The sequence below is a fragment of the Tursiops truncatus genome, chromosome 3 (assembly GCF_011762595.2).
Source record: "Tursiops truncatus isolate mTurTru1 chromosome 3, mTurTru1.mat.Y, whole genome shotgun sequence".
Taxonomy (NCBI): Eukaryota; Metazoa; Chordata; class Mammalia; order Artiodactyla; family Delphinidae; genus Tursiops; species Tursiops truncatus.
In genome coordinates this window covers 163,575,417-163,641,479 of record NC_047036.1, presented here as the reverse complement: position 1 = coordinate 163,641,479, position 66,063 = coordinate 163,575,417, and the positions used below count along the sequence as shown (strand labels likewise).

Sequence of the window (66,063 nt, the reverse complement as noted above, 5' to 3'; positions counted from 1 at the left end):
ATTTATAAAATAAAAAAAACTCTCTAGGATTCTTGCGTGGCTGTACCATGATTTACCTACCCAATCTATGTTATTGGTTACTTCAGTTACTTCCAACATTTTGTCCTTAATGAACGTCCCTGTGCATCCTGGTTTTGAGGCACACATGTGACTATTTTCCCTAGGTTTAATGTCTAGAAATGGAATTTCTAGGTAAAAGATTTTACCATAAAACCTTTAAGGTTTTAAATATGAATTGCAAAATGTCCTCCTGCCACGACTAAGATGACCAAGAAAAGAAGGAATACTGGTCGTGCCAAAAAGGGCCGCAGCCACGTGCGGCCTATTCACTGCACCAGCTGTGCCCGATGCGTGCCCAAGGATAAGGCCATTAAGAAGTTTGTCATTCGGAACATTGTAGAGGCCGCAGCCATCAGGGACATTCCTGAAGCGAGTGTTTTTGACGCCTATGTGCTTCCCAAGCTGTACGTGAAACTGCATTACTGCGTGAGTTGTGCCGTTCACAGCAAGGGAGTCAGGAATCGTTCTCGGGAAGCCCAGAAGGACCGAACACCTCCAGCCCTATTTAGACCTGCTGGTGCTGCCCCACGGCCTCCACCAAAGCCCATGTGAGGAGCTAAGCCCTTAAAGGCTAAAGAAATACTGTTCCCTGGAAAGACAATAAAGTGGAAATTATATTTAAAAAAAAAAAAGATATTGTGAGCTCACTCTTAGCTCGTTAGCCTTTTGTTGTGTTTTTTCGTGTGTGTGGTGTGAGGTAGGGGTCTGATTTTATTTTATTTTTTTCCCATTTGGTGACATACTGTTGCACTTACCAACTGGTCCATCCAGTCCTCCTTTGTCTATGCTAGTTTCCATTATGCTAAAGTCTGTTCTGTGTACACTGCTTTGTTCCATTGGCCCATGTGTATATCCCCCACTAACACAACACTATTGTAATTGCCATGCAGCACAAGTACATGTTCAGATACATGGGGTATGAATATTTCAAGCATGATCATGCAAATAGCATGTCACAGATTTTGCATGTCTTACTCATTCTCATATATAGCCTTGGCCAAATGTCTCCCCAGAGTCCAGCTCCGAGAGCCCCCATTCCCACTTCCCTTAAAATCTTGTCTGAGCTCATCATCCCACCCAAAGTTGAATCTGTATCCAGCATCTTTTGTTTTCCTTCCTCCACTGTGTTGCTGCAAAACTACAGCAATTTCAGTTTGGGGGTTTCAGGGAGATTCTTGCTCTAGCCATCTCCCAGAGCATAAACAGCCCCAACTGTTAAAGCAACCACCCTCACTTTCCTCCTCCCTGAATCTCCATCATCTCTCATTTTCTTTCTTTCTTTTTTATAAATTTATTTATTTTTGGCTGCGTTGGGTCTTCGTTGCTGCGCGTGGGCTTTTTCTAGTTGTAGCAAGTGGGGGCTACTCTTCATTGCAGTGCTTGGGCTTCTCATTGTGGTGGCTTCTCTCGTTGCAGAGCACGGGCTCTAGGCTTGTGGGCTTCAGTAGTTGTGGCTCGCAGGCTCTAGAACTCAGGCTCAGTAGTTGTGGTGAACAGACATAGTTGCTCTGCAACATGTGGGAATCTTCTCGGACTGGGGATTGAACCCTTGTTCCCTGTATTGGCAGGCGGATGCTTAACCACTGCGCAACCAGGGAAGTCCTCGTTTTCTTTCTTAATTACTTCAGCAAAGATTTATTGAATAGATGCTGTGTCTGCAAGATTTCGTTTTCTCTTCAGTAGAATGTGGACACGATTTTATCCATGTTTTAACTCGGAGGAATCAAAGAGTACTCTCTCTCACACCCCACGTCCAACCCACTGGCAAATCCGATCGACTTTACCCTCAGCGTCTGGTCCATCAAAAGCTGATGGCGTTGGGAGCCACGAAGGGTTCAGAGCAGAATCATGCCCTGACTCAGGTGCTCACAGGCGCCCTCTGGCGGCTATGGAGGGAACAGAGTGTAGGGGGGACCAGGGTGGAGGGACTGTATTGGTCCAGATGGGAGATGGTGGGGGCCGGACTCGGTGGGGCCAGGAGGGGGTAAGAAGTGGGCAGATTCTGGATAGACTCTGAAGATGGAGCCAATAGGACTTGCCAACACCTGGATATCTGTCCTCTGGACGCTTCAGTCACCCAGAGGTTGGGAAATATTATTTTTCTTTTTAAAAATATTTATTGAGCTTCGCTGGTGGCGCAGTGGTTGAGAGTCCACCTGCTGATGCAGGGGACACGGGTTCGTGCCCCGGTCCGGGAAGATCCCACATGCCGCGGAGCGGCTGGGCCCGTGAGCCATGGCCACTGAGGCTGCCCGTCCGGAGCCTGTGCTCCACAACGGGAGAGGCCACAAGAGTGAGAGGCCCGCATACCGCTAAAAAAAGAAAATTATTTACTTGGTTGCGCCAGGTCTTAGTTGCGGCTGGTGGGCTCTCTCTCTCTTTTTTTTTTTTGGTGGACTCTTTAGTTGTAGCATGCAGGCTCCTTAGTTGTGGCATACAAACTCTAAGTTGTGGCATGCATGTGGGATCTAGTTCCCTGACCAGGGATGAACCCAGGCCCCCTGTATTGGGAGTGCAGAGTCTTAACCACTGAACCACCAGGGAAGTCCCGGGAAATATTATTTTTAAATTATTTTTTATTTTTGGTCACGCAGTGGCAGCGTGCGAGATCTTAGTTCCCCGAACAGGGATCGAACCCAGGCCCCCAGCGGTGGAAGCACAGATTCCTAAACACTGGACCGCCAGGGAATTCCCAGGAAATACTAATATGAATAGGAATTCTCAGAATCTGATACAGGAGCCGCATGTCTGCGGTCTCACAACTGCCTTCATGTTTCTCCCCGTCGACTGTGGGGACCCCGATGTGTATCCACTGTGCTTTCCTGCCTCTGTGTCAAGGCCAGATAAGCCCAGCCATCGGCTGGTCTGGCAACTCAAAGCCTCAATTATCAAAGAGATTTTAATGATAATGATAATAATAATAGGTATAGATAGAAATAGATGAAAGGGGAGACAGGAGCTGACCTTCCTTTGACCCCCCCCAATCTGGCCTCTAGAAGCTCCACAGAACCCACTGAGACCCCCCTGAGCTGGTCCCACCCCTCCGTTGTGCAGATGGGGAAACTGAGGCTCAGGAGGGAAGCAGCTTTTCCTCGATGGATAACTTGAAGTCCCCCCACCCCCGCTTACAGCATTTCCCACTCTTTCCCACCAGGCATGTGAATTTCATCGGAAACATGAGGCATTCTCCCCTGGCCCCCACCCTCCTGTCATCCGGTATCTCCCCTTCAGTCTGGTCACCCCTCCCCGCAGTTTGTATTTCTGAGGTTTCTTGGCCCTTCCTCTGTTTTTCGTTTTGCTTTGTTTGTTTTTCTTGACCTTGCAGCACGGCTTTAGGGATCTTAGTGCCCCGACCAGGGATCGAACGGGGCCCTCGGCAGTGAAAGCACTGAGTTCTAACCACTGGACCACCAGGGAATTCCCTCCTGCCTCTGTTTGGTGCCCCGCACTGTCCCTCCTGCCCTTCCGTCGGCCGCTGCTGTCTGCACACACCGCTGGAAGTCGCCTCTTAAGCCTCCCAGACTCTCAGAAAGTGGTCGCCGTGAAATGGGGTTCCAGCTATTTTTTTTAAAATGAATTTATTTATTCGTTTTTTGGCTGCGTTGGGTCTTCGTTGCTGTGGGGGCTTTGTCTAGTTGCGGCGAGCGAGGGCTACTCTTCGTTGCGGTGCACGGGCTTCTCACTGCGGTGGCTTCTCTTGTTGCAGAGCATGGGCTCTAAGCACGTGGGCTTCAGTCCTTGGGGCACACAGCTTCAGTAGTTGTGGTGCACGGGCTTAGTTGCTCCGTGGCACGTGGGATCCTCCCGGACCAGGGCTCGAACCCGTGTCCCCTGAATTAGCAGACGGATTCTTAACCACTGCGCCACCAGGGAAGTCCCTCCAGCTATTACTGATAGCTCCTAAGAATATCCCACCGCCAGCATCCTGGACAACATTCAGGAATGCGACACCTGGAAGAAATAAAATAACACCCCCCACCCCCCTCCCCCCGGCGTGTGTTCTTTCAAAATGGAGAGGCCACGGTGGCCTGGGGATGGGGTGGAAGGACTCTCAGCAGGCTCCCACCCCCCCGACTCCCCACCCTGTGTCTTCCCGTGTTTCTCGGTCATGGTCATCATTCTCATCGTGGAAATCACTGTCGCCACAGTGGTCCTTGCCTTCTTCCCGATTGTAAGTACAGCTCGGCTTCTCTCATTCTGCATTAGAAATAAACAGAATCAATAGAAGCCCTGCCCCTCCCCCCGGGAGGCTCCCACACTCGCCGGGATCCGGTGATGGTGGGAGACTAGTCTCCAGAGATAGGGCGAAAAGCCGGAAACCTCAGCCCTGCCTTCAAAGCCTCCCCTCAAGAAACTGCGGAGTGAATTGGACCACCTCTCATTTGGGGGAGTAATGGGAAGTAATTGCTGGGGGAGGAATGGGAAGTAATTGCTGGAGGAGTAATGGGAAAAGCTGTGAAGTTTCTTGGGGTTTTGAAATGAGTTCAAAATAGAGGGCTATTCAGCAATATCTATCAAAATGAAAAAGCACGGACACTTTGACCCAACCATCTGGTCCCTAGGAATTATCCAAGGATATGCTTGGGGCGGGGGGAGTTTATAATGTATAATAATCCACACAAGGGAGTCTGATGCAGCTGGAAAGAAGGAAGGAGGAGGCTCTATATGCAGGAGATGGTACATTCTCCAGGACATAGTGCTGTCCCCGTTTGCGTCCCCCCAGAGGCTCACCCTGAGAAAAGGATCTGAAGGCTCATGGTTTATTTGAGAGGTGATCCCAAGAAGCACCTGTTGGGGACAGGGGCAGTGAGGCAGGGAAGGGAATGTAGCCCCTAAAAGCTGACACTGTGGGGCTTCCCTGGTGGCGCAGTGGTTGAGAGTCCGCCTGCCGATGCAGGGGACACGGGTTCGTGCCCCGGTCCGGGAAGATCCCACGTGCCGCGGAGCGGCTGGGCCCGTGAGCCATGGCCGCTGAGCCTGCGCGTCCGGAGCCTGTGCTCCGCAACGGGAGAGGCCACAACAGTGAGAGGCCCGCGTACCGCAAAAAAAAAAAAAAAAGCTGACACTGTGTGCAACTGGGCTGTCCTGGTGGGGGGATGTCGGAGACGCAGCAAGGAGCACGCCATCTATTTTCTCCACCCAAGCGACTGGGGAGCTGCAGTATTAATCCCATCCCACTGACCTCCCATCAGTCAGTGCTTAAGGGCTGCTCCCAGGGCGCATGCGTGCGGAGAGGCCACTGCAAGAACCTCGGTTGCTGGGGGCTTCCCTGGGGGTCCAGAGGTTAAGACTCGGAGCTTCGACTGCAGGGGGCGCGGGTTCCATTAGTGCTCAGGGAACGAAGATCTTGAATGCCGCAAGGCGCGGCCAAAAAGTCAAAAAAAAAAAGAACCTCGGTTGCTGGCAGCGGGAAGCCGGGCTCCGCGGCACAGAAATAAGAGAAGCCACCGGGATTTGAGCAGGGCACCGAGAGCCACTGCTACTCGTGTTGCGAACAGCCGGATGCAGAACAATGAGAATAGAATAAAGCAAGGGGGACAATAATGAGGATATACTTTGCTTTGACACACATAGCATACGTCTTTGGAGACACTGGAAACCATGACAGTCGAGGTGGTGAAGTGGGAGAAACTTGTCGGCTGGGAGAAAAAAGTGGGAGGGAGACTTTTCATGGTTTACCCTTCTGTGATTTGTGAATTTTGAGCCGTGTGACGATTTCACCTCTTTGGGGAAAAAATGGTTTTAATTTAGACCTCTATTTAAAAAATAGAAAATTAAAGTTGCCCCTTTTGTGCAGAGAGAAATTCAGTTGCTGAAGATGATATTCAAGTCCCTCATCGAGTTGCAGCCATAACGGGGGCGTAGCAGGCGTGTGGGCGATTCAAAAGAGCAGATGATTCAAAGCCGTTTGTGAGTTTGGATACAACCAGATGTGCTGGGCTCCAGACCCACGCTCTACCCTGTGTCCCTCTCTCGGGGGCGATGGTAGCCTGAGTTCGTCCTCCTCCAGCGCAGACCCATGGCTGGGGGAGGGGCCATGAAGGAAGCAGAAGGGAAGCCCCCACCTCCCTCCTGAGTCCCCAAGAAACCTCACCAAATGGGGCACCTTGCTGTTTTCTGTGCTCACCGCTCCCTGTTTCATCTCTGAGGTTAGAGAAGTGGCCTTGGAGCACAACTTTGTGACCCTGAGAATTACAGAGGTTACAACAGCCGGATGACTATTCCCTGGAATGGAATTTGGTCATGGAGAAGATGAGATTCACATCCTTTTGTTTTGTTTGTTTAATTTATTTTTATTGTAGTAAAAGATATATAACATAAGTGTATCGTCTTACCATTTTTAAGTGTCCAGTTCAGTGGCATTAAGCACTTTCCTATGGTTGTGCAACCATCACCACCCTGCATCCCCAGAACTGAAACTCTGTCCCCATTAAACACTAAGCCTCCTTCCCCCAACCCCCCGTACCCACCATCCTACATTCTACCATTCTCTAGGAATTTGACTCCTCTAGGGACCTCATATAAGTGGAATCATACAGTATTTGTCTTTTTGTGTCTGGCTTTTTTCACTTAGCATCCTCAAGGTTCATTCGTGTTGTAGCACGAATTTCCTTCCTTTTCAGGGCCGAATAATATTCCATTGTATGGATGGACCACATTTTATTTATCCCTTCCTCTGTCAATGGATACTTGGGTTGCTTCTACCTTTTGGCTATCGTGAACCATGCTGCTGTGAACGTGGGTGTACAGATATCTCTTCGAGTCCCTGTTTTCAGTTCTTTTCGGTATATACCCAGAAATGGAACTGCTGGATCATCTGATAATTCTATGTTTAATTTTGGGGGGAATTTTCATACTGTTTTCCACAGCAGCTGCACCGTTTTACATTCCCATCCGCAATGAAGGCACAAGGGTTCCAGTTTCTCCACATCCTTATCACCACTTGTTATTTTCTGTTTTTGTTTTTTGATAGTAGCCATTCTCATGGGTGTGAGGTGGTGAGACTTATATCTTGAGTCTTGTTGTTTAAGGAGCAAGACTGGCCTCCATGTGTCATCTAAGCTCTTGAGGCAGATGGTTGAGAAGGATCTTTGAGGCGAGGGAGGGTGTGGAATGGAAAAGCCATTGCCTGTTTCTAGGAGTGTTTTCCATCTGAGTCTGGGGCCCAAGAACTGCTATGGGGTCAAGTTCAGGCTTGGGAGGGGGCACACTATGGGTAGGGGACTTGCCTGCATCCCCGTTTTGGCTTCTGAAGCTTGAGGTGGTAGAAAGTACTTCTCATTCATTCATCTAGTCCTTCCACTAATCTTTTTTTAAAAAATTTAAGTATAGTTTCTTAAAATATTTTTTAAATATTTATTTGATTGTGCTGGGTCTTAGTTGCAGCAGGCAGGCTCCTTCGTTGTGGCTTACCGGCTCCTTAGTTGAGGCACACGGGCTCCTTAGTTGTGGCATGCGAACTCTTAGTTGCGGCATGCATGTGGGATCTAGTTCCCTGACCAGGGATCGAAACCAGACCCCCTGCATTGGGAGTGTGGGGTCCTAACCACTGCGCCACCAGGGAAGTCCCTATGCCACAGCTTCTTTATCTGTTCCTCTGTTGATGGACATTTAGGTTGCTGTCCTTCCACGAGTTTTTATTGAACACCTACTGTGTGCTGGGCACTGTTCAGGGGTCTGGGGACAAAGCAGGGCACAAAACAAAATCCTTGCCCTGTGTTGCTGACACTCGAGTAGGGAGATGGAGAAAAAAACTCTAAGTAAACATTGGTGGCAGGGATCTTAAGTGCCATGAAAAAGAAAGCAAGGCAGGGAAAGGGCAGAGAGAGTCAGGATTTTGTTTACTTGTAGGTGCTATTAGTCACCTATTTTCAGCACACAGTGGGATGGCCTGTCCTAGCCTTTTTGTAGTTAGTTGGGGATCATGTGATGAGTTCTGGCCAATGAGCTGGGAGGAGAAGTGATGTGAGTCACTTCCTGGCCAAATTATTTAATTACCAGTGTAGGGCCCTCTGGACCTTTCTTTCTTTTTTCCACAATAGTGGAATCATCTGGATGGTGGCTGCTTCACAAGCCTGAGTCCCTGAGATACTTTGATAAATGGAGTTCCCCTGCCGGGTTGGTATGAGCATGTAGTGTGAGACAAACTGCTGAAATTGAAGGGCTGTTTGTTACGCAGCATCACTTAGCCTGGCCTGACTGATACAGGGCTGGTGGCTAACTTAGAAAGAGGGGTCAGGGCAGGGCTTCCTGAGGAAGAACACTTGAACAGAGACCTGAATGAAGTGAGAGAGGGAGCCGTGCAGACATCTGATAGAACAGCATTCCAAAAAGAGGGAACAGCCATCTAAAGGCAGCAAGGCTGATGCTTACTAAGTGTGTTTAAGAAACAGAGAGGAGATTGGTGTGGAGCTGAGTGAGTTCAAGAGAGAGCAGGGAGATGAGGACCTGAAGGTGACAGGACAGATATGCAGGGCCTTGTGGGCCATGGTGAGGAGTTCAACTTTTACTCCCAAGTAAGATGACAGCCATGGAGGGTGCTGAGCCATGATGGGGTGGGGAAAGGGAGGCATTTAGCGCAGGCATTGGGATATTGTGACTACTCTAAACAGTAGCCATGGTGACCATGATTTCTAGTGTTTTTATTATTTTGAAATTTGAAAGGGAGTCTTCAAGCGTTTATTCTCTTCTCTGCAGCTAAAGGGCTGTGGCATGAAGGACTACACAGATTTTCCATCCTTCGAAAGGATGACTGGCCACACCTACCCCAGGGGCTGCTATAAATCTATCGGGACCGTGGCCTGCGACGGGCACAACGTGTCTGCAGGTGTCATCCACCAGGAAGTAACTTGACATTTTGTTAGGTGTCTAGGTAGACCCCTAGGGCTGGGGACTTTTATGAAAATTGCATTTTTGCAGGAATCCCAGCGATGTTGACCACAATTTCAGCTCATTTCGACCACACAGCCTAGAGTTACCATCCCCATTTCACAGATGGGGAGACTGAGGCTGGGGAGGAGAGTGGTTCAAGGTCACATGGCTTTGGTAGAACCGGGATTTGATCCATGTTCGCCTGTGTCCATTGCCTGGGTCACACTGCCTGCCTCACAGAGAAATCAAATTGCAGAAATAATGGTGGGAAATGATTGTTCTGTAGATAGTGATGGCTGCCACATGACTGGGTACTCATTCAGTGAATTCAGTCTCCATCGCACCCCTTGAGCTGGGGACTGCCCTTCTCCCATTTTACAGATGAGGAGACTGAGGCACAGAGACGTTCCCATAGCCAGGGAGGGGTGGAGCTGGGCTTCAAACCCCAGCCCTAGCTTCCCCACCCCTAACTTCTGCTGCAGGGGAATAAACACATGGGTCTTCCTTGAGAAATAAGAGTCATTCCTTAATTCATCCCTTCACGCTGAATGTCTCTTGCTGGGTAAATTGGCCAGAGTGAGTCCCAGGCTAGGGCCTCAGAGAGGGACGTGGCACCACACAGTGACCCACTGTGCCCTGTACAACCTGCCTGTCAACCTCCCACTCACCCCCTCACTCATTCCACTCTAGCCACACTGACCTCCACACTGCTGCACAAATACAACAGGCACATGCTTGCCTCAGGGCCTTTGCATAGGCTGTATTTTTTTTTTTTTTTTTGGCCTTGCAGCTTGGCTTGCAGGATCTTAGTTCCCTGACCCAAGACTGAACCCGAGCCCCTCAGCAATGAAATCACCAAGTCCTAGCTACTGGACTGCCAGGGAATTCCCATGTTCTTTCAGCCTGGAATGCTCTTCCCCTAAATGTTTTCCTACCTCATCTCTTTCAAGTCTGTGCACAGTTGTCACTTCCCCAGTGAGGCTGTTCCTGAACCCCTATCTATAAAACGATGCCCCCCATTCACCATCACACTCCATCTCCTTACCCTGCGTTAGTGTGCCCAGCGCTTAATCACCACCTGACAAAGTCATTGCTGTACCTGCTTATTTTATTACTTGTTTTTCCCACTCAACTGTCAGCCCCACCAAGGCAGAAATGTTTTCTCTTTTGTACATTGCTGCGTTCCCAGTGCCGGTTTCAGTGCCCAGCACACAGTGGACACTTAAAAAAAGCCTATTAAATGAAAGGGGGCACTGAGCCCTTTGAATACAAGACAACTCCAGCTTCCAGAAGAAAGGGGAGTATCTCAGTGGCTGCAGGAAGGGAAGTGAAGGTCCCATCACCTGCAGGTGGCTGTTCTGCTCATTCACTGTGCCTGTTCTCTTAATCTCTCTGAGCTTCAGTTCCTTCACCTATAAAACAGAGAAAAGACTAGTACCCACTTCATGGGATTATAGTGAGAAAATGGCTGAGAAGGTGCTGGATACTTGTTAGCCCTTTTGTTCATACGTAAAGAGGACTTAGATGTAACTAATGGTTACTGAATGCCGGTTATGTGTCAGGCCACTGCTGTGTGCTTCATGTAGATTCTTTCTTTTAATCCTCACAAAAATCTTGTGAGGCCGATCCTATTGGTCCCATTTACAGCTGGGGAAACTGAGGCACAGAGAGGTGTAGTGACTTCTCCAAGGTCACACAGCTAGCAATAACTTGGGACATCTGATCATATTCTTTTTTTTAAAATATATTTTTAAAATTTATTTATTTATTTAAGTTTTGGCTGCGTTGGGTCTTAGTTGCAGCACGCGGGCTTAGCTGCCCCTTGGCATGTGGGATCTTAGTGTTGATGGGGACTTGGAATCCAGGAGTCCCTAACCAGGTTCCGCCTGCTTTGATGTTTGTATCTGCAGGGCTGTTTCCCTAAGCTCCTGAAAATAACCAAGACTCAGAGCATCAACCTGAGTGGAGGCTCTCTGGGGGAGGCAGTGATACAGGTAAGGTCCAGCTCCTCTGGGACACACCAGGCTCTTTTGTTGAGCACCTACTGTGTGCCAAGCACTGTTAGGGACACCGGGGACAGAGCAGCGAGAAAAGACACAATCCCTTTTGGGACTTCCCTGGCGGTCCAGTGGTTAAGACTCCGTGCTCCCAATGCAGGGGCCATGGATTTGATCCTTGGTCGGGGAATTAAGATCCCGTATGCTGCAGGGCATGGCCCCCCAAAATTATATATATATATATATATATATATATATATATATATATATATAATAAAGACAAAATCCCTACCATGGTGGAGCTGACATTCAGTGGGGGGGAATGGATGATCATTTCAGTTTAAGATACCAGCTGGGAAGGAAGTAAAAGAGGGTGACAGGATAGGTAAGGGAATCAGGGATGGCCTCCCTGGTGACATTTGACCAGTGACTGGAGGAGGTGAGGAAAAGCCATGTGTGTATATGGGAGTTGACAGAGGGAAGAGCTGGTGCAAAAGCACTGAGGCAGCAATAAGCATGGCTTTCTCAAGGACCAGCAGAGAGGCCCCTGTGGCTGGGCAGGGTGAGTGAGGAGGATGGTAGGGGGAGACGAGGGCAAGGCCTTGTGGGCTACAGAGGGGCATGGCTTTTATTCTGAGTATGATAGAAAGCCATTAGAAGGGTGTTAACATTCACTTTTTCACTCTACAAACCTTACTGAGCACCTACTGAGTCCAGGCACTGCTGTAGGCACTGGGGATACAACAATAAACTAAACAGACGAAAATCCCTGCTCTCATGGGGATGACATTCTAATCAGCAGGGAGAAACAAAAAATATGATTTTTTTTTTTTTTTTTTTTTTTTGGCTGTGCCGGGCGGTTTACGGGATCTCAGTTCCCCAACCAGGGATTGAACCTGGGTCACAGCGTGAAAGTGCTGAATCATAACCACTAGACCACCAGGGAACTCCCAAAATATGGTTTTGTTAAATTAGAAAATTTATTGCATGATAGTGATAAGAGTTAAGGAGAAATATAAAACTGGGAAGAAGATAGAGGAGGTAATTTTAAGCAGGGTGATTTCATTACTGTTTACCTATAAAGGGGGCAAGGCATGAAGGTGCTGGGGGCCTCAGACCTAATTCAGGTGAAGTCAAACTTACTCCAGGGATATGCCCTGTCCACCCAGCTAATGAGTCTGGCTTACACTTATGTGGTAGGAGGCCTGTGTGGGAAAGTGCTAGGGCTCTGAACTCCAGCCCTGGTCATGTCACTCACTAGCTTTCTGACAGAGCATCAGGACCGTGGCCTCCCTCATTTGTAAAATGGACTGCCCAATTGTTGTGAGTCATTCATGAGGGGCAGTATGTCAGAGGCTTTGCACAATGCCCTACCCACAGAAAGCATGAAGTGATTGTGGGAAGTTATTGTCATTAAGTCTAGGGAGGTCCTGCCCAAAGCACGGATCACAGGAAGGCAGTGGCTGAAAGGTGATAAGGTCTCATGCACCAGTAGAGATGCTCAAAGACTACTCATTATAGCAACACTATTCTGATTCCTGAGCCTTGTCCGGGGGAATCTTTGCTCAGAGCCCAGCCCAGATAGGCCCCAGGGAGAAAAGAATGAACATAAACTTGGGAAGTAAACGGAAGTTGTTTTCAATTCAACTGGTCTTGATTTTTTACACCATCCAGATTGTAAAAACAGAATGAAATATGATTTGTAATACACAGAACGGATAAAGCGATAAATAATGGCAGAATATTGCTCAACTTTAATAAGTCAGGTTTCCCTTTTTTTTTTTTTAAGAAGATGTTGGGGGTAGGAGTTTATTAATTAATTAATTTATTTTTGGCTGTGCTGGGTCTTCGTTTCTGTGCGAGGGCCTTCTCTAGTTGTGGCGAGCGGGGGCCACTCTTCATCGCAGTGCGCGGGCCTCTCACTGTCACGGCCTCTCTTGTTGTGGAGCACGGGCTCCAGACGTGCAGGCTCAGTAGTTGTGGCTCACGGGCCTAGTTGCTCCGCGGCATGTGGGATCCTCCCAGACCGGGGCTCGAACCTGTGTCCCCTGCATTAGCAGGCAGATTCTCAACCACTGCGCCACCAGGGAAGCCCCCAGGTTTCCCTTTTGAAAAAGAGAAAATTCTCATCCCAAACACTAGCCTAAGCAAGCAGGGGCTTCAGTGGCTGCACACAACAAAGACTTTGTGGAATTAGTTCCAGAGAGTCACTGAACAAGCAAACAGCAGCAGCAACAAGCACAACCAGCAACACAGAAAACCCTGGGGAGTAGGGGGAAGGGAGATCAAAGTTACCACATTATATTTTGTAAATGTCCAGTTTGCAACAAAAAAATTACAAAGAAACAAAATGCAAAGAAACAAAAAAAGTGTGGCCAAAAAAAAAAAAAAAAGTGTGGCCAGTGTACAGGAAAAAACCCATCAGTCAATAGAAACTGTCCTTGAGAAAACCCAGATGTTGGCTTTACTAGACAAATACTTTAAATTAGGTATTATATATATGTTCAAAGAATTAAAGGAGACTCTCTAAAGAACTAAAGAAAAGTATGAGAATGATGTTTCATCAAATAGAAAAGATTAACAGAGACAGAAATGAGTTTTTAAAAGGAAGCAAATAGAGGGCTTCCCTGGTGGCGCAGTGGTTAAGAATCCGCCTGCTAATCCAGGGGACACGGGTTCGAGCCCTGGTCTGGGAAGATCCCACATGCCGCGGAGCAACTAAGCCCGTGCGCCACAACTACTGAAGCCCATGCGCCTAGAGCCCGTGCTGTGCGACAAGAGAAGCCACAGCAACGAGAAGCCCGCGCAGCACAACAAAGAGTGGCCGCTGCTCACGGTAACTGGAGAAATCCCACGCGCAGCAATGAAGACCCAATGCAGCCAAAAATAAAATAAATAAATTTATATTTAAAAAAAGGAAGCAGATAGAAATTCTGGAGTTGAAGTGTACAAAAATTGAAATGGAAAATTCGGTAGAATGGCCCAGCAACTGATTTTAGCTGGCAGGAGAAAGAATCAGTGAACTTGAAGATGAGTCAATTGAGATTATTCAGTTGAGGAACAGAAAGAAAAAAGAATGAAGAAAAATGAACAGAGCCTCAGAGACATGTGTGACACAATCAAGCCTACATACATATGTGCAATGGGATTCCAGAACAGGAGGAGGGAAAGAAAAAGACAAAAAGGATACTTGAAGAAATAATGGCCCCAAACTCCCCAAATTTGATGCAAAACATGGATCTATGCATCCAAGAAGCTCAATGAACTCCAAGCAGTATAAACTCAAAGAAATTCATGTCTCAACATTGTATAATCAAGCTGTAAAAAGAAAAAGATGAAGAGAGACTCTTGAAAGCATCAAGATGGAAGCAACTCATCATGTACAACAGTGGTCCCCAACGTTTTTGGCACCAGGGACTGGTTTCATGAAGACAATTTTTCCACGTACTGGGGGCAGGGATGTTTCAGGCAGTAATGTGAGCGATGGGGGGGGGGATGGTTCAGGCGGTAATGCAAGTGATGGTTCAGGTGATAATGTGATGGTTCAGGCAATAATGCGAGCGATGGGGAGTGGCAGATAAAGCTTTGCTCGCTCTCCTGCTGCTCACCTCCTGCTGTGCAGCCTGGTTCCTAACAGGTCTGCAACCTGGGGGTTGGGGACCCCAATGTACAAGGTATCTTCAATAAAATTAATAGCTATTATCTCATCAGAAATCATGGATGCCAAAAGCAATGGGATGACATATTCAGAGGCTGAAAGAAAAAAAAAGTGTCAACTAAGAATTCTGTATCCAGAAAAACTATCCAAATGAAGGAGAAATTAAGATATTCCCAGATAAACAAAAACCAAGAGAATGAATTACAAACAGACCTGTAAGACCTACAAGAAACACTAAAAGGAGTTGTTCAGATTCAAATGAGAGGACAGAAAACACCAATTTGAATCCACATGAAGGAATAAAGAGCACTGATAAAGATTACACAGATAAATATTAAAAAAGTATACATTTAAAATTTTTTAAAAAACTAGACTTCCCTGGTGACACAGTGGTTAAGTATCTGCCTGCCAGTGCAGGAGACATGGGTTCAAGCCCTGGTCCAGGAAGATCCCACATACTGCGGAGCCTCTGTGCCACAACTACTGAGCCTGCGCTCTAGAGCTCACACTCTGCAACAAGAGAAGCCACCATGATGAGAAGCCCGTGCACCAAAACAAAGAGTAGCCCCCACTCACCGCAACTAGAGAAAGCCTGTGCGCAGCAACCAAGACCCAACACAGCCAAAAATAAATAAATAAAATAATAAATAAATTTATATAAAAAAGCTATTCTTCTCCTACCTCATTTACAAGACAATTGTATAAGGCAATAGCCATAAAACTGTGTTGACAGGGCTTCCCTAGTGGCGCAGTGGTTAGGAATCTTCCTGCTAATGCAGGGGACATGGGTTCGAGCCCCGGTCTGGGAAGATCCCACCTGCTGCGGAGCAACTAAGCCCATGCACCACAACTACTGAGCCTGTGCTCTGGAGCCCACGAGCCACAACTACTGAAGCCCGCATGCCTAGAGCCCCTGCTCTGCAACAAAGAGAAGCCACCGCAATGAGAAGCCCACGCACTGCAGCGAGAAGTAGCCCCCACTCGCTACAACGAGAGAAAGCCTGCATGCGCAGCAACGAAGACCCAACGCAGCCAAGATAGAGAGATAGATAAATAAATAAATAAGTTTATTTTAAACAAAAAAGAAATGTCTGTTGCTTGTAAACCACCCAAGTCTGTTACAGACGCCCCAATGGACTGACACCCAAGACAATTAGCAGTCATTCCTTGGCATCACTCAAAACCCAAGCCATTGTCAGCATGTCTTTTTACACTCGGTTTCTTTGAATTGGGTCCAACAATGTCCACACAACACGTTTTTCATGTATCCTAAATTCCTTTTATCCTAATCCAGTAGTTACAGAATTAGAAAATGCATTAGAATACTCTGGACGTTCTGTTAAAGCACAGGTGTCTGAACGTTACCCCCAGAGCTTCTGACTCAGGAGGTCTGGCAGGGGGCCCAGGAATCTGCATTTCTAACAAGTTCCCAGGCCATGCTGCTGGAATGGGGAACACATTTTGAGACCACTGCTCTAGATTCTTCCTCTTCTTCTCCAACCCCACCTACCTTAGATTTGTTGCAGAAAAGGTGTGGAATGTTGGGTAATGCAGTACCGTCTGGATTCGGTGCTTGCTTTTCTGTGGTCCCTTTATCTTGTTCCTCTCATCCCCATATTTCCTTTTCATCTCTTGTTCTCAGCTTTGGCTGTACATTAGAATCCCGTGGGAGCTTTAACAAAATATCGGAGCCTGCACTGCATCTCCCATCTCCTGATTTAATCGGACTGGGTTGTGGCCTGGGCATGGAGACTCTTACATTTACCCAGGTGGTTGCAAGGGGTGGCCATGATCACGGCTGAGAATCAATAAACAAAGAGCTTCATCCAAAGATCATAGCGGGCTGAATCAGTTCTTTCACTGGAGATTGCAAAATGGTGGTTTATCTAATTCTTCCATCTTTCTTTTGGAGGGATTTTTAAAGAGGATAAAATGGGCACATGTCAAAATTGCTATGCTGCAATCATCTCCCAAGTCTGGCAGGAACACACCTAGTTTTCTTTGGAACCAGCCCGTCTCTCAGATTTCCGTCTGTAAACCAGGGGCAGGCATGTGATCCCAGCAGGCCAGTTGGCATGTTCCATCTGTCCGACCACAGTCATTGGTTCAGGCATGGGCATGGGACCCAAACTGGCCAATGGGACTTGGTTTTGGGACTTTAGATACGGTGACAGGGAGAGAACAGTTCTGCCAGATCTCAGCTGGTTCAGAAGGGACTGCCTCATGGGGGCAGGGCTGCAAAGAGAAGGCATGGAGAATCCTGGGACAGTACACAAGTCCTAGCTGACTCTTGGACTCTGCAGTTCATGCACTCACTCAACAAATATCTGTCAATGCCTGCTCTATGTCAGAAATAAACTATTTTTAAAATAGAACAGAGGGACTTCCCTGGTGATGCAGTGGTTAAGAATCCGCCTGCCAATGCAGGGGACACGGGTTCGACCCCTGGTCCAGGAAGATCCCACATGCCGCAGAGCAACTAAGCCCGTGCGCCACAACTACTGAGCCTGCGCTCTAGAACCCTCGAGCCACAACTACTGAGCCCACGCGCTGCAACTACTGAAGCCTACGTGCTCTAGGGCCCGCGTGCTGCAACTACTGCGCCCACACACTGCAGCTACTGAAGCCTGCGTGCCTAGAGCCCGTGCTCCACAACAAGAGAAGACACCGCAATAAGAAGCCCACGCACCGCAACGAAGAGTAGCTCCCGCTCGCTGCAACTAGAGAAAGCCCGCGCGCAGCAACGAAGATGTGACGCAGCCAAAAAAAAAAAAAAAAGAACAGAAAGTGTCATAGATACAGAGAACAAACAGGTTGTTGCCAGAGGGGAGGGGGGTGGTGGGAGGAGAGGAATAGGTGAGGGAGATTAAGAAGTACAAATTTAAAGTTGCAAAATAAATGAGTCAGGGGTATGAAACGTACAGTGGGAGGAATATAGTCAATAATTGTGTAACTTCTTTGTATTGTGACAGATGGTAACTAGGCTTATTGTGGTGATTATTTTGAAACGTATAGAAATATCAAACCTATCAAACCGCTGTGTTGTGTAACAGGAACTAACATAGTGCTATAGGTCAATTACACTTCAAAAACAGGGAATTCCCTGGCAGTCTGGTGGTTAGGACTTGGCGTTTTCACCGCCAAGGGACCGGGTTCAATCCCAGGTTGGGGAACTAAGATCCCACAAGCTGCTGGCGCGGCAAAAACAAACAAACAAAATCATAGAAAAAGAGATCAGATTTGTGGTTACTAAAGGCAGGGCATGGGGGAGGGGGAATTGGATAAAGTCAGTCAAAAAGTACAAACTCCCAGTTATAAGATAAAAAGCACTAGGGATGGACTTCCCTGGTGGTGCAGTGGTTAAGAATCCGCTTGCCAATGCTGGGGACACGGGTTCGAGCCCTGCTCCGGGAAGATCCCACATGCCGCGGAGCAACTAAGCCCGGGCACCATAACTACTGAGCCTGCGCTCTAGAGCCTGCAAGCCACAACTACTGAGCCCGAGTGCCACAACTACTGAAGCCCACATGCCTAGAGCCCGTGCTTCGCAACAAGAGAAGCCACCGCAATGAGAAGCCCATGCACCTCAACAAAGAGTAGCCCCCGCTCGCCGCAACTAGAGAAAGCCCGCATGCAGCAACGAAGACCCAACGCAGCCAAAAATGAATAATAATAAAAAAGTACTAGGGATGCAATGGACAACACAATAAATATAATGAACACTGCTCTGTGTTATATATGAAAGTTGTTGAGAGTTAAGAGTTCACATCACGAGGAAAAAATTTTTTTCTATAATTTTGTATCTATATGAGATGATGGACGTTCACTAAACTTAGTTGATTGTCATTTCATGATGTACATAAGTCAAATCATTATGTTATACACCTTAAATTTATACAGAGCTGTATGTCAATAACTGGAAGAAAAAGAAGAAATGAACTGTTTTTCCTGTTTCTGACACCGAACTGTGGGGATTTTCCACACCAAACAATTCTCTGGGGGCACCAACAGACAGCCCTACAGTGCAATTCAATTCTGACACTACCCCGAGTTAGTGCAGACCCCACAGTTTAAGGGCTCAGTCCCACAAGACCGGCTCCACCTCAGATGCCGGTCACCAGTATTAGGTCCCCAGGGCACCCATACTTCTGTCTGACGTGGCTACAAAATCAGGGGGTTCCCGCAATCCCCCCTCCCTTTCAGGTTTGATCATTCGAATAACTCACAGAACGCAGAAAATCCTTTACTTACTGTTACCAAGGATATAGCTCAGATGGGAATGACAATGTTTTTAAAGCATATTTATTTATTTGGCTATGCCGGGTCTTAGTTGCAGCCCACGGGATCTTCGCTGCGGCGTGCAGGATCTTTAGTTGCGGCATGGGGGCTCTTCATTGCGGCACGCATGTGGGATCTAGTTCCCTGACCAGGGATTAAACCCGGCCCCCCTGCATCGGGAGCTCGGAGTCTTAACCACTGCACCACCAGGGAAGTCCCGACAATTTGTTATTAACTCAATCTCCAGCCCCTCTTTCCTCCCTGGAGCTCCATCCCAGGGGTTGGGGCTGATGGTCTCAACCCTCTAATCATGGTTTGGTCTTTCTGGCAATCAGCCCCATCCTGAAGCTACCTAGGGGTCTCCAGCCTAGCTTGTCTTCTCATTAGTATACAAAAGATGCTCTTATCACTCTGGATATTACAAGGGTTTTAGGAGCTCTTTGCCAAGAACCAGGGGCAAAGACCAAATATTTCTTTTCTTTCTTTTTTTTTTTTTTTTTTTTGTAGCAGACAGGAAAGAGCTGGGTGCGGTAGTAAAAAATTTAAAAATCCCTGCTTTTGAGGTGCAGATATTACAGTGAAGGAGACACTTGTTAAGTTAAATTAGTAAATTACATAGTATTTTAGATTCTAGGGGCTGTCGGGAGGAGGACACCAGGAAACGGGCAACAGAAATGCTGTGGCAGGGTTTGCAGTCCTAAGCCCGGTGTTGGGGAGCAAGGTGGGTCAACAAGAAGGTGAGATTTGTGCAAAGACCTGAAAGAGGGGGTGAATGAGGGGAGCCATGTGACTCCAGGCAGAGGGAACAGCCAGTGCAAAGGCCCTGAGGCAGGGACCTAGTGCGTTCAAATAGCAGCAAGGAGGGGCAGAGCAAGTTTGGGGGGCAAGTGGGAAGAGTGACAGGGAAAAGTGAGGTGACAGGTCAGATCATGCAGGGCCTCGTGAACCCCGGGGAGGACTTAGGCATTTACTCTGAGTCAGGTGGGAGCCATGGAGGGCTCCCACCAGAGGGACGTGACCTGACTCAGGTACTCACTGGCGCCCTCTGGCTGCTATGGGGAGGACAGACCTTCTAGAATTAGTTGAGGCAACATCATCCTCTTCGCCCTTCATGCAGTGGAACTTTCCAGGGCCAAGGCGGTGACCACGAGGCCCGGCTAGAGGCAGCCCTAGACCTGAGCCTCCCTGTCCTGATTCGGGTTCTGCAGCATCACACATGGCCCTCGCCCAGCTATCTACTTGACTGTGATTTAACTGTCCTCTTCCTGGAGGACATTTCAGTAATGGCAATAAAAGAACAACTGCATCTGGGCGTAACAACTTTAATTGTTTTTCTTGTGGAGAAAAGAGCACATCTTTATAAGTGGACATCCAAGAATGGCTTACACAGGAGAACCACACCCAGAATATAAATGATCAGGTCCAGAGCTCTCTCTATAGTGTGTTTTGGGATCATTGGGGAGAAGCCAGTTAGGGGAATCAGCACTTCAACACTGAGATCAAATTTCACCACTTACTTGGTTTTTTTTTTTTTTTTTTTCCAGTGGGGTAGGAGAGAAAGATACAAGAACATGATCCCCAGAGAAGCCAAAGAAAGAAAAAGAAAAAAAGCATAACCCCAGATGGCAGTCATGGCAATTTCCCACTGAAATTGCCTGTGGAAGGACAAGTTGCTGAAAGCAAATGGTGAGAAGGCACAGCACAGATGCAGGATACATCCTCAAGTGACCTCCCCAGATGCCAGCCTCCCTGGAGTTGGGAAGCTGTTTTCCCACAGCCTTTGGCTTAATTTTTGTTTGTAAACTCAGCAAACTCCCATTCTCTCCTAGTGATCTTTGAGGACATCAGTTTCAGTTTCTCAGAGACCATCAGGAGTGAAAGCTCCCCCCTAAAAACCTCACAAAATAAAAACTTACATTATTTTTAGAAGAAGCAAGAAAAATTCTCCTACGTCATTCCCAGTCTTAAGAGAGCCCAGAGGCAGCTGTCTCAGTTACTACTTGAAGCTGAACTGGTGAAAAATCTTGTGTAAACAGAAAGCTTAGGCCAGATCAGGTACAAGATACAGCCAGAGCTGTTGTTTTTATCACACGGGAGATGACAAGTCAGCTTGTCCCTCAGATAGTGACACTCTGAACCACCATTTTTTTCTGGCAGCCGTTTAAGGAAAATGAACTGACCAACAGGGTCTCGACAGGCCATGGTGCATCTCAAGAAGCCTTTTTCTAGCTGCTTTACTTTCTCTTTTATGTTAAAGCAATTAACATTTTTTTTTTTAGCAATTAACATTTTTGACTCCCACCCCAAACCTTCAGATGCTCTCTCATGGTGCATTTCCAACAACTTGTCCTTTTCATCACAGTACAGTTGTTGGTAGACAAAGATATCCCCACTTTGAAGCTCTAAGGACAGCCCATGGTTTGGGGGTGAACAGGGCCCTCTAGAAATAAATTCAATCTCCAGCTTCTATAAAAGTAAGAACTACATTAAACTTGAAGCAGACCTTCCCCACTCTTGGAAGGAAGCAGCAGAGATCCTTAAGCTTACAGGAAGTCATTTTGGCACCAGGGGCTGGGAGACTGGACAAACCATATGCTTGGCCATTCTCACAGTGTCTGTCAAGTTCTGGAGTGTCAGTGTTCCAGGGTAGAAGAAGGTCTCATGTCACCAGGTTTGGACTCTGGTGGGCAGGAAGGGCCACTGAGCTGAGGATGGGGCTGGGGGGTGTATGTGTCAAGATGTAGATCCCCAAACTGCACATCATCTCTCAGCAGGAGCCCCTGGTAGCTGGGGACCCCAAGCTGGTGGGCTCCCCACTAGTGCCTCAACCAGGGAGCCTGGTTCCCCGCCCATCCCCCATCAGCCTGCCACTCCCCAGCTGCACCTGTGAAATGCAAGCGGCCACAGCAGTTACCCAACCCTGCCTTCTCGCCCCTCCAGCCCAACCCCAAAGCATTCTTTCGAGTGACTCTTCCATTAGAGAACATCACTGGACCCTAGCGATGACATGGCCCAGGAAGCCAACACTGCGCCTTCAAGCTTTTTCAAGTGGAAGGGGCCAAAGTCCTTACATGGAGAGCAACCAGCCAGCACAGGAAAACAGGAACATTGCTCAATTTCCTTTTCTAGCAGGATGTCGGATGTGGAAAGAACCTTGCTTAAACCATTACCAGCCAAACAGGGCCCGGAGGAGGCAGGTCTGGGCAGGAGAGCCCAGGCTCCTGACTCTGAGTTAACTTCCGGTAGAAAGTCCCCAGCAGGAACGCCAAGGGTTGGGTGATTCTCTGCCCGGCCCCATGTGGCCCATAGTTCCAGAATTCAATTCTGGATCAGGGATGAAGTGGATAAGCTGAAACAGTGGCAGGGTCGTGGGTGATGTGGAATTCCGGGGAAGCTCAGAAGGCACTTCTGTGGTCCCTGAAGCCAGGCTGGGGAACGGGGGATGTGGGGGGGGTCTGACTCCCTCTTCTCTTACAACGGGAAAAGCTGCTTTAATACTGCTTTCACAGGCAGAGGATGTGCAGGCCTGAAAGGAGGGTTCTGGGAGGACTAAATCACCACCCTGCCTTGGAGCCTCGAGGTCTGAGAAGGTTCACAAGCAGACTGGGTGACCCTGAGAAAGGAGCCGCCTTCCACATCTCCGGGGATGAAGTATGAGAATCCCCGCTGCACGAGGGAGAAGAAGAACCATCTTTGGCCAGCGCGTGAACTCCAAACAATGCCCGACAAAGAAACGGATGTGGATAAGTGGTTCTAACCCAGAAGGCACTGTGGATGCCCCTCCACCAGGCGGGATGGGACACGCTGCCCGCACTACCCCCACGAAGATGCCCCATCCCCAGACTCTGCCTGCAGTGCGGAGTCCCCAGGGTCTGGAGCCTGTGAAAGGGGCTGCTGGGGCAGGCTGGTGGCCATGGCCAGAGAATGCGCCATGCGGGAGTTGGCAGGGGACAGGGGGATGCGGCTGATGGGAGGGGAGGGGGCGCCCTGAGCTTGGAAACAGCCCTTGTGGCTCATGCCTCAGTCACTGTCCCTGCCGAGGCAGGAGGGGGTGGGTGGGGGTGAGGGATCATCTCTAGCAGGGGCAGCTGCTGGTATGCGGGAGTGGGGTGTCCCCCAAGGCCGGGCCTTTCCCATTGCTGCCCGGGCTGGAGCTGGGTTCCAGGGACTCATTCATCTTCTCGCAGATGACATCCACCAGGCGCTCGAAGACCTGCTTCACGTTGATGTTCTCCTTGGCGCTGGCCTCAAAGAACTTGAAACCTGCAGGGGCATAAGATGGGAAGAGCTGTGAGACCCTGGGGGGCAGAGCCTGGACTGTAGCATCACCCGAACCTGGGTTCCAAGCCCAGTTCTGCCCTTAGGGCAGCTGTGGGACCTTGACTGAGGGCCTTAGTCTCTCTGAGGCTCAGTTTGCTCTTTGGTAAAGTGGGCACAATGCTGCTGCTGCTGCTGGTAGAAATCTGTGACAGCAGCCCTTGCCTGTACTACCTTGCGTATCTCTTTGTCACAAGGCAGTGGCAGCAAGAGCCCAGGCAGTAACATTCTGGTGTCCAGCGGATATGGGGGTGCCCCTGTGTAAGTGGGGCTCATCTTCTATTCAATTTCTGCTGCACAGGAAGGCACAGCCAGGGCGCCCACAGAGCCAGATATTTATGTGGACCTTCTAAATGGAGCCAAGTGTTTCACATGTTCTGGAACATATGTTCTAGGTCCAATAAAACAGAGGACTGAGCACCGGCTGAGGACTGGCTTCAGCCCAGGGGCTACCAGTTTGCAACCTCTGTCACCCAGCGAATGGCAGGTTTCAAAGAGTTTGTAGGGAGCATACAGTGCACACGGTTCCTGGCCTACAGAATGCACTAAAAATGATAATAACAATAATAATAATAATAGGCAGTGCTTACATCATGCTTACTACGCAGCAGGCAATTTTTCTAAGCCCTTTACATAAATTAACTCATTTAAGGATGCTCTAAGATTTATACTTTCTTTTTTGGCCACACCGCACAGCTTGCAGGATCTTAGTTCCCCAACCAGGGACTGAACCCATGCTCCCTGTAGTGGCAGCGTGGAATCCTAACCACTGGACTGCCAGGGAAGTACCTATACTATTATAGCCCATTTTACAGATGGGAAAACTGGGGCACACAGAAGGAAAGTCACTCATGTAAATTCATACAGGGAACACAACCAGGCTGCCTGGTTGGAATACTAAAAGATTAAACATTTCTAGTGTATCACCTTGGGCCTCGGGAGGGAGGGCAGGCTGGCTGATTCCCTTTGGGGAAGGGGATGCCGAGGTAGCTTTGAATATATTCTTAGCATCGTAGTGACCATCATAACTTTTTCTCATTAAAAAAAAGTTTATCCCTCCTGGAAAAGGTGAGAGGTGGTACAAATGCTTTGGGGACCTGCCCAGGGTCCCTAGGCTATAAGAAGTGGCCCACCAACCTGCAAGTAAGGGAATAAATGACAGACCTTCCTGCACCCTTAAAAGGCTGGTTCAAGCTCTGCTTGCTGGGAGCTGTCCCTGAATGGTCCCCAATGTGTTCCCATCTGCCATCCCCAAGGTAGGCCAGAAATTCAGAAAAACGTCCACCATATTACACACATCACAGGGTAAACAGTCCTCTATCCCAGCACTTGTCATTATCATGCAGCACTACAAAAATGTCATTGTAATTAGTTACGTGTGTAATTATCCATTTACTACGTCTCTGCTACTAGCACACCAGCGCCAAGAGGACAGGATGTCTGTCTGCCTTGTCCACAACTGCAGCCCAGTGCCTGGCATAGAGCGGACGCTTGGAAACCACTGACTGAATGATTGATTGAACAGATGGATGGATGGATGTACAGATGGATGGATGGATGAATGGATGTGTAGATGGATGGACGAATGAATGGATGTGTAGATGGATGGATGGATAGCTGGATGGACAGATGAATGACAGAGGCAGGGCACAAAAACAGATCTCTAGTCTCAGTCTGGCGATCATCAATGTCACCCCTCTGTCTTCCTAGGCAAATTTGGCATTTCCTTAATTGTGTCTGGCTCTGCCTCAAATAATCTGAAGTTTTTTTTCTTTTTGAATACTTTTTTTCTGGTTATAAATACGCATTCACTGGAGAAACTAGAAACTACTGAAAAATATCAAGAAATATAGAAAAGCTGTGTGTAACCTCATCACCCAGAAGCAATTACTATTGGTGTTTTGATATTTAGTTTTCCACTCTTTTTAAAAATACAAATACATAGGGCTTCCCTGGTGGCGCAGTGGCTGAGAGTCCGCCTGCCGATGCAGGGGACACGGGTTCGTGCCCCGGTCCGGGAAGATCCCACATGCCGCGGAGTGGCTGGGCCCGTGAGCCATGGCTGCTGAGCCTGCGCGTCCGGAGCCTGTGCTCCGCAACGGGAGAGGCCACAACAGTGAGAGGGCCGCGTACCGCAAAAAAAAAAAAAAAAAAAAATATATATATATATATATATATATATATATATATATATAAATACATAATCGTTGGGGTTCGGTTTGTAGGGGTTATGTGTGTGTGTGCACATGTATGTGCCTTTTTTCTTACAAAATTGGGATCGAATTCTATCTCCCACTTTGTCCTCTAATGTTTTAAATTTAATGCCCGAGTGGGAATCTCCCCTCACACCAGGCACTAGATGTTTTCTGCAAGAAGGTGTGGGCAGGGGACTTCTCTGGCAGTCCAGTGGTTAAGACTCCGTGCTTCCACTGCAGGGGGTGCGGGTTTGATCCCTGGTTGGGGAACTAAGATCCCACTTGCTGCGCAGCCAGAAAAAAAAAAAAAAAAAAAAGGAAGGTGTGAGCAGCATCCTCAAGTATTCTAGCCCACGGCCGGCCACCAAAAGCTGACTCCCCAGCACACCTGTTAATGAGACCCAGAATGAGGTTCCCAGAAGACACAGGGGACAAGGGAGCAGGTTAAGTGGCACCACGAGGGAGCAGAGTCAAACCCCAAACGGAGACATTCCACAGAACAAAGACCCAGTTTCTCCAACAAACGATGGCAAGAAAAAAAAAAGAGAAAGAGGACCGTTATGCTCCAGGGGTCTGCAAACTTTTTCTGTAAAGGGTCAGATAGTAAATCCCTTAGGTTTTATGTACAAGCATCAGCAACAGTTCACAATCATGCTAGCTAATGCTTCGATGCAATCTACACGTATGCCGGACTCTGTCAGAACTGCTTCACACGTCATGACTCGTTTAACCCTCCTGACAACCTGAGGAGGTGGGGCTGTTATTATCTGCATTTCACACATGAGGAAGGGCAAGCCCAGAGAGCTGAAGTCACCGGTGCGAGATCACAAAGCAATCGAGAAATAACAGGAGTTAATGTTCAATCATGGCCAGCATTTGCTTAATCTTTCTAACAGCCAGCCCTATGAAGTAGATGTGGTTTTCACCTGTTTCCTAGATGGAGAAATGGAAGCACAGAGAGGGTAGGTGAGGTGCCCGAGGTCACACAGCTAGTAGGTTGTAGAAGGGGATTCTAGCTCCAGAGTCTGGGTCCTTAACCTGCCCTCCCCCAGAGAGGTTACAATGCCTCCCGCAAGGAAAGTCCTGGGGAGGGCCTAGAATACTAGAATACTCCAAGATAAGATTTTCTTTTAGCTTAAACTTTGAATTGATAATCCATTTACCTGATTCAGAAAGGTAGACTGAAAAGTCCCCCTCCCACTCTGGTGCCCTGGCCTGCCAGGTCTGAGACACCCAGGTCACCACTGTTACTAGATCCTTCTGTATCCTTCCAGAGTTCCTTTAAGCAAACATAAGTATAATATCCTTATTCTCACCCTTTTTATACACTAATGCAGGGGTTGGCAAACTTTGAGCTGCAGGCCAAATCTGGCCTGTCACCTATTTTTTTTTTTTTTTTTTTACTGAAATACAGTTGATTTACAATATCATGTTATCAAGTTAGTTTCAGGTGCTGTTACCTATTTTTGTAAATAAAGTTTTATTTCATGCTCATTCATTGATGTATTATCTATGGCTGCTTTCAGGCAGAGCTGAGTGGTTGTGACACAGACCCTAGGACTGAAAACATTTCCTATTTAGCCCTTTAAGAAAATGTTTGCTGGGGAATTCCCTGGTGGTCCAGTGGTTAGGGCTCCACGCGTCCACTGAAGGGGGCACGGGTTCAATTCCTGGTTGGGGAATTAAGATCCCACAAGGAGCAAAAAAAAAAAGAGAAGAAAAGAAAAGAAAAAGTTTGCTGACCACTGGACTAAAGGAAGAAGCCATACTCACCTTTCTGCAGTTTGCTTTTTCCACTTAACCACATACCCGGAGACCCCAGAACATAAAGAAGGTCCTCATCCTTTCTTACAGCTGCGTAGTATTCCACCATGTGACTATAGTTTATGTGTAGCTGCTTCCCCCACCGTGAAACACTTGGGAGGTTGCCAAGGTTTCCCTCCACTAACGGTGCAGCAATTTGATATACCCGCCACTTCCCACATGGGAAGTGGATGTCTGTAGGATAAATTCCCAGAAGTGGTTTTGCTGCGTCTGGGTTCCCAGGGCAGTGGGGCGGTAAAGGGTATCTGTGGGTGAATCCTCTGAAATGAAATGCAGCAGGTGGTATACAAGTGGATATTTTTCTGGGCAGATCTTCAAAGGGCAAAGGGTTGGTGACAGTGGTTGGACCTGGGACTCAAGCACAGGGTTGGAGGTTTGGTTCTGGGAGGTCCCAGGCCTGTGGCCCAGGCTGGGCACTAACCAAGGTCGTCAGCGAGCCTTTGGCCTTCCTCAGTGGGCACGACACGCTCGTCCTCCAGGTCACACTTGTTCCCCACGAGGATGACTTGAGCGTTGTCCCAGGAGTAGGTCTTGATCTGCGTGGCCCTGTGGAGTTTGAGGGGCTGTGTTAGGCCAGAGATTAGGGTCAGGGGGAGAGGGCAAAGGTCAGGGGGTCAGTGGTCAGCAAGCACTCACCAGTCCTGCACGGCGGCAAAGGACTCCTGGTTGGCGACGTCATACATGAGCAGGAAGCCCATGGCTCCGCGGTAGTAGGCTGTGGTGATTGTACGGTAGCGCTCCTGGCCTGCCGTGTCCTGGGCACACAGTGGGGTCAGGCGTCTAGAAGCCACTCTATTCCCCACCCCACTCCTGGAGGCCCCTGTCTGAGGCTCCAGTCTCCCAGCCTTATAGCCCCAGTTTGATGAGCAAGACATGGATCTGCCCTCACAGCCCCCTGGTCTAATGGGAGAAACATGGGCCTGCCCGTGTAATCTCTAGTCTATCGGTGGAGACATGTCCCCTGTCCTTGAGGGGTTCCGGTCTGAGGGGTCAGTGGCCTTTCGAAGACTTGTAAGCCCTTCTGACCTCATCTCCAAGAACCAGCTTCATGACCACAAATAAGAACCACGTGAAAAAAAAAAAAAGAAAAAAAAGAAAAAAAAAGAACCACGTGGGCCAGAGGCTACCACCTTGATGCAGACAGCCTGATGCTCGTTACCATGACAATCATTACCGGCAGGCGCTTTGGGAAAAAGAGCATGGCTCTGAAGAGGCTCAGTGGGGGCCTCTGGGCTTGCCCCGAGAGGGGACCCAAACCTCTTCTCCATTGGTCACCAGGTCTTCTAACCCAACTTGGGTTAGTACTGTCTCCCCCTCAGACCCTACAGGGCAGGGCACATCCCCCTCATCCTGATGAATTCACCTCATAGATAATAACCCCTGCTCCTCTTCACACCTACTCCAAGCCCCCTCCTCGACTCTGGACACTTGTCCTCACCCAGACCCTCCCCACAGCCCTACACCCTCGCCCGGACTTCCCTGGAGGAACCCCAGCCCCTGCCTGGCCAGCAGACCCCCAGACAGCCGCCTGGCCCACCCAGATCTGCAGCTTGATCCTCTTGTCGTGGCGGTAGACGGTCTTGACCTTGAAGTCGATGCCCACAGTGCTGACAAAAGCGGGCGTGAAGGAGTCGTCGGCGTATCGGAACAGAAAGGACGTCTTGCCCACGCTGCTGTTGCCGATGAGCAGCAGCTTGAACATGTAGTCGAAGTTCTGGTCTGCCGCATCCCGCTGGCCCGTTGGGGGATCTCCAGCTGACGCCATCTTGGCACGGAGCCTCCTGGGAGGGGAGGGCTGGAGCCCTGTAGGGAAAAAAAACCCACCAGGAATGGCTCCAGTGTCTACACCAGACCTGGACTCAAATCCCCGCTCTGCCACTTGGAAGCCAACAGACCCCGGATGCGTCACTGGCCCTCTCTGGGCCTCAGTGTCCTCTTCTGGAAAATGGGGATGTTTGTCAAATGCAAGGGCCCAGGTTGGGGGTGCCCCATCTGGCCACGGAGGAACCAGACCCTGCGGAAGGTGCAGGTGTGGACTTTGCCCCAGGGTGAGCAGCTGGTGTGGCCCAGGTGTGAGCTGGGGGGAGGGGGGGTTGCCAGCTGGATAGAGTCCCCCTCAGGGCCTGGGTGTTGACTTTGGCAGGTGTTGGCCACCTGCCTGCCCCCACCCAAGCCAACTTTAACTCCTTCCCTGATCCCCATGGGGAGGGGGCTTTCAGTGGATACACCCCAGGTTTAAAGCCCAGCTCTACCACCACATGGGTACTGCCACCTTCTGTTTGTCCAAGGGGCCGGGCCCATCTCCCTCCCAGTAGGGCTGACTCACCCCAGCCCCGGCTTCAGTCCACGGAGGCCAGAATGACGGTCCTCAAACGCAAGACCACCCTCAGCCACCACCACGACCCCCTGGTCCTGCCTTTCCTGGCAATCTGTCCCCACGGCTGGGCTGCTTCATTTGGATCCAGCTCTCCCCCTCAGCCCTCATGGCCTCAGTTTCCCCAGCTGTTTATGGCTGCTCCCTGAGCCTCACAGGGAGGCTCCAGAAGGCCTGGGTGAATGGGAACAACCAGCATAGGAACCCCTGGCAAAGCCATTTCTCAACTGCCCCGCGGGGCTTTTTTCCACTTTAAAGGAGGACCCAACTAGCCCCCCTTTCCTGCCCAGCCCTCCGCCCCACCCCGTGTTCCGGGAGAACGAGTTTGAGGAGGGGAAGAGAAAGGCAGGAAGCCTTTCCCCATGCAGGGCAGGGCCGCCGGTATGGGGGCCCCCGCCCCGCCCCATCCCCCAGCCTCAGCCCACCTGTCAGCCGGTCCCACCTCTTTCTGACAATCTGCCGACTCTCCCTCAAGCCTGCCACTAGGTAAGGGACCCCGGAGGGCTTGACACTGTCCCCCGTCACTAGATGTGGGGCGCCCCAGCAGGTGCAGGGGAGCTCAGGAGCTTCTTCCCATCACCATATGGTCCCATCTCTTGTCCCCGGCTGGGCTGTCTGCCCCGCCCGCGCCCCATTAACGCTCCCCGATGAGCCCAGCTGGGTGGGGGCGAGGGAGGAGGCGTCCCCCGCTGCCTGCCTTTGTTCCCAGGCCCCGGGCCTCCCCCTAAGCCCCTGTCCCCCCCAAGACCTGCTGAGACGCGGAGGCGCGGGTTAGGGTGCGCTCCCTCCGACGGGGTCACCTCGCGTGGGGACGCCGCCCTCAGACGTTCCGCCTCCGAACTCGCTGCGACCTGGCCCTGACTGCGACCCGGACCCCGCAGCCACAGCCGCCACCGCTGCCCGCAGCCACCCGGATCCCGCGCCGGCCCCGCCCAGGCGTGGGAGGAGGGGCCCCTCTCGGGGAAGGGCGGGGCGGGACCGGGGCGGGGCCTGTGGAGACCGCGGATTGGGGGGCGGGGGCGGGGGAGGGGCTGGAAGTCGCACCGCGCGCGCAGCTATCAGTTCCCTGACAATAAATATTGCATTTTCACTAACCATACGTGGAGCTCCTACTACGTGCACAGCAGCTAAGCTAAGGAGCTCCTACTACGTGCACAGCAGCTAAGCAGCACGGACTCTGGAGCCGGGTTCGAATCTCAGCTCCACCACTTTCTAGCCTTGTCGCTTTGGACATGTTAACCTCCCTGGGTCTCATTTTCCCCATCCGTCACGTGGTCGATAACGAGGGTACCCACCTCACAGGGTTGTGTAAGGGTTCTGATCGGAGTTAGTGTTTGTAACATGCAGCGCCTGACCTAAACTGGGCTAGAGCCTTTCCCAAATACCCTTAAGGGCCCTTAGAATTAACCACCACCACCACCACCCCCACCCCCACCCCACCCCCACCACCCCCACCCCCACCCCCACCCCCACCACCCCCGCCTTTTACAGATAAAGAAATTGGAAATCAGAGAGGGGCAGACGCTTGCCTGAGGCCACACAATTTGGCAACCAGGCCCAGCTGAGGTCCCAGACTTTTCTTCAAGCCAACAGAAGAGAATCTGCAGTTATAACAGTTCAGGCTTGGGACTTCCCTGGCGGTCCAGTGGTTACGATTCTGTAATTCCACTGCAGGGGGCACAGGTTCTATCCCCTGGTTGGGGAACTAAGATCCCACATGCCATGAAGGGTGGCCAAAACTTTAACACAAAACAAAACAAAACACAGTTCAGGCTTTGTTGGGCTTCAAATCCCAACAACTGCGCCTGAAGCCACTTGCTGAATTTCTCTGAGCTCCCATTGCTTCATGGAACAATGTTAGCCACCTCTAAGGGCTGTTGTGGACAAACTGAGATGATGTGTATCAGTCAGGAAGGGATGGCATATGCTCAGTAACAAGCTGCCCTATAGTCATCATGGCATCTAACATCCAAGGTTTGTTTCTCTCACACCGGTCATTGCAATGAGGGGAAGATGTGGCGAATCACATACTGGCTTGTATACTTCTCTTTGGAAATGACTTTGCTTACATTTCACTGGCCAAAGCAAGTCACATGGCCACCCCCGATGTCAATGGGGTGAAAAATATGATTGTCCTCTAGGGATCAGAACCAGCTGTTGTTACAATAATACATGATCTGTGCAGTGGTTAGCGCCACACCTGGCACACAGTGGGTGCTCAACAAATGGGCACCATTATAGGAAGAGCTTAAGGGCTGCAACAGCTAACTCTCCAAATCATCATGCCACATGAATGGGGAAACGGAATCCCTCGGCTCTACCCTTGCCTGCCCCTCCCCCTGCTTCCCAGTTGGAGAAAAGTGACAGCAGTCATTTCCAAAGAAGTGTTTATTGACATTTGGGGCCCCAGCAGAGACAGAGAGTCAGTGGGGGCTAGAGGCTCCTGAGGCCCAGGGCGAGGCCTACAAGATGAAGCCCATTGCTCAGGAGGCAGCCCAGATTGCAAATGGAGGATAGGCCATGGTAGCGGAAGAAGATCTGGCGGAGGGCACTGTACTTGGGGTCCTGCTCCCGCAGCTGACGATAGGGGTCTGAGCCCTGGTGGCTGCCCAGCACCTCCCCGCCCAGGCCCCGCTCCTTCTCCATGGTCTGCAGGGCCCACATGGCGGCCGTGGTGCGGGGTTCCAGCCAGCGGGCGTTGATGGTGGCCAGCATGAGGCTCAGAAGCAGCAAGCAGAGCTGGTAGGGCGGCAGGAGGACAAGGTGAGCCACGCCTGGGAGACAGCAGGGGCCCTAGGGAGGGTCCTTCTGCATCCTCAAAGCCCAGAGGGGAATGGGGGACAGGATTGGGTCAAAGCCAGGCCTCCCCACTCCAACCTCAAACCCAAACAGAGCTCCAGCTCTCATACCCTGAAACCTGCAGCTCCTAAGGAAAGGCTCCACCACTATCTCCTCTCTCTACCACTGTCTCCTCTCTCTCCCCCAAACCTCCTAAGCCTCCTCTCCTCTGATACCCTGACTGGAACTTTCCAGAACACAGCCTGTCTCCTACCTTCCTCTGTTCCCCCAAACTGAGGGTATCTCAGGGCAGAGCCTCTCTTCCCTGAATTGGGACAGAGCACCATAACTGTCCCCTCATTTCCCCAAAATAGAGGGCCCATCTCCTTTGTGGCCCCAGCCTAGACCCTATAAGCTGACATTGGGTCCAGAGGGAGTGAATTAAAAGTCCTCGAAGTTCCAATTACCCATAATCCTTCCTGTGTCTGTGGGATTATTGAAACCCCTGTCAGGCCTCACCTGCCCACATCTGAGGGACATAATGGGGGCAGGGGGAGGGCAGGATAGAGAAATATGAGATGCACAGATGGTTCCTTGCCTTGTGGCTGGGAAAAATGTGTGGATGAGGGTGGGGGACTGTAAATTCCCAGTCAGGCTGGTTTTTAAACACTGAGCTGGGGTCAGTGCCCCAGCCCAGCTGAGTCACCACAGCTTGGCTGCAGGCCCAGCCAAGGGGAGGAGAGGGAGCAACAGCCAGCAGAGAGACACTGCGGAATAGTCAGGGCTGCTGGGGATGGTTGTGCAGGCTGTGCACTGCTCAAGGGTATCCAGAACCCAACTTTGTATACACCAGGAAGAAGGGGCAGTTTGGGGGGTTTCATTTTAATTCTCACAAAGGTGTAGCCATAGGTGCTCAGTGTGGTCCTGGGAATGAATCTCCAGAGGATAGTGGAGCTCAAGCTGTCATACCTGGCTGGCCTCCCAGAATGTGAGCTGAGCCCCCGCACGCTGTGAGGCCAAGATGCAGAGGTTGACGAAGGCACAGCCCATGGAGATGTGAAAGTAGAAAGGGAAGAGTTTGCTCTGCACCAGGCCGAAGGTATGTCGGGGAAGGCCTCGGAAAAGCAGGAAGCCTGTGGGGTGCAGGGGACCACATGTATGTTAGGACACTTCCAAGTCCCCCTCTCATCCCTGTCCCCACCTTAGGCACTCATGATATCCAGGCCGAGGGTCCCTACCTGAGACGAAGGTCACCCACATTTGCATGCCCCAGGCCCCTGACAAGACCAGTAGATGAACCACCTTAGTCAGGCTTTCCGGGTTCCCACCTTCCTCCATCTTGTGGGCCTGGGAAGGAGGGACCAGGTGGTCAGAGTTTTACCTTTGCCCTGTGGCCTTCAGACCCTGTGAGCCTGCACAAGGCCAGGGTCATGGTCTATCCAGCAGAGATCCAGGGATAGTAGCCCAGGAATGGCGGTGCGGAAGAGCCATAGCACTTCTGTGATGTCCCCCGACTCCATCTCTCCAAATGTCAGCCCTCAAGATCTTAGGCTCTCTGGACCCCAACATCCATGCCACCTCTGAGACCCCCAAATTTCAGCCCCAGCAGGTCAAGCTCGAAGCCCTAGATCCTCAGAGATCACCCCAGTGACTCCCAAATATCACCCCAGGGACCGAGTTCTGATATCAAAGACTACTCCTTTCATGACAGGATCCCAGATATCACTATGAAGATTCCCAAAGCACCTCCTGGAGACGCCATCTAATCCTGAGAAACCCTAAATCTCATCCCGAGGACACCGACCCCACCACTGGACCCGGACATCGACCTGCAGCACTCAAGAGTCCGGGGCCGGATCTAAGGGGGTCAGGCGGGCCCGAGGACACCGACCCCACCACTGGACCCGGGCCTCGACCTGCAGCACTCAAGAGTCCGGGGCCGGATCTAAGGGGGTCAGGCGGGCCCGAGGACACCGACCCCACCACTGGACCCGGGCCTCGACCTGCAGCACTCAAGAGTCCAGGGCCGGATATAAGGGGGTCAGGCGGGCAGGGCTTGGTACCTCACTCTCGCGCTCCGCGGTGCCCGCGGACCTCCTCGGCCACCTCCCCTCGTGGGACCAAGAATTCGTCCCGCCTCCCAGCTAAGCCAGAAGCCAATCGGATCGGGGATCTGTACCTCCTGTACCGCCCTCTTAGATATTGACTAATCGATGAACGGAATCCCGTCCACTCCTCAGGATTTCACCCAATTACACCGCGGCTCCTAAGATCTGCGGAAGCGGAAAGGCGCCAATGAGGTCTTCGGCTGCAACGGCGGGGGCGAGGCTAAAATGTCAGCCACACCCCTCTCTGTGACTATACCTTTGGGCTCCGCGCGTTTTAATAGGATGGTGTCTCCACGGGATCAAATTTCAGCGTCACAGCTGGGGACTGGCTTCGCGGTCCCTGATGGGAGAGCAGGAGCAGGTGGTATGTGGTAGGTGGGGGTGGAAGGGGATCGGGAGCTTGGCGAGCGCAGGATTTAAGGCCCCGGCGGGCGGGGCGCAGGATTCAAGGCCCCGGCGGGCGGGGCCCAGGCAAATGACCCCGCCCCGTTCCTTCAAGAATTCTATCGGGAAGGACTGAGGGAAAACAGGTGATGTGGGAGGGGGAGGGGGGGCTCGACTGGGGGCCTTCCTGCAATTGACACTCAGAAATGCATCTTGCCTTTCCCCTCCAAGTCTCCCAGGGCTCCTATGATTCCCAAGTACCAAGTCCTCAGTGTGATGTTCAAGGACAGACACTGAGCTTCCCACTACTGCATATCAGGCACTGGCATGGATTAATTTACTTAATCACAACAACCCAGTAAGGTGGATAGTATGACATCCCATTTTTATAGTTGGGGACAATGAGGCATGGAGAGGTTTAGTAACTCCTCCAACATCGCACAGCTGGGAAGGGGCAAAGCTAGGATTTGAACCTGGGCCATCTAGCTGGAGGGTCTCCTTGCTTAATCATCATGCTGTACTGCCTCTGGAAGTGAGGACCTCCCTGAGGCGGTGACTTTTGAAGTGGTAGCTTAGAACAGTTCAGGCAGAATAATAACTCCTACATCACAGGGTGGGTGTGAACATCCAGTGAGGGCTTAGGGTGGTGCTCAGCACTCAGCAAGATGCTCAGAAAATATGAGCTTAAAAAGGGATTAAGGAAGATTTTACAGAGGCAATGCTGAGTAGGGTTTTGAAGGGTATGTAGGAGTCTTCCAGGAGGACTGGGTTAGGGGAAAGATACCAGAGGGCCCAGCAAGGGCAAAAGAAGAGAAAGGCGTATACTGTGGCCTTTCTGGCTGACTGTGACCCATGGCAAGTTGCCCTTCACCTGGAAGTTTTTCCAGGCAGACCTCCCCCAGGTTTCTCCAGCTGTGCCAGCCCTGACTACACTGGAAGGGCAGGGGGTGTGGATGTGAGAGCCAGAACTGAGTTCTTTCCTGTTTCCAGCCTCACCTAGTACAGGCCTGGGACCCCATTCAGCTACCATTTATTAAATAGATATGCTCTGCCTCTCCTGCTCACATTCTATGTCTCCCATTTACTTGGGGAGCCAGTTCCCCGGCTTGGCTTGCCCTGCCTTGCTTGAACGGCCCTGCTAACCTCCTGCTGCTTCCTTTTGGACCCTGCCTCCAGCCACCCTGACTTGACCCGCAAAGAGCACCTGGTTGCAGACTTCCAAGTTTTTGCACACGCTGTTTCCTGCCAGGGATGTCCTTCCTTTAGGGCCCAATGTTAAGATCTTTTTTTCTTTTAGGCTCGTCTCAGACCTCACTGACTGCTGTGGGATCTTCTAGGTCCTTCTCACTGCCCATCCTAACCCCTGGGGCTGGGATCATCTTTCACCCAGCTTTGGCTCCTATCATAAATAAGAGGCCTATGTTCAGGGCTGAGGCCTCTCTGGGGTGTCAGAGAGGGCATGAGAGTGTCAGGACCTGGGAGCTGGTCTCAGTGCAGCCCTCTGTCCCCCCTACTCTAAGCAACCCTCTTCTGGCCCGCCTACCCCTGGACCCTGACTACTCCGTGCCTTGCTATTGCTCACCTCCGGTCACCCTCCAACGTGTGTTTGCCTGCTAATGAGAAGTGTGACAAGTGCTGCGGTTCGCTGAGCGGCTGCCCTGGGGCTGGAGAGCAGGAGGGGCTGGAGTGCTCTGGGCTGGCTCTCAGGAAACCTTCACCACACACCCCACTCCCAGGCCCTTCCTCAGAAAAGACCTTGGAATATACATCTCACTGGTCCAGGACCCCAGAGCCAGAGACCTTGCAGCTGGCTGCACCCGAAAACACAGTGACAATTGGAACCTGGAGGCCAGGGAGAGAATCGGGGCTTCAGTCGCATGGGTCCCTCCCCAGCTCAGACTCACAGAAGCATTGTAATGACCAGGACCCTCCAAAGAGGCATCACAGCAACACTAAGGTCATCCCCACCCGGGAAACCCCTTCCTGCCGCACCGCTATCTACCGCTGCAGGGCTTAGGGAGAGAGCTGTGGAGGCAGAGCCCTCCTCGAGACCCCTCACACCCTCTGTCTTCAGCACCCCGAACAGCGCCCAGTGCTCAGCAGGCCTGCACTAAAAATGTCTTGAATGAATGGAATGGATGTGCGATTGTGTGTCTTAATGAGGTCCTGTCTGTGATTGTCTCTGGATGTGACTGCCTGTGTGTCTGTGGTTGTGTGTCTGAGATGGGCATGAGTGCATGCCCTGGGTCTTATGACTTAGTGTGCACGGCTACGTCTGAGGCTGCGTGTCTGTGGTCGTGTTTTGATGACCATGTGTGGTTGTGCGTCAGTGGCTACTGGTGCTCCTTGCAGACATTGTTGATGCCCCTAAGGAGGAGGGCCATTCCCTGAGCGCAACCAGAGATGCGGCTCTGAAGGCGCATGCTCTCAGGGGCAGCCCATGGGCCTGCCACACAAATGCACTTCTGAGTGTTTTCAGGCTGGGGCAGAGGTGGGGGTGGGGGTGGCGGTGGGGTGCATGCGTATGCCTGGAGGCAGCTTTGCCTGCACTTGGGGGTCTAGGACACCCAGAACTCAGCAGACCCAAATCATGTCTGGCCCCCACACACTGGGTTGGTGTGAGCAAGGAGGCAGACCAGGGATAGATTATTACTGCTCTCATGCCCACCTTTCATAGAACCCCTGGGAGACCAGCTCTTCCAAAACCAAAGGTGAGAACCTTCCCGCTCAACAAGACTGTGGGTGGGAGACCTGCCAGTTCCTACCTCCACCCTCTGCCCCAGCCTCAGTGGACCCCCACCGTTGCTGCCCACTCATGCCTGCCCCATTGTCAGCTGACCCTTACCCCTGACCTCACCCACCATCCCTGTCCCTGACCTTGACCCCTACTCCTGCCTCTACCTCTGCCTCAGCCTACCCCAGCTTCTTGCCCTGTCCCCCCTCAACCAGACCCTGAGCCTCTACTGACCTCTGCCCTGACCTTGCCCCTGCCCCCACCCCTCCCAGCCTCGGCTGACCCTCACCTCTACTCACAATTAAGTCCACCGTGATGATTCCCGAATCCCAGAAGCTTCTGAGATGTGAACTGGAGTCACTCAGGTATCAGCTACAGGCCCAGACCAAGGTGAGCCACCTCAGCCCCGCCCCCAGCAGTTGTTTCCCCCGCCCCCCCCCCACTCCACCTCTGCTCTCACCCCCAGGCCTGGCCTCTTCCTCCAGGCTTCCGAGTTCCTAAACCACTCAGTGACCGTGTTGAAGGACAGATGCCTGCAGCAAATCAAGAGCCAACAGCTTGAAGGTGAGAACTGGCCAAAGGTCAAGGTAAGGCTGGAGGCTGCTCCTCTCAGGGTCAGCTGAGTCAGGCCAGGGTGAGAGAAGGTGGCTGAGTCTGGGTTCAGGACCAGAGTCTGGTCAGGGTGGGGGCAAGCTGGGTTCAAAGCTGGGCTCAGGGTGTGGGTGGGGCTCAGCCAAGGTCCCACCATCTCTGTAGAGGTGCTGGCCCCACCAGCCGCCAGGCAGACAAGGAGAGACACAAGTGGGACGTGGAGGAGGGACGGCAGGAGCTATATGAGGCCCTGGCTAAAGGCCTGCAGGGGCTGCAGAAGACCCTGTATGACAACGAGGAGGTGCAGAGGGCCCGTACCACCCGCTGTCTACAGCTGTTGGCGCAGGAGATCCGGGACAGGTGGGTATTGCCAGGAGGGAGGGAAGGGAGGGAAGGGAGGCCAGGGAGAGGGAACCACAGGTGGGATGGGGGAAATGGGAGGGGCCTGAGTAAGGGAGTCTGGGGGGCCTTGGAAATCTTGGGGGACAAGAGGAGGCGATGGGGGAGGCAGGAGGCAGTGGGGGGGGTGGGAGACTGGGAGGCCAGAAATAGGGGAGACAGGAGGTGGGATGGAAAGGGAGGCTGGAGGATCAGAAAGCTGGTGGCGGTGGCATGGGAAGCTGGAGGGTAGAGGAGGTTGAGGGGGGCAGAGGCTGGGGGTATTGGAGGTCTGGGGGGGCAGAAGGTGGGGAGCTGGAAGCCAGGCAATGGGGGGGGGCTGAGGGAATGGGAGGCTGGAGGTCAGAAGGAGAGGACACGGGGCTAGGGAGGGGTAGGAGGTGGGGGAATAGTAGTAGGAGTGGACAGGTGGGTAGGCAGGTATGGGGAGGGGACAGAGCCTGGGAGATGGTAGTTGAACAGATAGAAACATGGGAGGTGGAGGAGGCTTTGGGGAAGCAGGTGGGCAAATGGGAAGCCAAGAGGTCAGGAAATGGGAGGCCAGAGGCTGCACTGTCCCCTCAGCAAGAAGTTCTTGTGGGAGGAGCTGGAGCTGGTGCAGGAGGAGGTGACCTTCATTTATCAAAAGCTACGTGAGTGCCCAAAGCCCATGACCAGGAGGGCGGGGTGTCCTTCTGCAGCTCTGGCCCACCTGAGTCCCCTCCCCCTACAGAGGCGCAGGAAGAGGCGATTACGGAGAACCTGGTGAACATCCAGAAGATGCAAAAGACACAGGTGAAGCGCCGCAAGGTGAGCAGAGAGCACGGGGACCTTGCGTGAGTTGGGGTTATGGGGATCTCTGCCGGCCTCCCCATCAGACTGGAGCAAGAAGGCCTGGGTTCAAATCTCAGCTCTGCTTCTTACTGCTGTGTAACTGTGGGCAAGTCACTTCCCCTCTCTGGGCCTCAGTTTCCTCATCTGAATAGTGGGTGTAACAATACAGCCCTACCTGACCAAGTAGCTGCATTAACTGAGTGATAAGCACTTTGAAGGCAGCCTGGAATGTGATAAATGCTATATTACACGTTTCACCATCATCATCATCATTATTATTATCCCCCCATCTCCCCCGGCCTCAGGTCCTGACCAAAATGAAGCAGCATGGGTATGAGACATCCACCTGGCCAGAGACTGAGGAGTTGCCACCAGGAGGCAGTGGCTCCTGGAGGGATGACCTCCAGAAGGAGCTGGGTGACATATGGTGATGCCCAGCTCCCACTCTAACCTCTGACCCCTGACCCTCATCTGCCCTGTGCTCCTCCCAATCAGATCAAGCAGCGGCCACCAGAACCTGGAACGCCCCTGAGTCCACATCTCCCTCTCCTCCCAGGACTCATCTCCGCCCCTGCCCCCACCATGGCCTCCCTGCCCCAGCTTTGAGCAGTCCAGAGTCGCCCCCCGGGGCCCCCAGATCCCCATCTCCCCACAGGCCCGCTGTGCACCTGCTGCAGAACTCCTTTGGTGGCCTCGCCATATACTCAGGGGGCCGCCCCAGGGCTGCGAGCCTCAGGGGTGAGTGGGGTTGAGCAGCACTCCAGGGGTGGGGGAGGTTCATTCTCCAGCTTCACACATGGAGGTCATGTTCAGAGGCCATAGTTGGGGGTGGTTGGGTCTGTTGGGTCTTATTCTGGGGTCACATTAAATAATGTTCTGGGGTGACATTAAAGAGTCCCTGGAGGTTTCATCCAGGGGTCACTCAGGGTCACTGTGATCTTTTTTAAGGGTCAGTGGGGTAAAATTCAGGTGTCATCGAGGTCATACTTTGGTGTCATGTTGGGTCACATTCAAGGGACATAATCAAGGATCACATAATATCAAGGGCACTGGGCCCATATTCAAAGGCCACTCGAGGGTCACATTCAGGGTTTGGGCCAGAATTGCACCTGTCCCTCCTGCTGGCTACAAGGGGCACCGATGCCTGAGCCCGCCACGCCCCTCCTGGGACTCGGACTCGGACTCAGACCAGGACCCTTCCCAGCCACCACTCAGCAAGAGCTGCTCCTTCCCACCTGGTGTGGATCCTCCCCTGCCCCAACCTACCCTTCCCCTCCTGGCCTGCCCTGGAATCCCGAAGTACACGCCCTTCCAACTCCCAACCTGGGCATCTCCTCCCTGACCTCCAGCCCTGGGGTCCCCTGGACCAGGCCAGCCTCTGACCCACCCTCTTTCTCCACAGCCTGAGCAGCTGGGACTGCTCTCCCTGAAGACCCCTCCAGAGAGAAAATAAACTAGCTGAGACCCTCCTCCACCTGTGGACTGCTGCTCCTGGCTGCTTCCTGTGCCTCAGAGTGACCCCCACAGTTTACTACCCAGTCTTGGGGAGGGTGTGGAGACCCCAGGGACTGTTCGGGATATGTGGGCCTAGGGTCAGGGGACAGTGTGAGGCTGGATTTAGTATATGACAAGGTCAGGGGTAAGTCTGTCTAGATACGAGTGGCCAGATAGGCCCTTGGCGATCTGGCCTGATGTCCCTACTGCCCAAATGGGGAAATTGAGGCCCCTGACCCTCATCTGCCCTGCGTTCCTCCTAATAAGATCAAGCAGCGACCACCAGAACCTGGAACCCACCTGAGTCCCTCTCCTCCCAGGACTCATCTCCGCCCCTGCCCCCACCATGGCCTCCCTGCCCCAGCTCTGAGCAGTCCAGAGTCCCCCGGGACCCCAAGATCCCCATCTCCCCCCAGGTCGGCTGTGCACCTGCTGCAGAACTCCTTTGATGGCCTCGCCATATCCTCAGGGCGCCACCCTAGAGCCCCGAGCCTCAGGGGTGAGGGGGGTTGAGCAGCACTCCAGGGTGTGTGTGGGGAGATCATTCTCATCTCCGCCCAGGGTTTCGGCCCGGGATCACGCTCTGACACCCCACCCTCCTCTTCCTCTCAGCACCCACCAGGGTCCTCCCTCCCAACCTCCAACCTTCATTCCCTCCCGAATCTATTCTAAAACGCCCTGACCCGAAGAGCAACAGAGGCCCCGCCCCGGATCACGCTAATGAGACTCCGCGAGGCCCCGCCTCACGGGTTATGCAAATAATGCTCCCGGAGGCCCCGCCTCTCTCCCCGCCGCGGAGTCTGCGCTGCGCGGCGCGGCGCGGCCCGGCCGGCCGACGGCGTCTCCATCTCTGCGTTCGCTCTCTGGCCGGCCGTCTGTCTGTCAGTCCCGCCGCGCCGGGGCCGTCTAGGTGGATCCGGGGCTCAGGCGGCGGCAGTCTAGACCCGGTGAGGGGGAGGGCCTTGGGGAGCCCCCTGTACCCCTTCTCGCCTGCTTCCGACCCTCGGTCTGTCTGGCCAGGGTTCGGTTCCTGTGGGTCGGGTCCCCTGCGGGTCCAGCGCGGGGAGGGGGAGGGGAGGCTGCGAGCTGAGGCTTGGGGACCGGGCTGGGGGAGGGGAAGATGGGGAGGCGACCCTGGTGAGGCTGACGGTGATTGTGTGGTTGTCGTTATGTGTCAGTGTGTGGCTGTATGAGAGATCGTGTGGCTTCAGGGGTGTCTGTGTGGTGTCTCTGTGACTGTCTCCTGTGGCTGTCATTTGCGGCTGTCGCCGTGGGTATCACTCTGATGGTGAGTGTGTGGTGGCTGTGTTGTCGGGGTCGCCTTTGAGTGGCTGTGTGACTGCTGTCACAGTGATTGTGTGGCTGGCTCGGTGTCTGTATGGTTGTGTGCATGTGACTGTCATTGTGTGGCTGCTGTTGTGTGTTCCTTCTGATGGTGGTGGTGGGGGGCCGTTATTGTGTTCCAGTGTGTGGCTGTGATCATGTGCCTTTCCTGTGTGGCTCTGTGTGCGGGTCTGTGCCGTGGTCCATGTCTGTGCCCTCGTGTGGCCATGTGGCTGCGGTTGTGGATGGCACAGGGCGCTCCTAGGACTGTCAGTGTGGATGAGAGACTGTTAATGTGTGTCATCCTGTGCCTTGTAATTGGGGGCGTGACGCTGTGACCAGTTCTGTGACCCCCCCCACACACACTGTGTGTGGTGACTCTCTTTTTTTGATGTGGCTCTTAAGTGTGTTGGCAGCCTCGAGTCTGTCCCTGACGGTGGTGGAGTGAGGGCTGGGTGTGAGGCTGTGAGGTGTGTGAAGGACCTCCTGTTGTGTCCCAGTGACCGTGTGTGTGGGGACATTTGTTTGATCTGTGTGGGTGTCTGTGCCAGGCCGTGTGCACACTGTGCTGTGTGTGTGTGTGCAGCTATGTGTGTAGTGGGTGTGGGGCACCTGTCTGAATGAGCGAGCCTGTCTTGTTCACCACAAGACTGGCACCCAGCACAGGGCCTGGAACCCAGCAGGCCCTTGATGCTTGTTGGTGGGATGAATGAGTGCTGTGCGATGGTGTGTGTGTGTGTGTGTGTGTGTGTGTGTGTGTGTGTGTGGTGTTTGGGATGGAAGCTCTGGCTGACTTGTGTACTCTGGGGGTGCCGGTGTGTGTTTGTGTCTCTAAGAAGGTGAGGGGGCCATGGCCAAGTGGGCATCTTGGGCATCTGGGCTCTCTGGTGACCCTCACCCCCACATGTCACATTGCAGGGCAAGCCATGTGGATGGGGCACTGGACCCAGAGTGCCTACCCTTACCTGCCTGGGCCTCAGTTTCCAAATCTGTGCAATGGGGGTGACCATCCCTGCCCTGCTGGCCGCCAGGAGTGGCTGTGAGTCTGTGGGCGTGGCAGCGGCCTGCAGGAAGTCATAGGGCCCTTTCACAGGTGAGGTTAGGCTGGGAGAATGGGTCAAGCAGGTGTGACTGCGTTGGCCTCTCAGTGCTGGGGACTGAGGTTGGACTGTGGGGAGGGGAGAGCACATTGAGGGGGAGATAGCCCTCTCTTGATACAGGAAGGCAGACGGGCTGGGAGGAGGGGGAAGGAGGGAGAGAGGGAGAGGCAGCTGGGAGAGAAGGAGGGCCTGGCCATCAGCCCGAACCAGTCAGGCACAGCCCATGGGGACAGGAGAGGGAGGCCCCTGAGGGCCATGCGGGAAGTGGTATAGGGGGAGGGGCTTGGTGGGGGTGGGTGACAGGGAACATGGGGTCTCCTGTAAAGCATGTGGGAAAAGAGTATGGGGTCTCCCAAAAACTAGTGGGGGTGAGGACCCTTCTTTGTGAGGGAGGGGTCCACATTAGCTGGAGAAGTCTCTGCTAAAGGCCAAGGGCATGGGTCCCACATGCTAAGGAGGCCAGGCCCTCCTAAAAGGTATGGGGTCAGAATCTCCTGTGTAGGCTGTTGGGGGAGAAGACCACTATACAATCTGTGGGGACCCCAGCAGAGGCTGAGCTGAGCAGGTTGTGTCAGGGGAGGCTGGTGCCTCCAGTGGGCAGGGGCAGGGGCAGGGGCAGGGCAAGACCTGCATATGCAGAGGCGTGGCCAGAAGGCTCAGGGGGCGGAGCCAGGGCTCCTTGGCTGTAGTCCGAGGGGCCAGGGATGGGGGCCAGGTTGTGGCCAGAAGACTCCACAAGCAGGTGACCTGAACCTCCCCTTAGGCCCCACCCTGGCAGTGCCACTCCCTCCCCTTCTCCACAGGCCCGGCCTTCACCATGGCGGGAGGGAGACCTCAGCTGAAGAGGAGTTTCTCCATCATTCCCTGCTTTGTCTTTGTGGAGGTGAGGCGCACAGTACCTCCCCTGCCCAGACCCTCAAGGGGGAGGAGGCACTTTCGGAAGTGGCAATCTGGGATTCAACCCAGCTCTGCGCATCATTACTGTGGGACTCTGGGCACCTCACTTACCCTCCCAAGCCTGTTTCCTCATCTGTCAAATGGGCATAATTACAGTCCCTCTCTCCTAGGACTGTTATGAAAGTAAAATGGATTAATTCATGGAAGAGGTTTAGTATGATGCCCTGCCCACAATAAGAGTTACACCTGTGGTAACTCTAGTATTTCTATCAGTAGTATTTTTTCTTTCTCTGTTGGTTTGTTCCTCCACTACCCACTATCTCTCTCTGAGCTCTGGCCCTGTCCTCTCTCCCTCTTCCCAGTCCCATCTCCTCTCTCCTCTTCATCTCTCTCTCTATCTCTCCCCCTTGTCTCTGTCTCCATCTCTGTGTCTCCATCTCCGTGGCCCAGCTCAGGCCTGACCCTCTCTGTTCTTACTCTGTCTCTCTCCCCACCCTGGCTGGGCGGCAGTCGGTGCTGCTGGGCATCGTGGTCCTGCTTGCTTACCGCCTGGAGTTCACGGACACCTTCCCCGTGCACACCCAGGGCTTCTTCTGCTATGACAGTACCTATGCCAAGCCCTACCCAGGGCCTGAGGCTGCCAGCAGAGCACCCCCGGCCCTCATCTACGCCCTGGTCACCGCTGGGCCCACCCTCACGGTGAGACTGGGGGTAACCTGGCTCAGACTGTGGGAAGGGCCTTCCAGGAGGCAGGAGGGCCAGGTGGAGATGGGTGGAGGGCTGGGCTTGAAGGCCAGGAAGACCATGCCTTGGTCTTGCCCACAGATCCTGCTTGGGGAGCTGGCACGTGCCTTTTTCCCTGCACCACCGTCAGCCATCCCAGTCATTGGGGAGAGAACCATCGTGTCCGGGGCCTGCTGCCGCTTCAGCCCCCCGCTGCGGAGGCTGGTCCGCTTCCTGGGTGAGTGACTCGGTCAGGGGTCAGCCATGCAAAAGGGCTATGGGCCAGGCTCAGGTATAATAAGAATTCGAGGGGGGAAGGCCTAGAATTGCTATGATGGTGACTTCATGGGGAAAGAGGGATGTGGGCTGAGGTCAGTCATGGTGGAGGTTCTAGAGACATGGGTGGGGCCTAAGCCAACCTTGATGACAACTATAAGAGGAGGGCCCCAAATTGCCACAAGGAGAGTCTCAGGCAGAAAAAGCACAGGACAGACACCAGGGGGCCCTGGGGGCAGGGAGATGAGAACGCTGGCTGCACTTTGAATATGGTCCCAGCCATAGTTGGTAGCCTTGGGGTAGGGCAGAGCTCATCCAAAATGGTGGTCCCTGTGGCAGAGGGCTGGAGATCCAGCCCTGGCTGAGTGGTGCTCCAGGAGAAAAGTGCTCAGCTCAGCAATAGCGAGTCCAGGGGCAGGTATAGGAGCCCCAGAAATGCCATCACGGTGGTCCTAGGAGGTCCCTGGCATGGGCCCAATCCTGATGTAGTGCTGTTGAGGGGTCCTAGTCCAGCTATAATGGATTCCAGAGGAGGGCCCACTCCTGGCATATTGGTAATCCCGGAGGGACAGAGGCCAGAGGCCCAGAATGCCATCATAGTGGTCCCAAGGGAAGAGGAACATGGCCCAGCTATTATGGGGTGTGGTGTTAGGGGGAGTCCCAGCTGTGCTTTAATGTCAGTCACAGGAACAAGGAGACAGGGGCCTATGTGAGCCATAAGGGGGCTCACAGGAGGACGGCTGCTGGGCCCTGGCATGAACCCCCTTTCCTATCCCATCCCAGGGGTCTACTCTTTCGGCCTCTTCACCACGACCATCTTCGCCAACGCAGGGCAGGTGGTGACCGGCAACCCGACGCCGCACTTCCTGTCCGTGTGCCGCCCCAACTATACGGCCCTGGGCTGCCCGCCACCCTCACCGGACCGGCCAGGGCCCAACCGTTTCGTCACTGACCAGGGTGCCTGTGCTGGCAGCCCCAGCCTTGTGGCCGCTGCGCGCCGCGCTTTCCCCTGCAAGGACGCTGCCCTTTGCGCCTACGCCGTCGCCTACACAGCGGTGAGCCCCGAAACGGGGGCACGGCAGTAAGGGGGCGGCCAGCGGGCAGGAGACCGTCTGGGCTGGAGCCTCCAATCCCTCCCCGAGTGAGGCCACGCATCAATGTGACACCATCCCTAGGGCGGAGGCTCCCACTCCTCCCCTTGGACCCTGGCCACGCCCCCTTGGACCCTGGCCACGCCTCCTGACCCACTAAGGCCACACCCGAAGGAGGCTATTGGCTCAGCACCCTGAAGCCTGGCCAAGTCTCCGCCGTGCTACAGGTCCTGGAGGTGACTCGGTAATGGGCTTTCAACTCCATCCCCTGGAGCCCTTGCCCTCCAGTTTGTCCTCGCCCTTTATTGGCCTGGCCACGCTCCTGACTCGACTTCACTGGAACTTCCTGACTCTGTCCCCTGTCTTTCCCTGGTCGCACCCTCTGTTGCTTTGACTCCTTTTTCTGGCATTGGGGACTGTGCTTCTAACCCTGTCAGTGGTCCCCAGGGGTTTGGGGACTCCACCTCCTGGAGCTCCTGGACCTGTCACTTGAGCCCTGACTCCACCCTCTGACTTTGTGGCCACACCCTAAGCCAGCAAGCAGTCATGGTGGAGGTTCCTTCCCCATCCCACCTGGACCTGGGGCCCAGGTCCCCCAGAGACCTGGGCCCCAGACCCTATCCACTGCTCTTTGGTGCTCAGGCCACACACACCCCCATCCCTTCAAAGGCCCACTGGGGGTCCATGACTCCATCCCCTGAACTCCTGTCCCCCGGGCTCTGTTCCCTGGAGCCCCTGGCTGGTGCCTCCAGTCCCATTGCGGCTTCTCAGGATTCTGGCCACACCCCCTATCCCTGAATGTAGTGTCCGCTTGGGTTTGGGAACTGCTGCTGCCATGTGTCCTCTGACCCATCCGGCTCCTGCAGATGTACGTGACGCTCGTGTTCCGCGTGAAGGGCTCCCGCCTGGTCAAACCCTCACTCTGCCTGGCCCTGCTGTGCCCCGCCTTCCTGGTGGGCGTGGTCCGCGTGGCTGAGTACCGCAACCACTGGTCTGACGTGCTGGCCGGCTTCCTGACAGGGGCGGCGATCGCCACCTTTCTGGTGAGCCCCCTTGCCATCCATCCCTGACCCAAGAGGCAGGACTGCATGATGGTGAAGGGTGTGGACTCTGTACCTTGGGCAAGTCCCTTAACCTTACCTAGCTTGGACGTTCTCATCTGTGAACTGGGATAACGGGACTGGGACCAAGGTAAGGCGAGTGAGGCCCTCGCTTTGAGCACAAAATTTAAGGAGGAGCCAAAACACTCAGTAAACAAGATAAATAATATTGTAGTGAAACATTTTTAAAAATCAAAATTAATGCAAAAACCCATAATGTCCAAAATACCAAAGGTTTAAATAAGGACAGGATCAGATCCTCTTACACAACTCGGCCTTACCTGCCTCCCCGTGTGGAATAAGTCATAACAGTACCTATGTCTTAGTAAAGTGCAAAGAGCAGTGTTAGTAAGCACCATAAAAGTGTTAGCTGTTTTTGAAATCCTGGGCCTCAGTATCCTTATCTGAAAAATGGGGATGGTAATTTACTTTATTGGCCTCAGGCCTCAGCGTGCCCCCTCCCTCTGTCACAGGTCACCTGTGTCGTGCACAACTTCCAGAGCCGGCCACCCTCTGGCCGAAGGCTCTCCCCTTGGGAGGACCTGGGCCAAACCCCCACCATGGACAGCCGCCTCGAAAAGTTAAGTGTGGCCCAGGTAAGGGGGGCCGGGGGCTGCTCCCGGCTGGAGAGGGTGGTGGGTGGAGGAGGACAAAGGAGGCAGGAAGTCAGGCAGGCAGTGGGGGTCTCAGGGCCATGGAGAGGTAGAGGGATCACTCCCCTCTGTGGACCTAGGTCCTGGGGGGACCGTCCCACAGGATGCAAGGGCGGGCCACCCCCTCCCTCCCAAGGGAACATGGTTAATCCTGAAAACTTGTTGTCTTTTCCATTGGGCTCTCTGCCCGATGAGCCCCTTGTGGCTCTGGCCAGTGGGGCCCAGGGGGCCGCTAGCCCCTTCCCTCTGCCTCTTTGTCTCAGGAACCCGAGGCCTGCAGGCCGCATTCGACACCGGCACGGCTCACCCCATCCAGTGAGTGTCGAGGGAGTGGGAGGATAAACGGGGGGACTTCCAGATGGCGATCACTGCCACAGAGGTCTCACCTGTGCTCTCATGACCCCTCCCAAGCTTTCTAACCCCCTGACTTCTGATCCCTAGAGCCGCAGAACTGCGCCCACCGTGGCCACCTGATCCCCAGCTGCGTGTCCTCCAGGGCTCCAGCCATGTGTTCATCACCCCGTGTGCCCCGCCCTCGATTGAGGTCTGAGCCAACACCCTTGCCTCTGCCCCTGCCCCTACCCGCACCAACCCCCAGCCAGGGCCCCTCGCCCTCCTCCCCTGGGCCTGGGGGGCCGGGCGGGGGTGGTGGCCGTGGCCGGAAGCTGCTGCTGCCCACACCCCTGCTGCGGGACCTGTACACCCTTAGTGGACTCTATCCCTCCCCCTTCCACCGGGACAACTTCAGCCCTTACCTGTTTGCCAGCCGTGACCACCTGCTGTGAGGCCCAACACATACCCAGAATCTGCCCAGTCCCCATTTCTTCCCTGCCACGCGTGTGTGTGCGTGTGCTGTGTGAGTGCCAAAGCCCTTGTCCCCAAACCAGCCAGGCCCAGACATCAGAGCATGGCTGGAAGGACATCTAGGGGACCCCCTGCCTCTCTTGCCCTCTGGGACATCTAAGTGGGCATAATTGGGAGATGGGTCCTTGCCTCCTAGGATTGCCCTTTTAAGGGCCAAAGCCTGACTCCACTGGCCATTGCCTAGCCAATGGGAGCCCCCCAGTTCTCAGAATTCTGGCCAAAAGGAGTTTACTCCAGCCAATAAGAGCCTCCCCATCATTTCTTAGAATCCTCAGGCAAGAGGGCAACTCTAGCCAGTGTTCAGTGTCTGAACAATGAATAGGAGTCCTTGGTTCTCAGAATTTCTAGGGTGGGTGGGTATGATTCCAGTCAATGGGGGACCGCCCATGTCTAAGCATGTGCAAAGGAGAGGAGGGAGATGGGGTCATCTTTTGTCATCGGGTCCTCTCTCCTCAGAATCAGAGAGTCCAACTGGAGGGTGGGGGGCAGGCTCCCCCGTGGCAGGGTCCTTGGGGTACCCCTTCCTCTCTCAGCCCCTCCCTCATATGCAGTCTCTCACCCAGTCCCTCCTAACTCCCAACTTATGCAGGGCTTGCCCCACTTCAGAGGTTTTGGGGTTCAGGGTGCTGCATCCTTCCTTGCCTGTGCCCAGGTCACCCCAAACTCTTCTGTTATTTATTAGGGCTGTGGGGAAGGAGTTTTTTTTTCTTAGAACCCCCCCCCCGTTCTTCACACTGCCCCCCATGCCTCAGCCTCGTACAGATGTGCCGTCATAGGGGCACAGGTGGAGCAAAGACGGCTCCCCGCCCCAAGCAGCCAAAGGCAGTGGGCAGGGGAGACACTGCCCCCTTTTCCTGCCCCCTCCTCATCTTTAATAAAGACCTGTTTGTAACAGAAGTTTGGCCACCTGCCTTCCTCCCCCAGGTGGCAGGGTGTGGAGGACTTTAATTTTGGGTCTAGGTGTGAGTGTATTGTCACGGGACGATTGTGGAGAGGCAGCATGGGGCTGTGGGGTCCGTGACTTGGCTTTAAATCCTGGCTCAGCATTTCCTGGCTGTGTGGCCTCAGGAAAGTTAATTAACCTCTCTGTGCCCTTGTTTCTTCATGTCAAATTCGAACAGCCCTACAAGCCGCATGTAAGGCACACAAACACACGGTGAGGGGCCTCATAATGACTGCCTTCCCCAGGCAGCTGGCCTGTTTCTGACCACGGCCAGGGTGCAGAGGGCACAGGGAATCGGGTGAGGGGACCCTAAGGGTTCTAATAGAAGGGGATGCTGGAGGCTGTAGGAACCTCCAAGCTGAATCCCTGACTACATGGATTTGAGCAGGGGTTCTGATTATGAGGTTCTGCTGAGAACCAATCCCTGAGGACCCAGCAGAGACCAGGGAAGGTAGGAGGGACACGGAGCCACAGACCACCTCCCCCCCGACACACGCTGTGGCTCATAGGGACTTCAGACAGGCCATTCAGGGTACGGAGTCATCCAGAAACCAGGAAAGGGGAGTCTGCTTTCCTTTCTTTCTCGTTTATTCATCCATCCATCCATTTATTCCTTCAGCGAACACTATGGAGCACCCCCCCACACCAGAGTGTCAGGTGCTGTTTAGTTAGGCACAGGGGCTGCAGCAGTGAGCAGAACAGACACAAAATTCTGCCCTCATGGAGCTCACTTCCTAACACCTGAGAGACAATAAACAAGATAAATAAGCTATACACAAAACCACAATTCCAAATTTCAAGAAGGTCTGGAAACCAAAATTTGTTTCTCATTTGTGGCAAAACCTGACCTGAACTGACATAGGTTATTATAGCTTTTCTTTATTTAACTTTATGAGACTATTCTTACGTCTTGCTGCAGATAAAGTGTTCGACTTAGAATGTTACCCCAGGTCCAACTAGGAGTGTTATTCAGTGCATAGTATTTGCACCGTAGTACCTTTCGAAAATCTGAAAAATTCTGAATTCTAAACTGTAGGATCAAGGATTTAGGTCAGGGATTGAGATCGCTGATATGTTAGAATGATAAGTGACAGAGAAAACTCAAGCTAGAGAAGACAATGGGACAACTCTGGGATGGGGACACAGCTTGCAATTTAAAGAGGGTGGTCAGGGAAGTTCTTTCTGAGGAGTTGGCACTGGAGATGAGGTGTGAAGGAGGGAGGGAAGGGAGCCATGCAAGTATCCACAGTGTGGAGCAAGGGGAGCGTTCCAGGCAGAGGGAACAGCAAGAATGAGGGCCCTGAAGTGGCAACGTGCCGGCTGTGTTCGGGGAACAGTGAGGACACCTGTGCGGTTGGAGCTGAGCAGGCGACAGGGAGACGGAGGGGGAGGAGGTGGTGGGGTGGATTGAGGGCTGCAGGGAATGAGTTGGACGCCTGAGAGGGCTGCAGGCAGAGGAGGAACAGAATCATGGAGCCCCCTGCTTCACCGCCCAGAGCTTCTATTTCCAGGGCTTGCACCCCTGAGGCCCGTGGTCCCTCCAGACGCACAGCTCCCTCCATGCGGGCAGGAAAGAAGCAAAACTTCAGCACAATGGACAGCGCCCTACCGCAACCCGGTTGGCACTGTCCGTGGTCCTGATGTTAAGCGGAGGCCAAGAAAGGGTAAAGGCGGGGCTGCCAGACACAAAGAAGTGTCTGGGCCCGCCAGAGAGGTTGGAGACAGCAGCCCTGGCCTTGCACACACCCCCATCCCAGGGTGGATAATTTTAGGTAGAAAGTTCAGACTAAGGGACTTCCCTGGTGGTCCAGTGGGTAAGACTCCATGCTCCCAATGCAGGGAGGTCGGGTTCGATCCCTGGTCGGGGAATTAGATCCTGCATGCATGCCGCAACTAAGAAGTCCACATGCCACAACTAAAGATCCCACATGCCACAACGAAGATCCCGCGTGCTGCAACTAAGACCCAGTACAGCCAAAATAAATAAATAAATAAACATTTTTTTAAAAAAGAAAGAAAATCCAGACTAAGATCTGCTTGCTTATTCAAAAGGCTTCTTGAGGGCTTCCCCGGTGGTCCAGTGGTTAAGACTCCGTGCTTCCACTGCAGGGGGCGCGGGTTCAAGCCCTGGTCCGGGAAGATCCCACATGCCGCAGAGCAACTAAACCCGTGTGCCACAACTACTGAGCCTGCGCTCTAGAGCCCGCGAGCCACTACTGAGCCCGTGTGCCACACTACTGAAGCCCGTGCACCTAGAGCCCATGCTCTGCAACAAGAGAAGCCACCACAATGAGAAGCCTGCGAAATGCAACGAAGAGTAGTCCCCGCTCGCCGCAACTAGAGAAAGCCCATGTGCAGCAACGAAGACCCAATGCAGCCAAAAATAAATAAAATAAATAAATTTATTTTTAAAAATCCTCTAATTAAAAAAAAAAAGCCTTCTCAACATGCCCCAGTAAGTCTCACAGTCTCTCAAGCTCAACTCGATCAAAACTGAGCTCTGGGCTTCCCTGGTGGCTCACTGGTTAAGAATCCACCTGCCAGTGCAGGCGACATGTGTTCAAGCCCTGGTCCAGGAAGATCCCACATGCCGCGGAGTAACTAAGCCCGTTCACCACAACTACGGAGCCTGTACTCTAGAGCCCACGCACTGCAACTACTGACCCCACGTGCCTAGAGCCCATGCTCCACTACGAGAAGCCACTGCAGTGAGAACCCTACTCACTGCAACAAAGAGTGGCCGCTGCTCGCCTAAGCTAGAGAAAGCCCGCGCACAGCAAAGAAGATCCAATGCAGCCAAAAATAAATAAATAAATTTATTTAAAAAACTGAGCTCTGACTTATAATGTAAGTTAGACCATGACCCTCTTGTGCTCAAACCCTCTGTTGGCTCTTCATGGCACTCTATGTAAAAACCAAAGTTCTCCCAGTGCCCCCAGGCCTTTGCACTTGAAGGTGCCTCCACCTGGAATGCTCTTCCCCTACATAGCTACACAGTTCCCTCTCTCAACTCCTTCAAGCCTTTCCTCAAGTATTACCTTCTCAGGGAGGCCTGCCCCTACCACCCTATTCAAAATTGCAAAAACCAAACAAACAATTGACCCTTCCCTTCCCTGTGCAAACTTTTTTTTCTTTTTTTGCACACACTTATCATCTGCCCATAGACTATTTAAACTCTTCATTATCTCCTCCCTCGCTAGGATGTCAGTTCCACCAGGACAGAGATTTTGTTGTCTGTTCACCGCTGAACACCTGTGCCTCCTAGGTCATGGCCGGGCACAAAGTAGTGCTCAAGAAGTGTTTGCCAAATGAATGAACTAATCACTTGAGGATGCTGATAAACCAGGGAGGAACACAGACTGACCCTGAGCTCTCCACCTCCCTGTTCCCTCACCCTGCGGTCCTGCCTCCTCCAGGGAGCCCCTCTAAGGTAAGAGTCCTTCTGTCAGGACATGAAGATGGGATCCTAAGAAGGGAGGGAAAGAAGTACCGTGTGCATGAGAGATACACCTAATGTCTGCATCTCTGACTATATACTCACTCAGCTACATTTAGCAGCACCTACTCTGCGCCAGGTACTGTTCTAGGAGCTGGGGACCCAGTAGTGAAAGAAAGAGGGACCCTTCCCTGGTGGAGCTGACATACTAGTGGGGAGAGAGGCAATAAAATAAATACATAAGGTTGGAAGTGATAAGTTATTTGAAGAGAAATACAGATGAATAAGCAATTAAAGAGTGAAGGGTGTGTGACTTTACACAAGTGGTCAGGGAAAGCCTAAGTAGGTGATATTTGAGCAGAGATCTGAATGGAATGAAAACAACTAGGGATAGATATCTGGGAGCTGAGTGCTCTAGGCAATGGAACAGCAAGTGCAAAGGACTTGAAATGGGGCTGTGTTGGGCATACTCCCATGTATATAACTGTGTGGAACTGTGTGATTCGGGTGTCACTACTGGGTGCTTGTGTATTTAGAGTGTTGCAAAGTAAGGTGAACCATGGGGCTGAGGTTGTGCATTTGACAGGGGAATGTAACAGCATGCCTCGTGTGTGTGTGTGTGTGTGTGTGTGTGTGGTGACAGTGGTATGGTTATATCAGAGTGTGTTTTTGTATGCGTGCAAGGGAAAGGGTGTGGGGGCATGAATGTGGGAAAGAGTGTGTATGGGATGCGTTGTGTCAGGATAGGACATGGCTGTGAGCATGTGAGTGATGGGGATTCTGGAAGTGAATATATATGCAGAGATGCCGTGTGTGTGTGTGTGTGTGTGTGTGTGCGCGTGCGTGTCTATGTATTTGTAGAGGGATGTGGGGGTACGCGGCTTTGTGAGTGGGTGTATTGGGGGATGTTGTGGAGCTGTGTTCTGGCCCCAGAGGGAGAGAGAAAGCCCTGAAAATCTCAGTTCGGCCCTGCCCCTGGGTCTCCTGGCAACAGCACCACTTTGAAGTTACCAGGAGACAGAGTTGCCAGGGCAACAAGGGCGTGAGTGGCAGCTCTGGGGAGAAGTCTGGGTGAAGAGACCCAACCAGTGATCACTTGATTATTCACCTTGTTCCTCCTTCTCGCCCAGTTTCTCATCAGTTCTACCTTCCTTTCTTCATTCATTCCTTTAATGAACCTGTATTGAGAATCTGCAATGCCCTAGGCACTGACTGGGCACTGGAGATACCGAAGTGAACGTGACAAACAAGGTCGTGCTGTGGCTCTCCCTCAGTCTCCCAGCCCCTTCATCTTTGCCTCTTCTCTCCTGGCCCATTTTTTATTCTATGGTCCTGCCTCCCATTGTACCCCAAGCAGGACTCCAGAAGCCCCCAGGCCAACGAGGAGGCCAGCTGAGACTCCTTCTTATAGACCCTCAAAGACAGCTGCTTTGCTGTCTGACGGATGTTTTGCACACGCATGTCCTCAAGCCTGCAGCCCCTGCCCCCATTTGTGCAAGTACTCAGGTACAGAGAGAGACACAAGCACATAGCTCCTCCATCTCTCCCCTTATTCATTGTCACTGGGTAACATCAGCAGAAACACACACATACGCATCACAATATTCCTATGAGATACCATGTGCTCCATTTTACAGGTGAGCAAACTGAGGCTAGGAGACTTTAAGTAATGTGTCAGTGATTAGGGCCTACTCCCTCCAACTCTCAACCCTTGTATTGTCTGATTAGCTTATTAGCTCAGAATAATAGTATTCATGCTGCTTCCGCCAGCGGACTCACCCAGGGAAGGGCCTTATCTCCCTCAAAGGCCTCCATTCCTTCCTCAGACTAGGTTATTTGCCCCTTCACCGGGGGAGGAGCTAGGAAACGTCGATCTAGCTTTGATGAACAGATCACTGGACCAATGGAGAAGCTAAGTGCACTGTAACCAATGCGACCCCGTCCTGGGCGGGATCAAGGACAGGAACGGGCCGCCGATTGGACAGAGGTACGCTGCGAATGGCGGAGACGCTGAGGCGGGTGCTAAACTCGGGCGGCGCGGCTGGCCCCGGGGAGGAGAACACAGCTGAGGTCGAACCGCCTTTGCTGCTGCTCGGTGGTCACGGCTCTGGAAAGACAGCGCTGCTATTCGCGGCGGCCCTGGAGGCGGCAGGGGAAGGCCGAGGCCCTGTCCTCTTCCTGACTCGGAGGCCTCTGCAAAGCCTGCCTCGCCGGATTGGAGCTGCGCTCGAACCCTTGCGGTTACAGGTGGGGCGGAGCGGGACCAGAGGTGGACCAGCCAGTAGCGAGGCGGATGGACGATTGAGTGACAGGCAGAGACAGGCCAATGGCGGAGACGAAGGGAGGGCAAGCCGGAGCAGGCATTATGGGACGGAGTCTGGAACGAGTTGGGGGTGGGACTACGCGAAGCTTTGTTAAGATTGAGTGAGAAACCATCCAATGAGGGGGCGGAATTAGCAACGGGTGGCGCCCAAAGACGGGAGTCCGGGGCGAGTAGGGGGCGGGGCTAAACATGGTCGGGTCTGGAAAGAGTTTCTGGGCCGCTGGAGTCAATGCCGGGGTTGGAAGTTATGGGCAGGTTTTCCGTGGAAAGATTGCCCTAGAGATTTGACAAAACGATATGCCTTGTTCTTAACTAATACCGGGAAGTGATGAGTGCAGAATTAGAAAAACAAAAAATAAAACGGGGTGGGGGGGCGGGCGTGGCGAACAGAAGAATATTCGACCACTCTGAGCTAGCTGCTTCACTCTGGAACCAGCAGTCTGGGGAGTGAGAACCCCGTCCAGGAAAGTATGCAAGGAAGCAGGGCTGCTATAGCTGAGAGCCTGGCTTCCTGTGATGAATCTGGCCGTTTCCTTTTTTTCCTCTCTAGAAGATCCGCTTCCAGTACCCACCCTCAACCCATGAGCTCCTCCGGCTCCTGTGCTCTGCCCATGAGACGCGGGGGCCAGCCCCTTCCCTCCTGCTGCTCGATGGCCTGGAGGAGTACCTAACGGAAGACCCCGGGTCCCAGGAAGCCGCCTACCTGGCCGCCCTGCTTCTGGACACAGCTGCCCACTTCAGCCACCGGGTTGGGTCTGGTCGGGGCTGTGGGCTCATTGTGGCCCTCCAGACCCAGGAGGAGGGAGACAGTGCGACTGCCCTGCAGTTGGCACTGCTTCAGAGGTATTTCCCTGCCCAGTGCTGGCTGCAGCCCGATGCACCAAGCCCAGGACAGCACTGCCTCCGAGCCTGCCTGGAGCCAGGTGGGCTGGGTGCCAGGGCAGAGTGGCGGGTGACTTTCCGACAAGATGGAGAGATGACAGTCACCCCGTGGCCCACGCAGGCTGGTGACACCAGCTTGCACAAGGGTTCAAGCTCTGGAGGCCAACCTTGAGGTTTGGAGTGTGACAACCTCTCTATGCTTCAGTTTCCATGGCTGGAATACCTACCTCAGGGACAGATGCAAATTCAGAGACCTAAAGATTATAAAGTGCTTTTTCTCTCATAAATATAGCATTATCCTGTACATATTGTCAACATATTGTTTAACTTTGCTGTTTTGAACTTTGTAAAGAGTTTCATGACAAATGTAATCTGAGACTTCCTTCTTCTCCCGCTCAACATTGTTACTAAGATTCGGCCGTGGGACTTCCCTGGCGGTCCAGTGGTTAAAACTCCATGCTTCCAGTGCATGGGACACGGGTTTGATCCCTGGTCTGGGAACTAAGATCCCACATGCCATGCAGCGCAGCCAAAATACAGAAAACATTCAGCCACATTTTTTCATTCATTCCTTTTTCCATACTTTGTATAATTCCTTGGGTGAATATACCCCAATTTACTCATCAGATTGACTTATTTACTGCTATTAACACTCTTGTACACATATCCTGGTTCATGTGTGTGAGGGTTTTTAGCGTACATACCTAGAAGTGGCATTGCTGGAGTAGAAGGTATGCAGACGTTCAGCTTTCCTAGGTTATGTCAAACTATTTAAAAGCGGTTAAACCAGAACTCCCATTGAGCCACTTGATGACATTTGGTGTCATCAGAGTGCTGTCTTAGGACAGGGCCTGATTCAGAATAAAGCCCTAGGAATGAATGTCATCGGTATTATTATTAGTGGCAGAGACTAGCTAGCAGCTCATTAAACAGCTTTTCTCTCTTGGGTGCACAGCTAAACTACATCTCCCAGCTGTCCATGGTTCTCGCTAGGGTCACATGACCATTTTGTGAAGAAGAGATGGCGCCCACCTCTAGGCTAGGCCCCTAAAGGCCACAGAATCTTCTGCTGTGTCTCTCGTGTTGGCTGGCAGGATGCAGAGGAACCATCTAAAGACCCCAGGGTAGCCCTGGGGGATATTAAAGTTACAGTCTGGGCTTCTGACTCGTCCCAGGGATAGCTGCCCACCTGTTTGAATTGAGAAATGAGAGAGAAAATATTTAATGTGTTCAGCCACTCAGTTTCAGGGCAGCTTTGTTAGGGCAGCTAGCATAACATACTAACTGATTCATTTTATTATCATTATTCAGATTGCCAGGGCAGAATTTCAGACTGAACTCAAGGCCTTTTCCTGCTTCTCCTATGGCCTGGGCCCAGGGAAAAGATGGGGCTTAGAGGTATTTATAGAAGCTGTGACAGAAAACTTATATATATTTATATATCTACACAAAAGACTGTACATGTAAAAATACTGCAAGGTTGTGACTTTCTGACCAGGATGAATTGAGCAGAAAGCCAAGGTCAGCAGGCCTCACTGACCCTGCCGGATAAATCTTGGGCCTGGAGTAGCACTTGAGGTCATTCTGGGTCCCCGTGCATCTGAGGGCTGGAGTCCTAGGAGCAGGCCACGTAGCTCGGGGGTGAAGGCTCGGGGGCTGGGATGAGGCTGTTCTCATAAGGGTTGGAGTAGGGGCCATTGGATGAGCCCCTCTGGGCTTCCTGGGAACCCCCAGAGCTGTAGTCAGTTGAGATGCCAGAGTCAGACACCACGAGGTAGAGGTACTTTAGGTGGGGTGGGGTAGGGGGCAACTCAGGGGGAAGTGCCCTCGGGCGCAAGAGCTGGGAGCTGGGATCCAGGATGGTGTACTCAAAGCTGGCAGCCGAGGCCCCCTCTGGCACAGGCTTCAGGGCCAAAGCGGATGAGCAGGAGAATGCTTCCGAGGCTTCATCCATGGCTGCTATGTCCAAATCGCCACCAGGCTGTGGGAGGTCCTCGCTGGGTGGGCTCCGGGGCAGCAAGCACTTGTCCAGCACCAGGTAGCTGTCTTGGGCATGCTCGCTGCCCACCGGCTCCAACAGGGGCCCCTCATCATCTGCCCCTGGCTCCACTGCCTGTGTCACCCCCCAGCAGCGCTCAGAGAGGACCTCCAGGGGGGCAGGTGGGTCCTCTGTGAAGGGGGTGCAGGGGCTCCACCACAGACAGCCATCAGTTTGGTACAGCCACAGCTGGGGAGACAGCAGCAGCCTGCTCAGAGACCGGGGATTCGGCCACAGGAGCAGGGAAACCCCAGGGCCTGAGGGGACAACCAGGCCACCTACCTGGAAGTTACCCTTGTGGGTGGTGAAGAGGCCCTCAAACTCGCTCTCGGGGCTTGGGATGCCAGGCCATATCTTCTGCTTCAGAGTCCTAGTGAAGCCAAAAGAAACGAATACCTGGGCATGTGTCACTGACCAGTCACCAGCACCCCCTCAGCACCAGTCGCAGGGCAAAGGTACTTCTAGCCCCTTGTGATCATGCTGAAGGCATAGGAGTGTGTGGGGCTGAGGAACAGGGGCTCGGCCAAAGCATCTGCCAGGCTCTACAGAAGGGCAACTGGAACAAAGTTTTGAAGGATGCATAGGAGTTCAATATGCTCCATCTAAAACCCACCCAGTCTTGTCTGAAGGTCCATTGTTACTTCCCTCCTCACTCCTTTCCATAGTTCCTCAATGCATTCAGAATAAAGTCCTGACTCCTCCCCACAGCCCTGCAGAAGACCCTGCATGGTCTGACCTCTGTCACCTCCTTCATCTCATCATCCACCACTTACCCCCTTACACACTCTTCTCTGACCATACAGCTCTTCTTGCAGCTGCTTCAATGTTCCAAGCTCATTCCCACCACAGGGCCTTTGCACTTGCTGGTTTTTCTCCCTGCTTTTCATGCGGCTACCTCCTACCAGACTTCAGGTTTCTGCTCTGATGTCACCTCCCAGAGGCCTTCCCTGACTATCCTGTCATGGCCCCACCCCCATTAATTTATGTGATATCACTCATCACAATTTATAATCAAATATATGTTGATTCCCTTATTTGTTGTGTGACTCAGCTATGAGATCCACAAGGTCAGTGATACGTCTGGTTTGTTCTACACTTTCTCCCCAGTGCCTAGCACACAGTTGGCATTCAGTATGTATTTTCCAACCAAGTAAATGAACAGGGCCTTGAAAGACAACGAGGAAATTGCTTGGCAGACATGGCAAGAAGGACATTCCTGGCAGAAGGAACAGTATGTGCCAAGCCTTGGGGGTGTGAAAACACATGGTTTGTACTTGGAATTACAAAAACCTCAGGATGGCTGGTCATATCGTAAAGCATCTAAGGAGCTTGACAACAGGGGTGGGAGGCACTTGGGGTTAAATCGTTTCAGTAAGCCCATCTGGTTGATTTTACAGAAGTTGATGAAATTGGGAAAAAGTACAAAGGAATCCAACAAGGGGCAGCCACTGAGGTAGGAGGAAAACCAGGTGAAAGTATGCCCAAGAGCAGAGAATTTTAAGTAAGAGTCTGCGTCTGACCTGGCTTGCATCCCAGTCCTGCCACTGACTCCTCATTGTGTGACCCTGGGCAAGTGCCTGCCCCTCTTTGAGCCTAGGTTCCCACAGGGAAAGGAGAACGTTGGTGGGGAGGAATCTGAGTTAGGTGCCGAGTGGGGCGCTCACCGGCGGTGGGAGAGCAGGGTTAGCACGGCCAGCAGCAGCAGAATGAGCACGAGGACGAGGGAGAGCGTCAGGATGAGGGGGTCCAAGTCTGGGGAGCAGGGAGGAGGTCAGGGCGGTGAGCTTGCCCCATGCTCCGCCCAGCCCCTTCTACACCCCTGCCTGGGGCCTCACCACTAGCCGTCAGCAGCGACACAGGCTCGGACCAGGCGCTCCAGAAGCCACCGAAGCTCGGCTCGGCCATACGCGCGCGTACCTTGAAGGTGTAGCGCGTTCCGCCCCGCAGGTTGCTCAGCACGCACTCAGTGCGGCCGTCGAGGATCTCCACCTGGAGGCGGGGCCCAGGTGAGAGGTATCGCCAATAGGGGCGGGGCGGGCAAAGGAGGGCATGTGAGGGTGGGCCCTGAGGGATCGAGCCAATCAGAGAAAGGAAGAACCGAGCCCAAGCATGGGGAGGCGGGCAATGAAAGCAGGAGGCGGGGCCCAGGAAGGGTCGGGGCCAATCAAGATGGGGCCCCAGGTAGAAGAGGGCGGGCTCGGGCTATTTAACTGCGGGGCCAGCGCACGGGGGGGCGGGCCCTGAAGAAGTCTAGGGTTTGGGACAAGGGTTTAGTGGGATTGAGTCCAGGTGGGCTGGGGAAAGGGGACATCGGGAAAGGGGACAAGTCGTTGGACGTGGAGCTGTCTTGGGCGGGAGGTGGAGGGGCGAGGCCATGGGGGCGGGGCCGTGGTGACTGTCTGGGTGGGACCTAGAGGGCCTGTCGACTCTGGAGCCCTTGGGGCTAGGCCGTAGGAGCGAGCCTCACCCTCTGCGCGCCACCAGCGGCGTTCTCTGCCGAGATGTTCATCTCATAGCGAATGAGGCTTGCCATGGGTGCCCCAGGCGGTGGGAGCCAGCGCAGTACCACATGGCCGCCCTCGTCTGCCCGCCGCGCCAGCAGCCCAGCGGGAGGGTCTAGGAGCACTGTGGAGAGGGGTTGCTCAGGTGGGCGGAGACTGGGACTTCCTCCCGACCACTCTCCCGTTCCCAGCGCTCTTACCCACTTCGTTGATGTGGATGATACGGCGGTAGCGTGAAGAGCCCGAGGAGGCCGCAATGACGCGCAGCTCTAGGGGCACGAAGCTCGACGTGTCGGCTGTAGGCAGCGAGCACCAGAAACGCACCAAGCCGCGGGTGGTGGGCGCCTGATGCAGGCGGCACGGCTTCCACGGCTCACCCCTGTTCGCCCAGGAACCAGCGAGGGTAGGGAGCAAGTTGGGAGGCATTGCCGGGACCGAGGGTGTGTTCTGGACACTACCACCAGGGGGCGTCCCAGCCCCGACGTACGCGACGCCTTAGTCCTGCTTTGGAGCGGTGTTGTCCCAGCCCTGAAGTTTGGGGTCGCACTCCAGCAGTGATCACGGGAGTGTTCCAGCCCCGACCACTAGGCAGCGTGTCGGCCCTGACCCCGTGGGCTTCCCAGTAGTGACTACCAGCGGAGGTGCCATCCGGCCCCTGGCACCAGAAGTCCCAAGGTGCGAGCTCCGGGGAGCGCTGCTCGGCCCGCCCGCCCCCTCCACCTGTGGGGCGCTCCATTTGCCCCGTCGGACTCACTCGAGCTGGTAGGAGAAGCTGTAGTTGTCCGGGCCGACCCCGGCGCTTGCCGCTTCCTCCCAGAAACACACCAAATCCTCCAACCTCTCGGTGAAGCACAGAAACTCTTCAGGCTCGCGGGCTGTCAGCAGGGCCGCTGGGGATGGGGGCCAGGGGAGGGGGTCAGGAGACCCGAGCCCCGTCCTCGGGCCACAGCATCCTCCCCTCCCTCCTGCCGCCTGTGCGGACCGATAAGAAAAATGCCCCGCCCCTCTGTCTACCCCAGCGGGGCCCTTCGAGGGGTCTGCAGAAGTGCTGCCCCCCGAACTCCCATGCGTAGGTTGAATGTCTTATTGTCTCCCCACACACGCCCGCCCACCCCGCGACCGGCTGAGCTGAGCGCAGCATTCAAGGCCTCCGCCTCCCGCTGCCGGCCCCGCCCCAGCCCAGGACGTGCGTGAGGGTGAGTGTGTGTGTGCAGGAGGCGGGGTCCCCTATCAGCCCCGGCAGGCTCCCGGCTGCCCGATAGCGCCAACCGTGCCCCCCGCCCCCGCTCCCTCAACCCCGCGGACCCAGGGATATGGCGCCCGCATGCAAACAGTGTTTACAGACGCCTGCGGCCCGGCCCCTCTGACTCGGACCCTGGTTTTAGCCTCCCTCCCCCACTGGAGGGTCGGCTAGGTCCCCTCCCCTTGGGGACCCTAGACTACAGGGCCTAGAACCAGCACCACCCCTGCCCCATTTAGTGTTTAGCATGTGTCAGACTCCTTGAGAAGATAAAACAGGACTCTTACGCCCCTCTCTAGCTTCTCCCGCAGACGCAGTCTGGGGATACAGACCCGCAGTATGCCATATCAGGTCCCAGTCTAGGGTTCAGACACCAGCTGGGGCTCCAGGACACAGACGGGTTCAGAACCTGGCATAGCCCCCAGGACCCAGGCTGGAAGTTCAGGCCCCAGCATTGCCCTCCAGGACCTAGTGCGGGGGTCCACACTCAGCTCCACCCTTACCTTTCCTTTCAAACTTGGGATCCGGTGGGTTGGGTGGGGGAGCCCAGGTTGCCCCAGCGAGTAGGAGACAGAGGAAGCCAACTCCAGGCCAGAGGGATGCCCCGAGATGATACATGATGCAGCCCCTGCCACGGGAGGCCCAGGGCTCCTGCCACCCCCTTCCTCCGCCCCAGGCACAGTCCACAGCTGGGTCAGCAGCTGCCTCCGCCGGACACAGCTGACCAGGCCTTCCCGGCCAGGCGCCTCCAAGTGGCAGCTCCCCCGAGGGGGCGGGACCAGCAGGCAGCCTGGGCTGAGATAAGAGGGAGGCAGCCGCCCTGCCAGGGCCTGGCTAGAGAGGGCAGAGGCCCTCCAGGGCCTGGGGGCCCCTTGGGGGATGGGGTGGGGGGCTGGCGGGAGCAGCTCTGGTTTCTGCGTAGGACCCACTTTCTTGCTGTGTGACCCTGAACAGGTGACTTACCTTATCTGAGCTTCAGCCTTTTCATCTGTAAAATGCGACTTGGCACATAGCAAACATTCCAAAAATGTAAGCTACTGATATGATCATGCTAATCAACATCCCTTCCCAGTCTGGGTAGGAAAATCATCATCGTAATAGTGAGTAGCGGTTGAGTGTTTGCACAGCGTTGGGCAGTGCTGCCGGGCAGTATGTGCGAAAGAGCCTGCATTTGTAAGATTACATATATTCTGGAGTGTGAGGTTTCATGTGTGATTTTTTTGCTTTTTTTTTTCTGCTTACATTTCAATACTATTGGGATTTTATTTTACAAGGAGTGTGCAGTTCTTTTAATAATCTGGAAAGTATAGAACAAACTATAAAAGCTTTTCACCTGGGCTGAGCTTTAACTGGGGTAAACACCCTCCCCACAGAGGTACATGCCTGGGGAAGGCGGAGGGGGTGGTGCTGATACCTACCTCATTGCGGCAGCCTGCCCCAGATTAGCCAGAGAGCTCCCTGGTGGCGCAGTGGTTAAGAATCCGCCTGCCAGTACAGGAAACACAGGTTCGAGCCCTGGTCTGGGAAGATCCCATATGCTGCGGAGCAACTAAGCCCGTGCGCCACAACTACTGAACCTGCGCTCTAAAGCCCGCGACCACAGTTACTGAGCCCGTGTGCCACAACTACCGAAGCTCACGCGCCTAGAGCCCGTGCTCCACAACAAGAGAAGCCACCGCAATGAGAAGCCTGCCCACAGCAACAAAGAATAGCCCCCGCTTGCCTTAACTAGAGAAAGCCCGCTCCCAGCAAAGAAGACCCATAAATAAATAAATTTATTAATTAAAAAAAAGAGAGGGCTTCCCTGGTGGCGCAGTGGTTGAGAGTCCGCCTGCCGATGCAGGCGACACGGGTTCGTGCCCCGGTCCGGGAGGATCCCACATGCCGCGGAGCGGCTGGGCCCGTGAGCCATGGCCGCTGAGCCTGTGCGTCCGGAGCCTGTGCTCCGCAACGGGAGAGGCCACAACAGTGAGAGGCCGCGTATCGCAAAAAAAAAAAAAAAAAAAAAAGAGAGAGAGAGAGAGAGAGAGCGCGCGAGAGAGCGCGCGCTCCATTCCCTGGAGCACAGTGATTGGTTCAGGGAGGGCATGTGACCGAAAGGGATCCAGTGAGCTTCCATCATGGGACTTTTCCTGGAGTTACTGGGAAATGGGGTGCCGCTTTCTGTTGGATGATGAGGTGAGCAGATGACTAGCCAGAGACATCTTTGCCATTAGGAGAGAAAAAATTGCCTGATAATGAAGCTAATGTGGGCTTCTGAACTGTCTGTTACCTCCACCCGTAGACTCTTCCTCTAACTAGACATGGGGCTCACTCCTTCACTTTACTCAGGCCTCTGCCTAAATGTCACCTCCTCAATGAAGCCCTCCTTGCTCACCGTATTTAAAATAGCAACCCTCGGGCTTCCCTGGTGGTGCAGTGCATAAGAATCTGCCTGCCAAGGCAGGGGACACGGGTTCGATTCCTGGTCGGGGAAGATCCCGCATGCCGCGGAGCAACTAAGCCCGTGCGCCACAACTACTGAGCCTGCGCTCTAGAGCCCGCGAGGCACAACTACTGAGCCCACGTGCCACAACTACTGAAGCCCATGCGCCTAGAGCCCGTGCTCTGCAACAAGAGAAGCCACTGCAATGCGAAGCCTGCACACCGCAATGAAGAGTAGACCCCGCTCACCGCAAGTAAAGAAAGCCCGCATGCAGCAACAAAGACCCAACACAGCCAAAAGTAAAAACAAACAAACAAACAAATAAATAAATAAAATAGCAACCCTCTAGCCCCACACTCCCCATCAGCCCTTAAACGGCTTAGTAGCAGTAGTAGTAGTAGCAGCATTTTGCATTCCCTGTACTTATATCTAATACGTATTTGATGCTTTGTTATTGATTCACCACCTTTACTAGTCCGTTTTGTTCATTTCTGCATCCCAGTACCTAGAACAGGGCCTGCCATACAGTAGGAGGTCAGGAAATATTTGTGGAGTAAAAGATTCGTGAAAAACCAAGCTGAGAGATGTAGAGAAACAGTTGACTTTGTGTTAGCCACTGGATAGAGCTGTTCCTGAGTACTTCTGCACTTTTTAAAAAAATAAATTTATTTATGTATTTTTGGCTGTGTTGGGTCTTGTTGATGCACGCAGGCTCTCTCCTTGCGGCGAGTGGGGGCTACTCTTCGTTGCGGTGTGCGGGCTTCTCATTGTGGTGGCTTCTCTAGTTGCGGAGCACTGGGCTCTAGGCGCGCAGGCTTCAGTAGCTGTGCCATTTGGGCTCAGTAGTTATGGCTTGGGGGCTTAGTTGCTCCGCGGCACGTGGAATCTTCCCGGTCCAGGGCTCAAACCTGTGTCCCCTGCATTGACAGGCAGATTCTTGACTACTGAACCACCAGGGAAGTCCTGTCCTGCACTTTTAAAAACAGAAGTCGGGGAATTCCCTGGTGGTCCAGTGGTTAGAATTCCATGCTTCCCCTGCAGGCGGTATGGGTTCTGTTGCTGGTAGGGAAACTCAGATCCCACAAACTGGGCAGTGTGGACAAGAAACAAACAAACAAAAAGAAAACAGAAGTCCAGGAGAATCTCTTCCTCCGGAAATTGGCATTTGGTTTGAGTGTGTGTGTGAGAGAGAGAGGGAGAGAGAGAGAGAAAGAGGGAGAGAGAGGGAGAGAAACTAAACTGTGATTGTGAGAGGCAAACTAGCCCTGTTGGTAAGTGCATGTGTTCTGATGTATTGCAGGCCATTCATGTTTGAACCCCAACCTTGCCACTTACCATGCCACCTTGGAAAAGTTACTTAACCGTTCCTAGTC

General features: G+C 53.1%; 7 protein-coding genes and 1 pseudogene across 18 annotated transcripts; 5 read left to right on the top strand and 3 right to left on the bottom strand.

Moving 5' to 3' along the window:
• Positions 1 to 264: 264 nt before the first annotated feature.
• Positions 265 to 612, top strand: LOC101329410 (small ribosomal subunit protein eS26 pseudogene; annotated as a pseudogene).
• Positions 613 to 4,168: 3,556 nt separating this feature from the next.
• TSPAN16 (tetraspanin 16) lies at positions 4,169 to 11,863 on the top strand. Its single transcript, XM_033855105.2, is given in 7 exon segments — positions 4,169 to 4,231; positions 6,210 to 6,246; positions 6,249 to 6,266; positions 6,269 to 6,319; positions 8,765 to 8,904; positions 10,842 to 10,925; positions 11,816 to 11,863. Coding segments are annotated over 7 exon segments (441 nt in total).
• An 8,307-nt stretch (positions 11,864 to 20,170) lies between these two features.
• RAB3D (RAB3D, member RAS oncogene family) lies at positions 20,171 to 30,523 on the bottom strand. Of its 3 annotated transcripts, none has more exons than XM_033854249.2 (5): positions 30,375 to 30,523; positions 28,738 to 29,003; positions 27,837 to 27,955; positions 27,622 to 27,746; positions 20,171 to 23,127 (listed from the first exon to the last, which is right to left on the bottom strand). In XM_033854249.2, exons 2-5 carry the CDS (start codon positions 28,963 to 28,965, stop codon positions 22,940 to 22,942), a joined length of 660 nt encoding a protein of 219 aa, XP_033710140.1. In that variant the 5' UTR covers positions 28,966 to 29,003; positions 30,375 to 30,523; the 3' UTR covers positions 20,171 to 22,939. The 3 variants fall into 3 exon arrangements, with proteins under 3 accessions (XP_033710140.1, XP_033710141.1, XP_033710142.1); XM_033854250.2 differs by having other exon boundaries at positions 30,323 to 30,496; XM_033854251.2 differs by lacking the exon at positions 30,375 to 30,523 and adding an exon at positions 29,527 to 29,787.
• Positions 30,524 to 31,944: 1,421 nt separating this feature from the next.
• Positions 31,945 to 34,515, bottom strand: TMEM205 (transmembrane protein 205). Its single transcript, XM_004316000.4, has 4 exons — positions 34,416 to 34,515; positions 33,591 to 33,699; positions 33,322 to 33,485; positions 31,945 to 32,313 (listed from the first exon to the last, which is right to left on the bottom strand). Exons 2-4 carry the CDS (start codon positions 33,688 to 33,690, stop codon positions 32,008 to 32,010), a joined length of 570 nt encoding a protein of 189 aa, XP_004316048.1. The 5' UTR covers positions 33,691 to 33,699; positions 34,416 to 34,515; the 3' UTR covers positions 31,945 to 32,007.
• Positions 34,416 to 40,777, top strand: CCDC159 (coiled-coil domain containing 159). Of its 3 annotated transcripts, XM_033854248.2 has the most exons (10): positions 35,002 to 36,801; positions 37,522 to 37,555; positions 37,885 to 37,968; positions 38,064 to 38,142; positions 38,337 to 38,529; positions 39,133 to 39,200; positions 39,281 to 39,357; positions 39,687 to 39,808; positions 40,037 to 40,123; positions 40,483 to 40,777. In XM_033854248.2, exons 1-10 carry the CDS (start codon positions 36,722 to 36,724, stop codon positions 40,721 to 40,723), a joined length of 1,065 nt encoding a protein of 354 aa, XP_033710139.1. In that variant the 5' UTR covers positions 35,002 to 36,721; the 3' UTR covers positions 40,724 to 40,777. The 3 variants fall into 3 exon arrangements, with proteins under 3 accessions (XP_073659347.1, XP_033710139.1, XP_073659346.1); XM_073803246.1 differs by lacking the exons at positions 39,133 to 39,200; positions 40,483 to 40,777 and adding an exon at positions 34,416 to 34,824 and having other exon boundaries at positions 36,581 to 36,801; positions 38,335 to 38,529; positions 39,938 to 40,457; XM_073803245.1 differs by lacking the exons at positions 39,133 to 39,200; positions 40,483 to 40,777 and having other exon boundaries at positions 35,007 to 36,801; positions 38,335 to 38,529; positions 39,938 to 40,457.
• PLPPR2 (phospholipid phosphatase related 2) lies at positions 40,497 to 49,799 on the top strand. Of its 7 annotated transcripts, none has more exons than XM_073803239.1 (11): positions 40,497 to 40,619; positions 40,784 to 41,374; positions 41,488 to 41,822; positions 43,117 to 44,181; positions 44,706 to 44,894; positions 45,021 to 45,156; positions 45,978 to 46,249; positions 47,152 to 47,328; positions 47,859 to 47,981; positions 48,302 to 48,353; positions 48,480 to 49,799. In XM_073803239.1, the coding sequence occupies exons 4-11, from the start codon at positions 44,116 to 44,118 to the stop codon at positions 48,821 to 48,823; spliced, it is 1,359 nt and encodes a 452-aa protein (XP_073659340.1). In that variant the 5' UTR covers positions 40,497 to 40,619; positions 40,784 to 41,374; positions 41,488 to 41,822; positions 43,117 to 44,115; the 3' UTR covers positions 48,824 to 49,799. The 7 variants fall into 7 exon arrangements, with proteins under 7 accessions (XP_073659340.1, XP_073659341.1, XP_073659343.1 ...); XM_073803240.1 differs by having other exon boundaries at positions 40,784 to 41,401; XM_073803242.1 differs by having other exon boundaries at positions 40,784 to 41,822; positions 43,117 to 43,291; positions 44,102 to 44,181; positions 44,781 to 44,894.
• Positions 49,800 to 55,253: 5,454 nt separating this feature from the next.
• On the top strand, positions 55,254 to 56,857 carry SWSAP1 (SWIM-type zinc finger 7 associated protein 1). Of its 2 annotated transcripts, none has more exons than XM_033854239.2 (2): positions 55,254 to 55,528; positions 56,158 to 56,857. In XM_033854239.2, exons 1-2 carry the CDS (start codon positions 55,280 to 55,282, stop codon positions 56,656 to 56,658), a joined length of 750 nt encoding a protein of 249 aa, XP_033710130.1. In that variant the 5' UTR covers positions 55,254 to 55,279; the 3' UTR covers positions 56,659 to 56,857. The 2 variants fall into 2 exon arrangements, with proteins under 2 accessions (XP_033710130.1, XP_004316049.3); XM_004316001.4 differs by having other exon boundaries at positions 55,260 to 55,528; positions 56,155 to 56,857.
• Positions 56,858 to 57,167: 310 nt separating this feature from the next.
• EPOR (erythropoietin receptor) lies at positions 57,168 to 63,539 on the bottom strand. Its single transcript, XM_004316002.4, has 8 exons — positions 62,769 to 63,539; positions 61,780 to 61,915; positions 61,226 to 61,404; positions 60,992 to 61,149; positions 60,360 to 60,513; positions 60,189 to 60,276; positions 58,807 to 58,894; positions 57,168 to 58,713 (listed from the first exon to the last, which is right to left on the bottom strand). The coding sequence occupies exons 1-8, from the start codon at positions 62,881 to 62,883 to the stop codon at positions 58,102 to 58,104; spliced, it is 1,530 nt and encodes a 509-aa protein (XP_004316050.1). The 5' UTR covers positions 62,884 to 63,539; the 3' UTR covers positions 57,168 to 58,101.
• Positions 63,540 to 66,063: the final 2,524 nt, after the last annotated feature.

What these genes read in the sequence shown, in the direction of transcription:
- RAB3D (XM_033854249.2), bottom strand. Translation starts at nt 28,965, where the DNA reads ATGGCGTCAGCTGGAGATCCCCCAACGGGCCAGCGGGATGCGGCAGAC. An exon ending in GGATCAAGCTGCAGATCTGG is followed by an intron (nt 27,956 to 28,737) that starts GTGGGCCAGGCG and finishes CTGTGTGCCCAG; the next exon opens with GACACGGCAGGCCAGGAGCG. An exon ending in TTTGCCGCCGTGCAGGACTG is followed by an intron (nt 27,747 to 27,836) that starts GTGAGTGCTTGC and finishes CAAACTCCACAG; the next exon opens with GGCCACGCAGATCAAGACCT.
- TMEM205 (XM_004316000.4), bottom strand. Translation starts at nt 33,690, where the DNA reads ATGGAGGAAGGTGGGAACCCGGAAAGCCTGACTAAGGTGGTTCATCTA. An exon ending in GTGGGTGACCTTCGTCTCAG is followed by an intron (nt 33,486 to 33,590) that starts GTAGGGACCCTC and finishes TGCACCCCACAG; the next exon opens with GCTTCCTGCTTTTCCGAGGC. An exon ending in CATTCTGGGAGGCCAGCCAG is followed by an intron (nt 32,314 to 33,321) that starts GTATGACAGCTT and finishes CCGCCCTACCAG; the next exon opens with CTCTGCTTGCTGCTTCTGAG.
- CCDC159 (XM_033854248.2), top strand. Translation starts at nt 36,722, where the DNA reads ATGGGTCCCTCCCCAGCTCAGACTCACAGAAGCATTGTAATGACCAGG. An exon ending in AGCTACAGGCCCAGACCAAG is followed by an intron (nt 37,969 to 38,063) that starts GTGAGCCACCTC and finishes CTCTTCCTCCAG; the next exon opens with GCTTCCGAGTTCCTAAACCA. An exon ending in AAGGAGCTGGGTGACATATG is followed by an intron (nt 39,809 to 40,036) that starts GTGATGCCCAGC and finishes ATCTCCCCACAG; the next exon opens with GCCCGCTGTGCACCTGCTGC.
- PLPPR2 (XM_073803239.1), top strand. Translation starts at nt 44,116, where the DNA reads ATGGCGGGAGGGAGACCTCAGCTGAAGAGGAGTTTCTCCATCATTCCC. An exon ending in GAGGCTGGTCCGCTTCCTGG is followed by an intron (nt 45,157 to 45,977) that starts GTGAGTGACTCG and finishes ATCCCATCCCAG; the next exon opens with GGGTCTACTCTTTCGGCCTC. An exon ending in CGGCGATCGCCACCTTTCTG is followed by an intron (nt 47,329 to 47,858) that starts GTGAGCCCCCTT and finishes CCTCTGTCACAG; the next exon opens with GTCACCTGTGTCGTGCACAA.
- SWSAP1 (XM_004316001.4), top strand. Translation starts at nt 55,280, where the DNA reads ATGGCGGAGACGCTGAGGCGGGTGCTAAACTCGGGCGGCGCGGCTGGC. An exon ending in TCGAACCCTTGCGGTTACAG is followed by an intron (nt 55,529 to 56,154) that starts GTGGGGCGGAGC and finishes TTTCCTCTCTAG; the next exon opens with AAGATCCGCTTCCAGTACCC.
- EPOR (XM_004316002.4), bottom strand. Translation starts at nt 62,883, where the DNA reads ATGTATCATCTCGGGGCATCCCTCTGGCCTGGAGTTGGCTTCCTCTGT. An exon ending in CATCCACATCAACGAAGTGG is followed by an intron (nt 61,150 to 61,225) that starts GTAAGAGCGCTG and finishes CCCTCTCCACAG; the next exon opens with TGCTCCTAGACCCTCCCGCT. An exon ending in CCGCTGGTGGCGCGCAGAGG is followed by an intron (nt 60,514 to 60,991) that starts GTGAGGCTCGCT and finishes CCCCGCCTCCAG; the next exon opens with GTGGAGATCCTCGACGGCCG.